The following is a 60948-nucleotide window of genomic DNA, read 5'->3' as shown; positions in this document are numbered from 1 at the left end:
CATCACTCACTCATAGCCCCTTCTGCAGGATCTCCTATAGCGGGCCTCAAAAAACCCTTTTAAAAAGCTCACCGTTTTCAGATAGGATACGAACTAATTGTAAATATAACGATCAATGTCGATCAGTTACAAATTTACGCTTCCTAGAACTGCTTCCTAGTATAGAAGCCGCCTAATTGCGCATCTGTCAAATGAGCAGAACGTTGTTTGGGTAGCGCTCTAACGTCAAATGAGCTGCCCTCCACAGATGTTTTGGGTCGTACTGTCACAACAAACCATTCGTTTTCGTATAAAAAAAAAGTACCGAGGCAGGTTGAATGCAGTCGCTGTAAATTCGCATGGAAATTGCACTCCACAGCGTGCCAACAGCATCCTACATTATACAGGGTTTTAGTTGTAAAACGAAATCGAGCTCACTGGTGCGAAAGGTACGTATTTCCGGTGTTTGATTGCACTGTGTGGGAGGTTTACGTAAAGCATTCATCCACCTTCCGTGTTTAATTGCTTTTAGTTGCATTCCAATTGCTTCATGTGTGCAGTAGGGTTTGTTGAGAGAAATTGCTGTTTCAAGCCCGTGTGATATAACGAACCGTACTGGTGAGTTGTGGTCGAACGCGCAAAATACCTTATTTGTGACGAACTCGCAAACGGTGACATGGTTCAAGGATATCATGTTTTTTTTTTGTTGCTGTTTCGCTCTTCAAACGCAATAATTTAAGTCGTTCTACAGATCGAAAATACCGTTCTAGGAAACGGAACGCGTATTTACCACAAACGGCAATGTTAATCTGTACGTTATAAATTTATTGATCTACCGGCTAACGGCTACGATGTACCCACCGATTTGGTAAAAGGCAGAAAACCAAACTGCAATAATTCAATTGAAACACATCTCATGTCGCGTAATGTCGTATTACTTTTATTTGAATCTCAAAAACCAACCGCACTTGCATCCGTTATCGTCTTTGAGTGCAATTATCATGAAACCCACCTACAACCGCCACCAGTACTATTTACTCATCTCAGAAACCATTCAGCCGCGTTCATGATGATAAGGCGTAAAATAGTGGTTACGAATGGTGCGAAATGGTTGGTGTGTCATGGCAGCTTATCAACGCCGGGGAAAAAAACCACTGCAAACGGGAACAAAGCAAAACCATCGTACGGTGCGTCATAGAAAACGGTAGAAAACCATCTCCAACACATATACAAACACAATCCACAGTGTGGTTGAGCGATAGGGCGTACCGATGATGACTAGATGGTTTTATGCATGAGCGAACAAAGAAATCACATGTGGTGCGAATGTTAGAATGGCAGCAAATGGTTGCCATGTTTTCTCAACACACACTCGAAACCATTTGACTCGGAACCGGTGAGGATGGTGGCACAGGAAAGGAAGAAATGGTTTTTAGATGCGCAATAACCAATAGGCGCAAACCACTATTCTGGTTTTACATGGTTTAACTGCGTGCACACAGACAAAAAGACGGGTTTACACACTGCGCGGTATGAACCGCCGTTTGCTTCTCTCCGTCTACGTTCGTTCGTGACATTGAAGGCCATCGAAAACACGTTTTGCGATCTTTCACTAGCAAGCGTCCATTGATATTTTGTCTACAGATCGGTAAACACGGGTAACAAGTAGGATACCGAAATACAGATATTCGAGGTAAGCTGCAGTCAGATAACAAGCAGAACTTGCCCGGATGAAGTCATCCTTAACATCGTTGAAACGAACCAGCAGTGATGTAAAGTGGGTGACAAAAGAGTTCATTTCGGACATGATTAAATAGGGCAAGTTACTACGCGGTCCCTAGCACCCATCGGGATCAGTACCTGCGTTATAGTATGGATGGATAAGAGGAACCCAACACGGTAAGGTGGGTGCGCGCGAGGTACCGACCCGGACGATATGTTTGTGATGCGCGTCCCAGGTTCCTTATCACTTTCGCTTGCATCGCAAAAGGGCGTTTTGTGTGCGTGCGTACGGGACAGACACACGCTGCTATTACTCCGTATCATCCCGCTCGCGCCCATCTGTGTGTGTTGGGTACATGTTTGTGTATCGGAACCACCCCTACTCTATGGGGGGATGTTGCTCGCGTACAGAATCGATAAGAGTGGCAACAAAATCAGCTGGTAGTGTCATTAGTGAATAACAAGCCAACCGGACAAGACGTTTGTTTGTGTATATCCCGTTCTCTTGCCGGTTGTAACCTTGGTGGTTCTATTTCTTTTCCTTCGCAAAAGGTTGGATTGTTGTGTTGTGTGTTCTAGAACATTATTACCTTTTTTTGTGTCGAGTCCCACCGAATCGCAAATCATTCTTCTTTTTTCATTTTCTTTTTACTTCACAGGTGAACGCGTGTAGCGTGTGAGAACGAGAAAACAACCCCGAAACACACAATTCCAGGTGGTTGGTCACCACCCGCCAGTAAGCTGCTAATTGCAATTCGGTGAATTCTTTCGCACGATTCGATTGGTTTCGGTGGAAATGCGCCACGATAGAACCTGTTGCGTTCACAAACAGTCTAAATTCTTGGCGTGCAATCAACAGCAGCAGTAGAAGCACAGTGGCAATCATCGTATTCTCTCTCAACTTCGGAATTAGCCGTGACAGCGTGTAAATCATCCCGCCAGAGTTTCTTATTGGTGCTCATTGTATAAATCCCACTGAATGGACTGCGAGAATTAAAAGCTTTGGCCAGATCAACCCATCGTCCAGCAGTGGTGCACCACGTGTGGCAAACGCGTCAGTGTCGCGATCGGGAACAGTTTTGAATACCGCACACCGCAGACTGTAAAGGATGATGAACATAACCAACAGCTTTCTGGACGATACGCTCGTCTATCTGTACCGGGAGATTCATCAGTACGTGCCGGAGTTTATCGGTTCGTTCGGGTATGTGCCGTGGGTATACTCGCTGCTCGGATCCGCCCTGATCGGGCTGTCCGGTATTCTGCCCATGTTTATCATACCGGATGCGACCAAAAACGGCAAGGAATCGGAGCTAAGTGATCGTAAGTGTGTGCTTTAGTTTACACTTTTTTACTTAGAAATTCCATTCGGAAGTGCAATATCAATTGAAGTACTAAGGGTTTGGAACGGTTTTTTTTAAATGATGGTAACTTATAAAGAACTCCAAACAGGTTGTATTAATATTATTTTTTCTAGTATAGTGCGCACAGATCTGTTAGAGTCATGCATTGACTGTGGTAAACAAGTTTAACCTTAATGAATGTGTAATTAGCATTTTTTATTGGTGATTTTAAGTGATCTTATGAACAATTTCAAGGAGTGGACTTTCTTTTTTTTTTGACTTCATACTATAGAATATAGTCATTTGTAAGTCATGCATCATTAGGGCCGTGTAACCTCAAAAATTAATGCGATTAACACTAGAAATCTCAAATGTTTTAACCGGCTTTGCTTTTAAATTGATGATTATAATCAATATCAAAGATATGTTGAAATATTTTTTTTTGAAGTTCGTACTATAGAAAAGTTATGCAAATGTTTTGCATCAATAACGATTGACGTAATCGTAGAACCAAACCAATATGGAACCGTAGAACCAAAAATATGTTTAATCAAAATTGTAGTGGATAAGGCTGATCATCTGATAGCTACAGTTGTTTAGTGTATTTATATATTTCATGTGCAGCTTAATAATCGCTGTAAGTGTCTTTGAATCGACAGAAAATTAAACATAACTTAAAAAGGTCGATCGTAACAAAAACTGTTTCCTAATATGATCGATCATGATCATGTAGTTTAGCGGTCTGTCTAGGATGTTTGTTGTACGACACACTATTTGTCTTAACAATCAGTGCACGCCTGTTCCGACAGGGTGTAAGAAACTGGTAGGAATTAATTTATGACCCATTTATCGGTATCCCTCGATCGTGTTTATTGCGCGCGCACACTCACAGCCGTATCGTCACCAACGGCACCCGTTTGCACAGCCCTATCTCTATTGATTCATCGTGCATCGCCAACCGCGGGACGTCAAGACGTGCCATCTTGCAGTGAACTACAACGAGATCATCTTTGCACCCCCTTTACACTTACCACCTCCTTTGCTCATTCCAATTCCGCTCTCTTTGTTTCATTTTAGCGGCCGAATCGAAGACACTGAAGATACTCCTCAGCTTCGCCGTCGGTGGTTTATTGGGTGACGTGTTCCTACACCTGCTGCCCGAAACGTGGGAACACGAGATAGCCGCCAGTTCGGCGGCCGATGGCCACCCCTCATTGCGCAGCGGTCTGTGGGTGCTGTCCGGTTTGTTGCTATTTACTATTGTGGAAAAAATATTTTCCGGTTACGCGAACGTCGACGAACAAAATCCACAACCGAAGTGTGTCGAAATTGCGACCTGTCTGTTGCGTCGTAGCGGTGGTAAACTCCCGGAAGGGTTCGTCGGTCTTTGCGGTGGCGATGGGAAAGGTTCGTGTGATATTGAGGACGTGCCGAACGGGTGCTTCCTGGCGGGCAACAGTGCAGGCGAAAAGCCACGCGATGAGGCAGGTCACCGGAAGGTGGCAGGATACCTGAATCTACTCGCCAATTCGATCGATAACTTCACGCATGGGCTGGCGGTGGCTGGGTCATTCCTGGTTTCGCTACAACATGGCCTGCTGGCAACATTTGCCATTTTGTGTAAGTATGACAGGATGGCTTATCGTTTAGATCATTACATTCATTATGTTCCTTCTTTATCTGAACAGTGCATGAAATTCCTCATGAGGTGGGTGATTTTGCGATCCTGCTGCGGTCCGGTTTTAGCCGCTGGGATGCCGCCAAGGCTCAGTTACTTACGGCCGGTGCCGGTTTGCTTGGGGCGCTTGTCGCGATCGGTGGAAGCGGCGCAACCACAGCACTGGAAGCAAAAACCTCCTGGATCGCACCATTCACTGCCGGTGGCTTTCTGCACATTGCACTCGTAACGGTGCTACCGGATCTGCTGGACGAATCGAGTCCCTGGGAATCGTTCAAACAGTTTGCCGCCCTATTGCTCGGTATCGGACTGATGGCGTTTATGACCGTCTACCTGGAGCACTAGAGCGAGCGATAGCGTGTGTGCGGCACAAACAATGAGAACGGCTGGATACCGGCAGAAATACCTTTAAATAGTAACCTGTGAAGCGACCGTTTGTAGCGTGTAGATATTGTTAATTTGTCATGTAAAAACGAAAAAAACGACTTACACTCGACCTCCAAACACACGCAACACTACGGTTAGAGGTGACGAATTTGTTTCGCCCTTTCGCGGGGTACCAACACGACTGTAAATATGACCGATGATGATGTGTTGGTCACCATCGGAACAAGAATGACTTTAAGGTCTTTCACAATTATATTTAGTAGCTATTAAGCAGTAAGATAAACGTGTAAGTGATGCAAAACACACTGTTTGTAACAGTAAGATAAAATGAGACCACAGAATGTGTGCATAGACACTCAACGTTTGGAATGATTAGCTTAGGATAGAGAGCAGTTTAAAGTCAATTCCGGAGACAACAGTGTGTGTATGTGTGATAGAATCACAAACGAAATTAGACGATGCCATATAAAGATTGATATACTACTGATTGTCTCCAATCATGGAGGAAATACATTTCTTAACCGGCTCTTAACCACAGTTACTCGCACTATATCGAACAAATATTCAAATATGTTTTTCTCCTACAAAAAAACAAAATTAGACCACCATTATTCTTGGATACTATTATATTGTTATACTATTATTACTAGTCGTATTATTTTTCGAGCTTCCCAACTACTAGGTTATTATGTAGTGAAAGTGCGGCAGGTTCACAATTGTCACGTGATTAAGGCAAGAGAAAGAGAGGTTGTGATAAAATAGCGTTGGTGTGCCATCTTCATTTGGTACGAAGGGCTGATTTGGTGGTTAGCAGAAATTGGCAAAATAAATGCATCCCAGTATAAAAAGGAAATCATCTCAACGCTATTTTTTATTCGTTAAAGAATGGGAAAAATATCACAATTTAAAACTGATGTCTGATGTGATAACTAACCTACAAAAATTAAAATCTGTATTTGTATTAAAAACAACAACAGGAGCTATCACTCCTAGAGAGGGTTTCGAACTTCTAACCATTTGGTTGTCTGATCACTGCGATAATCAAACAGGCTATGAAGGAAGGAAGCTAAGGTGGTAACAGAATACTTATTCGGTAGGTAGCGAAGAGCTAATATAATAATATCAGAAATATTTAAAGATTTTTGTGCATTTAAATCAAAAAAGAAGAGAGAATATTATTCAGTATTTATAAATTCAATACTTGTTCTGTTCTATGATGTAATTTGATTTTTAATTACAAGCAAAGATAAGGATCGTGTTAAGAGAGCAAACGTTATCGTTAAAACCAATAACAAATTGTTCCTGGAACAGTGAATCAGAGCCTCTGATGGGAGCCTGATGCAGAGGTATTAATGTAGGTACGCGTTTTGTGGGAGCTCTAATCGCTCATTGATCCAGAAGTCAGGGTTTGGCAAATCATTTATATTGAACTATATGTTCGATACAATTCTGGTTTTCGATTAGCATTACATAGCGTTTCAAGCTGGCAATTATAGTTTGGTTTGAGTGACGGAAATAATGCGTCTTGCTATTATTTGCATTATAATTGCTTCCTATACACAGCCATAACATAAACAATCTCCGTAAGGGCAATCGACAGTGTATCAGTGAGTGGCACGGACAGCAACGAGTTGAAAAATAATATCGGAAACCTAGCTCCCACATAGCGCATGCATCATATCTCCAGTGTGCCATATGAGCCAATCGAAGAGCAATTGAAACTTCCCCCCCATTATGGTCCAACGGCCAACGGACGACCGGCAGCAGTGTTTTTAATCGTACGAATTGACTTTCCATGAACTAGCAGCGGCGCAAACGGTTGGCAGTGGCCGGGGTAATGCACACTTGCACACGCGATGCAGCAGCAGCACTTCATATGCGTGGTCCCCCTGATCTGCTGGGGGATGATGGTGCAACCCCCGTCAAGATGGAGAAGGAAAGGGAGACTAGTTGAAGCGATTGTTTTGCTACAATAATGCTTTTATTTTCTACTACTCATCTTCTGAGAATTGGAGCAGTTGCAACAAGTGGCTGCGAATCTGTCTCTACTGCGCATAATTGTTGGCTTGGGTGGTAAAAACACTGTTTTCTGCTTGTGCTTACAGAATCGAAAAACACTACACCAAACGCCGTTTCCGAGCGGCTACAATTTTTGGGGCCAATTTAGCAGTTTATGTGGGGCACCTGACCCAAAGAGTCGCAATTATCTCGGACCGCCACGAGCAGGAGGTCATACATGAATTACCGAATTCTTGAAGTAACTCTATTTCCACAGCACTCGCAAAAGCGAACACTGAAATTGAGGTGCTTCAAAAAGCAAACGAAAAAAAAACTCAGTATCCGGACGTTGTGCTTCGATGCAGGTAGGCAAAACGGGCACGTTCGCTTGGAACGATCCTATCTCGTTCACCGCGTTGATATGTTGCTGCACCGGCATGCGGATAAGCGAAGTAAAAGGCACACAAACAAATCAACAACAATCCCGATCGTCCGAGAGTTTTAGTGTGTGTTTTTTTTTTTTTGCTTGCGTCTCCCACCAGAGTTCACCGCAAGTTCTTTTAAGAATCATGCGCGCAAGCGCAACACGTGAATGCTACCATGCGTAACTTGATCCACCGCGTTCTCGGGAAGACCCGGCGAGAAATGTGCAGCAACGCTCCAAACCAGATATTAGAACACACACCTTGCATCTTCTTCGGCCAAGTCCAGAAACCAGAAACGGGATTGAACAAGCTAGCTCTGTGAAGATCTTCTTGGTCAGTGTTTGGTTCGTGATCCCCTTCCCTCGCCGTCTCCAGTTGATGCGGGTGGCCACGGAACACTAAGCGCTGGGTGCGCGTGAGCGAGAAAGTTCCATCTTCAAGGAGTTGTGCGGCGCAGAGCTATAGTTGGTGCCTCTGGTGCCCTAACCCCGTTCACGCTCTAGTTCGCTGTACGGTGTAGCGGCGCGTAGTACGGCAACGCATCTCCACTCTGCTCTGCTCAGTTGCAAGTGATCGGGCTCAAGTGATCGACTGGTTTCACGGTGGCAGTCGCGATCGTACAATATCAACACCAGCGCCTCGGTACCGATTGTGGAAGTGCGTAAGGTGCGACATCGTTGATACTGGAACGGAGTGTGGATGGGTTGGGGTCATGAACGTAATCACCGGAACGTATGATAGCAGCAACATGCCGATCTACCGATCGCATGTGATTGTTGGGCTGCTGCTGGTGTCGTGCTGTGGTTTGGGAGTGTCCCAGGAAATGAGCATCAGTGAGGAGCTGGAAACCTGCAGTTCCCTGGACCGACCACTGCTGGAGCGTGAGTTCGGTGATGGGGCGGATGATTTTTTCGGCAAAATTACCGTCCTGTATAATGTTGCGCCACCGAAACCGGTGCAAACGCCGCGCGTGTTTGCTGATCGTGATCCGATCTTCTACAACAAGATCGACTACCGGGAGCAGATTAAGTAGTAAGTAGGGTAGGGTAGCAGTTTTAATGGTGCTTTTGGTATGTAGTAACTTACCAGGGCGTGATAGTCAGGAAATGAACTAAGCCGTTTGGTCGTTAAGAGCCGATGTGTATAATGATTTCTCACTCAATAGCCTCAGGAACGAATGTTCAGAATGTTTGTCCAAACGAAATTCCATCCCTGGTCTTTAGGATATTTGACTCTTTCTACTCGTAGTTTTGTAGTCAACACTGATCGAAGAACGATAATGTTTTTATAGTGGGAAATATGGATGAATGGAAAATGGCTGTATCAGCACTTATTGCTAATTGCTAATTATTAATTGTACAAATACTCATAATTAAAATCTCGATCAAAGACGATCGATCGCATCTTTGCACTTCCACTTCTTGTTTGCCTTCTCACGCTGGAGACAGCCTACAACAAAAACAAATCAAAAAACGAATATTTTCACTCGCCCGAATGGGGACTTGAACCCCAGACCGTTGGATTAAAAGTCCAACGCTCTACCGACTGAGCTATCCGGGCTGCTGGAGAGGTGGGCGCTAAATTTGATCCGCGTCATATTCAATTCCGTTTTATAAGATTTCATCCCGCCATCCGGATGTAACACATAATGCAAAATCACACCTCTCAATACTCTGCTCGTAACCATCCTCTCATCTCTTCATAACAGCTATCACAACCTGTACCAGATGTTCCACAGTCAGCAGGAGTACCGGAATGAGGTACGGTTTTTGCTGAGTGCTTCGCTGCATCGCGTACGGTACGAGCTGGCAAATTACGACTTTGCCAACTTCTTCACTACCGTTCAAACGCTGGCCGGCGAATACAATCTTACCGTCTATCCGAATCGTCTGAACGCGAACCGGACGTTTTCGCTGTTCGGCCTGCGGGAATTCCAGGTGTACGTCATCGATCGTTGCTCGCGCGTTTCGTACATAATACAGCCGCCCTGGAGCTTGATACAGTACGCGTACGTGAAGGCGGCCGTACTGTCCACATTCTACGATCGACCGTGTGGAAAATGTGAGGTGGGTTTAAGGCCGCATTCGGGAAGTACATTTATTGCACTATGGTTTGTGTGTTTCAGTTGGAAAATTTCCTCAACTCAACATTGGTGGAGAATGAAAAACTTTCACAACCCACGGAGGAAGGTTCTGTGAACGATACCAAACCCTACGAAGATGCCTCGGACGAGTCGGATCACCACACAGAGGATGAAGAGGATAATGACAGTATAAGACCGTACAGTGAGGAAGATGAAGACGAAGATGATTCCGGCGGTGAACGAACAAGCAGTTATGGCAACAATGTAGATCCATTTGCCAACCTGAACGTCACCGGACCGGAACTGGAGCTACCACTGCGTATCATACTTCCGGTACTGCATGTCCACGTGCCGCCTGAAAATGATACATCGACCGAATATAAGCTCCATCCATACCTGGTGTTACACTCCAATAACACCGAAAGCCACGTGCTACATTCGTTCCTGGTTCCTACGCAGTCCGAGGTGAAACTCCACGAATTACCGCTACCCTTACCGCCGAATTCCACAACGAGCGCACCAGAGACCGTTAATGAAGAGCAGGTTCGCATCACGCAAGATGATAAAATACGTGTCGGTGGTACAGATTGGTCGAAAGGAGAGTTGGGTACGATACTGAACGCCAGCTCGGTACTGTACGATCCTGAGCAGCAGCGAGTGTACGAACGTTTGCACCGGTACAATCTGACCGAACGGGTGCAGTACGACGAGGTGGCGGAGATATCCGTGTCCAACCGGTACGATGCGTGGAACCGACGACGAACGCCACCGAAAGTGGATCCGACCCGGAACAATAAACGATCGCAGATAAAGAAACATTACGCCCGGTTGATTCCGTGGCTTAACTGGACGTTTGGCAGGGCTATACCGCCGGCAGGTGGGATGAGGGCAAACGTATCCGGAAGTGCAAATTAAGTGTTATAGCTTAAAATTCAGTTTCGTGGTTGTAAATAATAGGTTTTTAGCGTATCTATTTGTATTGCATTTTACGTGTTAATTATATAAATTAATTAAGTAAAAGCATTATGGAGGAAACTACAAAGGAATGGAATAAAAATCGATAACAAACAAAAAATATATAAAAATTACTAACGGAATATGTACAATAGACGTGCTGTGTTCTGTAATCTAATAAGTAAACTCATAATCTTGAAGAAAGTTGGAAAAAGTAACGGAAATTTACCTTACCTTTTCAAATCAATCTCCGACCCGTCACTGCTGAAGCGTTTCGATGCACAGACAGGTACCCATTGCCCAGATTCGCCGTCTAGAAGCTTTCAAACTGGCATTATAAACAAAGCAACGGCAACTGTCAAATAAAGCTGATTGTCAAAATGCGATTCCTTTCTTTTGTTTTTTTCATCTCCCTTTCACGTTACACCCGTGCATCATTAAACCCGAGTCGGATGATTTTTGGAGATGGAAATTTTCCCTCTCCACCGTGAACAATATCAGGTCGACCAAAAATAGGGATCGCTGAAAGCGGTGTCACGCAACGGCAACGACTTCATTGAACCTACCTTAGTGCAAAAAAAACCCGGCCCGATTTGTTTAGGAAGTAAAATTTTACCGTAGTGCAATCCTGTCTTCTGTTGTGAAGGGAACCCCCTTGAAAATTTACATCGCCCTGCAAAGCAAAAAGAGCTCCCGCGTTCGTTTGGGAGAAGGATACGGCCAGTGTATTGTGTGTAATTAGCCTCGGGAGGAGAACAAATTGTAACTATACTTAAAGTAAAGTGTTACCAACGCGATCAATCATGAGTGCAATTCTTCGGAACCAAAGTCAGCTGTTTGGCATGAACCGCTGCTACCGGAATGTACATCGTAAGTACAGCCAACGTGTAATCCCCGTTTTCGTGTGCTTCCGTTTTTTTCTACCACTGTAGCCTACACAACATGTGGCCGGTATAGTATAAAGATAATCGTAGGGTTTTGCTTTTCATTCTAGACGAGTATAATCGCACACGTTTACGTAATGAAACAACGCATTGTAGAAGCGTGGACGCATTTCGTTACATCCTGGCCCTTTGACGTGCGGGGGCACGCGTGGACGGCACCCTATAACGGTGTCGCCTGGGAAGGTTTCACGGGCATAGCGGATCTTCGCGAAAGTGACGCGACCGAAAATAAACCCAACATGCGTCCCCCAGTTTGGTTGAACACTTACGCACCCACACACACACAAACACACACACTCCCATCCGGTCGGTGGTGTGTGAGTCGGTCAAGTTCATATGTTTCGGATTACTTTTAGCTCATGAAGCGATCAAACCAAAAAGAAGCTTAAACTGCTTTGGAGTTCGCGCAGGGTTAGCATTAAACAGCTGAACTTTGTAACCATTGCAGCCCGTTTGCACGCGCTATCGCAAAATGTGCAATATTTCATCACGCACGCATCAATTTTGTCGAGTGTATCGAAATATTTGGGACATTTGAGAATTTAGATGATGCAACACAGCTGCCAGTGTGGTCCGAACATTTTAGCGAGATTACTCATAGAAAGTAAATAGCAAACTTCATCTAAGGAGGCCTCCGGACAAAAACACAACAAACACGGGTGAAAATGTTCTTCCAATGAAAACCGGTTTTTAAACAAGAAAAAACAGCAAGTTCAGCACATAAAGAGTTGCGGCAATGATTGCTTTGATCGCGAATCGTACGATCGCGGAAACGGTAGAAAACAAAGCTCATTACGTTGGACAAACTAACACCAGTAAGAATGTGAAGTAAAAAGGGCCTCTATCAAACCAGCAGTATTGCTGGGCCGGCCATGACCGTCGTCGTATCGGGTGGAGAGCGGTGTGTTTTGCTCTTTGTTTCATCTGTTACTGGTGATAATGAATGAACCGGGTCGGGGGATATCGTTGAAAAAATAATGACACGGATTGAACTATAAAATATCCAGAAAGGCTAGTCTAACATATTATTGGTTATATGATAACCGAGCACACCCGGGATGATACAAAAGTCAAGGAGGACACAACCCCAGTTATCAGCCGTATACGGCTGAAAATAGGGCGAATAGCCGTCATTATTCAATAATAAATTTGGCCAAATGTACACAATTCTGCCAAAAACTAATGATTATTTTCTATATTTTCATGTTTTCATCATTGCTCTAAAGCAAATTAATATGCTTGAAATGTCGCAGAGTGAACGTTATTCTTAGTGAAACAAATCATCGTTGATCTTTGCCCAACTCGTGTTGATGCCACGGTTGATCGGATGCCAGCGCCAACACCCATCAAGCGGAAAGGAAAAGCTTAAGGGCCAGTTTTGTAACAATCAATTCCCGTTGCCAATCGAATGCAGAGAGCCGTTCTCGATTCGAAAAGCGATAGATGGGCCCGACGATCATCATCGTCCGCCAGCTGATGATGGTTTCTTTCTTTCGCGGTTGCCGCGCGCATTGCATTTGCCGTGTTGCAGTGCTATATTTCCCCCCCCCCCCCCCCCCCCCCCCCCCCCAGTTATCGTACACAGAATGAAGAGATGTGTGCGAGCGAAGCAAAAGATTACAAACGACAATGGTAACGCTGGGACAATCATCTGTGAGTTGTGCCTTCGGTTAATCGCGTTGGAAGCAAACCCTCGTGCACCGCACAAGTTTACACCCATACATGTGTAGCGTAAGATGATTCCCCATTTACTGGCCGCATCTTCACATTTCCGACCACTTTCGCGGTTTCTTGTGGTACATCAGAACCGCGGGAAAATGGGAACCATCACACACGAACACTGCTAACGTGCTGCGACACATCCGATCATTCACGATCAGCTGTTGCTGTGTTGCCGCGGTGTAGAGCAGCGTGTGTATTTTTTTCCTTCTTCGCTCTATTACTTCTTTATGCACGTTATTGGCGCGTGCTATCTTCTTTCTGTCCTTCCCGTTACACATGCGCACAAGCTTCCTGCACGTTTGGCCTGCTATTCAAATTCACATGGGTAGAGCTTAGTTTAATCGCCCCAGAAAGAATTGCCAGCGCTGATCGTACGAGTTCGCATAATGATCATCCCTGACCTTCGCTGGAGGTTCCCCAGCCAGTGTCGTCTGGAATTATGGTTTGCATTTCTGCGGCTCGTGGTGCAGTTGCGGTGACGCGCTTTCTTCCTTTTATGCTTCGTTGAACGTAGCGAAAATGTAATTTCCCGCTGGTACGATCACGTTTCATTATCTGCCCACGAGAACGTTGAACTTCTGACCCACATTTTGTGCTGCCGTTACATTAAGCGAATCTGTTTTTATTTTTTTTTTTGTAGGAAAAAAAGAGACACATTTCAAACGTCCGCCAAACAGTCCAACAATTTCCACAACAGATGACTAGTTAAAACGAAAAAAATGTTGTGCATGATTTGGACGACACGACGTCTGCAAATGAGTGGCACAGGAAGGAGATCGGAATGGGAGTGAAAATTTCGGCTACTCGTGACGCAAATCTAAGGGAACACACAGTGTTTGTTTTATTCTTCACACTTCCCATATAATGGATGTGTGCGAAGTTGTGGATTGTTTTGGTTTTACATAAGATTCGGTTTTTGTTTATTAGTCATTCAGCTTCACAAGAGTGTAATAGATGATGAATTAAAGTCATCGATTAACAAAATTCGTTTCGACGGGAGCCTTGACTTCGGGCATCTTATCAAAGTACAGGGTCGGGAAATTTGATGATATCAGCAGGCATGTTTTGTTGATAATGATAACACAACCACCATGAAACGTTGGTAGTCAAGGTTAATTTTAAACCTGTTTGAGATTTGTTATTTGTTTCTGCTAGAGAAAACACGGAATTCTACATGTTCAAATGGGTATCTTTTATTGTTGATGATTGAATTGAAACTTCTGAAATTCGACCACCCAAATTTCTGAAATACCTCAACAATATATAAAACTAAATAGTTAAGACCTGCGTATGAGAGACATTTTGTATCAAATCAAGAATTGAATTCTTAGTTTACCCACTACTTATTACCCGTTCGGACAAACAAAACAGTACAACAGGACAACAACAGTATGAACTTTGTTGTGTACTCAATGTTTTTACTAAGATGTTCATAAATTTATTCCAATCAACATGAATTTCCACCTCAACTGTTACAAACCTGACTACCTTAGGCGGAGAGTCGGACCGCGCACACTAAAGCGAATTATAAATAAAGCTGATGCTTTTATCTACCAACACACATCGCCTTTGAAGTGTGCTATCTATCTCCGTGTCCGGTTAGGTCGTCTAACTGTCTGCAGCCGTTGGCGTAGAGACGGCAACGGCGACTCAATACGAAGGTACCTTAGCTAAGGGATGATCATCAGTACCGGCGGTAGTCGATCGGCACATCCGTATCGCGTAGGGTTTCCGCGGGTTTGAGAGCACATTCTACCGGAACAGCTCCGCGATCGTGTTTAATACGAAAAAGAGAAGAAAAATGCAATAGAAAACATAAACATTTTGTAATTGGAAATTGTAATTGGAATCCGTACGTTAATTTCTCTATTGCAAATTATTTCTTTTGGTCGTTCTGTTTCAAAGTCGACATAGCGACACAATTGTGGAAAGGTTAAGACGCCAGTTAGATCCGGACTTTCACCTGCCTTGTGTCCTGTTGACTGTTGATGTGTCTTCGTGTTGGTGGTAGTGGTGGTGGTGGTTGCACGGTGGCAAGCTACCAAACGTTCAACAAACAGCAAATCGGATCGATCCCATCTTATCTGGATCGGAACGTGGATTTAAGTGCCGCCGGTTTTGCAAACGAGAGCGTACAAGGACGCAATGATGGCGCTGCTGGTGTTAGGTCACTTTGCCGTACCGGTTCATCTTGGTAAGGGTGAAAGTGAATAATTGCAAGCAAGCGTTATAATAATAAATAGGGGGTTTGTTTGAAGATGATTGTAATGTGAAGCGTATCGGGTAGTGGTTCGATTGAATAGTTAACTTTCCTTTTTTTCTATTACACTGTTAATACATTGTTTGCTTTTTATTTTTTAATTATTTTCAGCAAACGCACGGGTACGATTTGTCAGCTATCGCACGAAAACACCAGCCGCTGTTATAAGCGCCCAGTATGACAGCCTACTTCAGCCCTGCACCATCTTCAGCGCAAATTCCAACTGCAGGAGACCGGTTGGACCGCGCAATGGTGGCCTACCTCTGCTCGATGCACTCGGATATGGCCGTGGCAGTGGGACACTGTCGCCGCAAATTATCAGATGCATTTCCACCACTAGCTGGCTTCAAGATCAGCCATCCTCCAAGGTTGAAGTCACGGTACAAACGTTAAAGAAGAAAGAAAAAGAGCAACAGCAGCAGCAACAGCAGCTTGCCAATGGCACAGCGAATGGAGCTCCAGCTGGAGCTACAGTACCGACGGCAACATCAGCAGCATCAGCAAATGTGCTGTCCGACAGTGCAACAGTTAAGGGCACACCTAGCGCTACCACAGGTACCGACCCTGTCACAAGCACAGAGCAACAACAACAAACACCACCGGCAGCCGCAGTCGTAGCTGCCGCTCCGGTTGTGAAGAAAACGCTCCAACAGCGTATATGGGCCGAACTGGTGCACTACTACCACGGCTTTCGGTTACTGTTCATCGACATTAACATTAGCCGGAAGTTGCTGTGGCGTGTACTTAACGGCAGAACGTTGACGCGCCGCGAACACAAACTACTCATCCGGACGACCTCCGATCTGTTCCGGTTGGTACCGTTCTCGGTGTTTATTATCGTACCGTTTATGGAGTTGCTGTTGCCGCTCGCGATCAAGCTGTTCCCGGGCATGTTGCCCTCTACCTTCCAAACCGCCACCGAGCGGGAGGACAAAATTAAGCAAAACCTCAAGGTGAAGATCGAGATGGCCAAGTTCCTGCAGAAAACGCTGGACGATATGGCGGTACAGAACAAGGAGCACCGGTCGCAGGCGGCCAAAGACTTCAGTGAATTTTTCACGCGCATCCGTACGACGGAAAACTTTACCATTTCGAACGAGGAAATACTAAAATTTTCCAAACTGTTTGAGGATGAAATCACGCTTGATTCGTTAACCCGCCAGCAGCTGCAGGCACTGTGCCGCGTGCTAGAGGTATCGCCAATCGGCACGTCCAACCTGCTTCGTTTCCAGCTACGGCTTAAGCTGCGCAATCTGGCGGCAGATGATCGCACCATCCAGAAGGAAGGTATCGAATCGCTTAATCTATCCGAGTTACAGGCAGCTTGTCGTGCGCGCGGTATGCGTGCGTACGGTGCCTCGGAGGAACGGCTAAAGTCGCAGCTGCAGGAGTGGATTAATCTGAGCCTGAACGAAAAGGTTCCTCCCTCGTTGCTGCTGCTTTCTCGTGCGCTGGTTCTGCCGGAGAACATTACGACGAGTGACAAATTGAAGGCAACGATCTCCACGCTGCCCGAATCGGTGGCGACCGTTACGAAGGCGGCCATCGGTGAACGGGAGGGTAAGATCGACAACAAGACGAAGATAGAGGTGATCAAAGAGGAGGAACGCAAGATCAAAGAAGAGCGCGAAGAGGAGAAAGAAAAACAGAAGGAACAACAGGAGCTGGTCGATGGGGCTCCGGTGCTGACGGCCGATGGCAAGATGGCCCCGGAACCGACGAGCACGACGACAGTACCGGAGCAACCGGAAATTATTTTCGCTCCCGCACCGTCCCGTACGATCGTGCTCGATCAGGTACCACCGCAACCACATACGGCGTCGGAGATCTCGAGCAAGGATCTGGAGGTGCTCGGCGATGCGCTCGGTACGCTGAGCAAGGATAAGAAATCGCTGTTGGTCGAGAAGGAAGAGATAAGGGACCTGAAGGAAGAAATTGCCGACTATCAGGAAGATGTGCAAGAACTACAAGAGGTAAGTACAAAGCAAACGGTACGCTGTGTATCGCTGGATATCGAGGAAACAACGGCATTCACGAATCGTTTGTAGGTTGTCACTGCCGCTCGCAATCAGGAGGAGGTGCAGGTGAAGGAATCGCGTGCCGCGAAGTTGCTGTTCCGAAAGGTTAACTCGATGATCAACCGAATGGACACCGTAATGACGGAGTTGGAGCGCAAGGAGAAGCATCTGAAGGAGAAGATGCATGCGGCTGAACAGAGCGAGGAGCTACAGAAGCCCCAGGCAGCGGATGAGGAACTGGTGCGAATAGATGAGCTAATGTCCGCAATTAAAAAGGTGAGATGACCATCCAGTTATTATTAAATGGGTAAACGTTATCTTCAAATCCTAACCGTTGTATGTGTACCATTGCAGATTCAAAATGTCACCGATGATTCGCGGTTAGACCAAATTTCAAAAATTCTCGGCAAAATCGATGACGATCAGGATGGTCAAATTAAGGTGGAGGATGTCCTGAAGGTCAGTTTAAACTCAAATATCAAAAACTCGACAAACTAAAGCAAAACACATGGATAAATCATTGTTAACCTCGTTCCCACTTTTTTATTTAGGTTATTGAAACGATTGGCAAAGAGAACGTTAAGCTAAACGCGAAGCAGGTGGACGAACTGATCGATTTGCTCGACAAGGAGGAAGAGCTCGAGGCGGAGGACAAGATCGAGAAGGCACTCACCAAGAGCCTGGAAGCCAAAGAGAAGCAAAAGGAACAAAAAGAAAAGGAGAAGGAAAAATTGCTCGAGCTTACGGATAAGGCGACGGATTTGAGTGCACTGGCACCACCACCAAGCCCGACAACGAAGCAGGTCAGTTCTGAGGCAATGCCCCAATTACCACCTACCACGCCACCACCACCACCACCACCATCTACATCATCTCCGTCGCTGAAGCTACCAACTGCCCCATCATCCAAGTCTTCGTCAGTGCCACCGAAATGAGGATGAACTGCTGGGGATGGGAATTCTGCCTTTTGGTATCGGTGATCGGTGGGCAACCAAGTGACAACATAGTTCTGTGATCGTACGATCTTAAGCTTCTTTTCATTTCGACGTACGTGTGTAGTTTATTTTCTATCCTCGGTTCACATAGTGGCTAACACGTACCTAGACCGTTCGGAAAACACACAAACGTATGTTTGTGTGACTGTGTTTGTTTATGTGTATACATACTTGTGTAATTGCAAAACTACTGTTTTCATGGGATGAAATCCGTTTCTCTGCTCGTACTCAGCAGCTCGACGACGGTACAACGATTATCGATGCGGACGCACTGCAAAAGGTTGTGGAGGAACGTAAGAAAAATGCCAGTATTAATGGAACCGGTGGAGGATCATCGGCAGGTTCCGCAGGAGCAGCAGGCAGCACCGAAGTAGTAGTACCACCTCCGACAGCGACACAGCATCCAACCCGGCCCGACACGAGCGCCAGTGCACCCAAGGACAAAATTATTTGAATAGGATATGGTGCGCTTTTTTAGTACAACTCCTTCAGGCTGTGCTTCTTCTTGCTACTGTAGCAAACGAAATTCTGTAAGAAAACCTGTTTTTGAAGTCTTCTTTGAAAGAAGCTCCATTCTCGAACGCAAGACCCGGGGAAAACCCAATCGATAGAAAGTGTGAAAAGCACGACAAACAAGATTTTATGACCTCACAAAACCAAAACAGAAAAACAAAACCAGTGGAGATTGGAAATGCAATATACACCTTTCCTGCCTTGCAAATAATACTACTAGCCTGCTTAATTCCTCTCGTTGTGCGTTCCAGGGCATGATTCCACAAGCGAAGCGATCTGAATCGATCAATTAAGATGATGAGGTCCTGCTGATTGGCCCGATGTACATACGCAACGTTGCCTATTGTTTGTATGTTTTATTTTACTTTTTTCCCCCCTCTACACACTTTGCACGTTCCCACGATACTTACGTCGAACGTTGGTCGTTGAAAATGTGTCTGCAGCAGAATACAATAACGACAACGACCGACCACCACCACGGACGGACAACTACGAAGTGATGAGATTGATTGGTGAAGGTAGATTCCATTTCAACCAATGGTGCTGTAAGAAAGCAAAATGGGTTACAAAACCAACAAATTTAATGTGTAATAAAAACGAACGATCGCATAAATAAGTCAAATGTACAATAAAAGAAAAAGGATAATTTATTAGGAATGTTGACGCGGTACATTGGATTTATCAAGAATGTTTCATTGATTGGCTTTTTATGTGGCGAAAGAAATGGCATAATGCTAAGCATTTATAATAGCCTGCTTGGATAATATGTTAAAAGGATTTATTTTTGAATTGAATAAAAAATTGATCTGCACCGACTAACATCTATGTGTACATGGCGATCGTTTGTGCACCACGAGAAGGACAGCACTAATGTATTAGAACGAGAGCTGCACAGATGTATTTCTCGATCCCGGCGTTACCTCTGCCTGTTAGAGCGAGATGCTGTATATGTGTCGTTAGTTTTCTTCGATACCTGCTGCAAAAAGGACGCTTGCAGCCAAAATGTATTCGCGTTTGATATGTTTTCTCGTGTTTTTAATAGTACAGTTAAGTTATTGTGAACTATCTACGATCGACGATGTGCTGGGATGTCGTTTAGAATCGGGTGAATTAGTTGATTGGTAACTATGCTTTATGAATGCCGATTGGGTTCCATTTTTCAATATGCCCTCCTTCAATATGCTTTCCCTTCTTGCAAGGTACTACCTGTACAAACTGCCGAAAGAGTCTTCCGAGCGGGATTCTCCGACGAATGGTTTGCGTTATACGTATGTGTCATCGCAGGATGATGCTGGAACGGGTACTCCTTTGCAATGGCACTCTGCCCGATACGACGTGAACCAAACCGCAAGTGCACCAGCGCGCACGATCATACCCTCGACGCAGCATCCAACCACCACTCTCACGATCATGTACAACGATGAGCCAACGAACGGACCGGTTGATATGGAACGTGGCCATACGAAGGGAGTAGTCAGTACGGACGGTACCACCGGCTACTGGTTGATTCATTCTGTCCCAAAGTTTCCACCCGTAATCGGTGTCGATTACAGCTATCCACACACCGGCATGCTTTACGGACAAAGCTTTCTGTGCATTTCGCTTGACGCCACCCAGATGGAAACAGTTGCTCGCCAACTTCTCTTCAACGAAGTGACCGTTTATTCCAATAGTGTCCCATCGACATTAGCTACCCGGTTTCCCACGTTGAACCGTGCCGCCAAAATGACACCGATAAACAAAACGGCCCCATTTTATAGCCAACAAATGTTACGATCGCGTGCCGGTGTGGAGTTTGTTACGTTTGCGAAAAGTCGTCACTTTGGGAAGGAACTGTACGCGGACTGGATTGCACCGGCATTGGATACGGGACTGATGGTGGAAAGTTGGCAACACGGTACCGGTAATTTGCCGAGTGAATGTTCCGCTGGTCGTCGGCACAGTGTGTTGAATGTGCGTGAAGTTTCCGTTGGACGGGAGGATCGGTTTAGCACGCTGAAGGATCATTCGAAATGGGCTGTTGGTGGTGCTGAGGATGGTGGGGAGAAGGGATGGATTTGTGTTGGGGATATTAATAGGCAGGAGCATCAGAAACAACGTGGCGGTGGGAGTGTATGTCAAGCGTCGGTAAACGTTGCCGCACTGTACCGAGGGATGATCGATTCGGTTGAACCGTGTCCAAAGCCGTGAAGCCAAACGATAAATGTTAAGTGATGCAAATATAAATGATAAATGTGAAATTCCAATACAGCACCGGTTTGTTGAGAGATTCCTTTTTGTAGTGATAGTAGTAGTGTAAGTGTTTGTTTAGTACGATGTAGTTTAGTTTTGTGATGTTAATGTAATAAAGTTCGAGTTCTGTTACGGTGTCACTTGTAGACGAATCTTCTTGCTACAATCAACAGTCTTTTTGCCCAACGCAGGTATGTTTAGTAGTATTTTTTATGCACTCGCTCTAAATAACACTTCGTGGAGTTTCGGGTTAACTGACAACACTACTTTTATACTTCATAATCAATTTATTGTGAACGATATCCCGCAATAGCTTACAGACCAAGAGCAACGAAAAAAAAACTCTCTCTTACGATGCATTCCGTATCTTTCGCTTGATGCTCTTAACGAGCATTGTTGTGGCGACGTCTTTGCGTGGCAGTTTCGGTCGTTCCTGCTGTTCCTGCCTACCATTATCTTCCCGCACATCATTCTCCTCCAGCTGACGCTTCCGTAGCTTCGTCTCAATCAGACGCTCCATCGCTTTCGTCTTCTTAAAGGCCGGATTTGTCGGATCGATGTTATAGTCCGGCTTCGAGTAGATCGCCTTAAACCGAGGATCTTCCACATCCACTTCAAATTCATCCGCAGCCGCCTTACTGTTGCGCTGTTCTTCGATCTGTCGTCTGCTCTTTTTCAGCAGATGACGTCGCTTGGATTTTGACACACTGGTCAGATCAATCTCACGCTCCTGTATCGCACGCAAGTTAAAATGTGCTCTATTGTCTTCCCCATCGTCCAGCATAAGTTCCAGCTCGGCACAACGACGTGCAGCTTCTTCTGCTTCACGTTCTTCCTGCTCCTTCGCTTGCTGTATCGCTTCGCGATCTTTCTGTTTGGGTTTTTTCTTGTTACCTACATCGAATTCCTTTTCGTCGAAAGCGCTCGCAAAGAATGGATCGTTAAGATCCACTCCGTACGGTAGATCATCCTCGGAGGATTCGTCCTCGTTGGTCGGTCCTTCCGCACCGTCCAGCTCACCGCGTTTACGACGCTTCTTCAGTTCCTTGCGACGTTTGCTTTTCTCTTTTTTCTTTAGTAAAATCTTCTCGAAAGGATTCACACCGTCTTGCGTGCGCTTGGTAGCGGGATTATCATCAGATTCATCCTCATCGGGCTTATCGTTGGATAGATCCTTATCTTTGCCTTCCACTTCCCAGGTGAATTCCATGCCGGTTTTATCGTCCTCTTCCGTCTGTTCCTGTTCTTTGATATCGTTCAGCAGTGCACGATACTTTGCGATCATTTTCTCTTTGCGGCGCCCTTTTGGCTCGCTCTCTGAATTGGAACCTTTTTCATCGTCTTCGCTTGCTTCTTCGGAACCACTGTTGCTACCGGGTGGTCGTATTCGTACTATCGGGCGTTTAGATTTTCCATTGGTGACGTCATCTCCATCCGCTTCTTCGTCACTACTCGAACAAACGACATATTTTTTCAGCTCAGCCTCTGGCAGCTCTGTCCATTTGCCATCGCGCAGCTTTTCGTTAAATTCCTTACGATCTTGATCATTTTCGTCCCAAGTGAGTTCAACTTTTGCCTGATGCAGGGCCGTCGTTGCGAAAATCCGTGGCACATACTTGCCCACCTCCGGAAGTTCGGAGCAGTAATCCTTCGGCTCATCCTCAAAATCCATATCATCGGGAATGAACCGCAGGTCCAGCTTGTTTGCCGTACTTTCGTACTCAATACCGTCACACTCTCGGTAGATTTTATCTGCCGTCGCAATCGAATCGCATTCAGCGACCGCGTAATAGTATTTCAAACGATTCAGCTGATATTCACGCAACCGTTCCTTCTGTACCTCTTCGTCCTCATCTTCATCGCCAGAACTGTCACCCGTACGAGCAGTCAACTCCTGTGGGCCACGTTCTTCTTCCTCCTTCATACGTTCCTTTCCATATTCCGATGGATATATCTGAGCAGGAAAAAAACCATTAAATTAGTTACGGAAAGCAATGTTTTCCACTAAACACTTACCGTAACACTCTTTATGGCCGATCCCGGTGGAAGGAAAGAACTCAGCAACACCATAACATCCACCGCCCGGATTCGATCCCAATCCATGTGACAGATGGCCAACCTTCTCGTCGATTCATCCGTCCTTTCTGCGTCCGCATCCAGTTCGCCCCAGACGTGCTCAATAAATACGCCCTCCTCTTCGCCACCATCTGAATCATCGTCGGAGGAAGAGTCCGATCCCAGCATACCCTTACCACGCGCAAAGTCCACATTCACGTCCTTCAATTTTGTCTTAACGGTCGTCGAGAGTTCCGCTTTCTTTTCCTCCTCGGTTAACTCTAATCCTTCGTCGGCATCCGAATCGGAATCGCTTCCTACTCTACCCTCCATTGCACGTTCCTCACGTTTACGTTCCCGTTCCGCTTCTTGCTCGTTTTCCTCCTCATCCGAATCGAGATGGTAAAACTTCCGCAGCATATTCGAATCTGTTTTCTTGATTTTCCGACCATATTTATCCATCGATGCCTTTTGATTGAATCGCTCATCGTCGAACATTGCCTTGAATCGGTTATCGATTTTAACCTTTTTCTTCGATTTCGGTATGCCATGGTAGCGCGGGTTGTTGATCAGATGGGCGAACCGATCGTCGTCCCACATTTTAGGAACTTTACCACCACCCGTGGAGGCTGCACTCTTTGCCTGCCCGCTGGGTTTGTTCACTTTTTTAAGCTTTTTATTGCCATTTCCTTTGCCGGGTGTTCCATTTTGTCCATTCGATTCTTTCATTGTCGCAGGATAATCGTAAAACTTGAACAATTAGTTAATTCAACTGGTTCATGTGCGATTTTACCGCAAGACACGATGAAACACGATGTAAACAATGCGGCATGGACGTTTGACAGTTGTTCTGGAAGACGTAAATAGTCCCCGATGAAAAAAATAACCCACAACTTGTCTACTGCAAAGAGCGGTTTATCATGATTGCAAAAAATCAATTTTATTACGTGTTCTACAGCAAATCTGAAAATAATATATGTTTATTTGCATTCTTTATAATAAAATGTGGCATTTATTTTATTATAAAACTGTTTATCGCACGAAGATTTTGTTGAAACAACGTTTGCATTCCATTGCTGTGTGTCCTAACCTCAAACACTCCACTGACAGCATTGTTGAATTGTGCGGCAGATACCTTTGACAGCACTCGTTGTAAACACACATCATGTAACAGAACGAATTGTATTGTATCGTAAATTTTAGTGCATAAATAATTTAAAAACCCGCCGGTTGGTCCAGCTTTCGTCCAATATCGTGTTCCGCCACTATGTACCACATATGGCAGACATCCACAGTGCGCTCGAAACGGGTGATAACCTGCGGATATGGGAACATCCGGCGGATACTGCAGCTACCGACTGGCCGGCAACATCGTACACACTTATCCTTACCGGTTCGATATTGCAGCGGTAATGCATTGAGAAATGTCCGTCGGAATGCATGTTTTATAATGTGCCTTCTTTTGTTGCAGCCAATGTACGAACGTTTGATGCAATGCTATCCGCTAGACGAGCGGAAGCCCGAAGAAGCATACTAGTGCAAGTAAGCTCGGAACGATCGTACAACGAGTTGTATCACTATTGTTCACAGTTCGGTACTATCGAAAGTTCCCATCACTACCGGGTGGATGGTGATGCGGAAGGCGACTGTCACTACATACTGCTCGAGTTCGGTTCCTCCGCCGAAACGGACGCCGCAATGCAGTCCGGTGTGTTTAGCACCGAGCGACCCGGCGTTCGTGCAAGATCTATTTTTCTCTGGTTCCGCACAGGTCCGAAGCCGAAGCTAATCGCACAGGAAGAACCCAAACGACCATTAGCCCTAGTAGACGGAGCAAATCCGATTGGAGAAACAGAACTAAACGGTCTGCTGTCGTCGGCCGAAAGTATAGACGATCAAGTTACCATACTTCACCGTTTAACGAAACTTAACGACGTAGGCAAACGGTTGCGCTTCTTGGCGGTACGACAGTTGGAATCTTCATTGCAGGGAATGTTCCCCCAAGCGGTTGCTCATCCATTCGGTTCCTCCGTCAATGGATACGGTCGTATGGGATGCGATCTGGACGTGATACTGGATCTGGATTCGCGCTCCGGTGAACCACCGGATCGAAATTCCCGTCTCGTGTATCACACAAAATCCACTAATCCTAACGAGCGAACACAAGTTCAGCGACAGTTGGAATCCATCGGAGATGTTCTGCAGCTGTTTCTGCCCGGTGTTAACAGTGTGCGACGAATACTGAAGGCTCGCGTACCGATCGTCAAGTATCACCATGAACATTTGGACCTCGAAATTGACCTCACCATGAACAATACGGCAGGCGTGTATATGTCCGAGTTGCTGTACCTTTTCGGGCAGCTGGACGCACGTGTGCGTCCCCTTACGTTCTGTGTGCGCCGCTGGGCCCAATCCGTTGGGCTCACGAACCAAACACCGGGCTATTGGATAACGAACTTTTCGCTCACCATGCTGGTCATGTACTTTTTGCAGCAATTATCACGCCCAGTGTTACCATCGATCAACCGGTTGATCCAACTCAGTGCCACATTTTCACCGCCAAACAGTCTACACTCCGTCACACGGTTCGGCGAAGGACAAGCCGATTGGGCGTACACGTTTCTAAAAAATCCCGCCATTTACAGTTCGTTCCGAAGCGAGAATGAGTCAACCCTCGAGCAGCTACTGACAGAGTTTTTCGAATTCTACTCACAGTTTGACTTTAACCAGCGTGCAATTAGCCTCAACTTGGGTTCCACCATTCTTAAGCCGGACCACAGCCCCATATACATTGTGAATCCGCTGGAAACGGTGCTGAACGTAAGCAAGAACGTAAATCTCGAGGAAACGGAACTGTTCCGGATGCAGGTGCGCAATGCCGTATGGTTGCTGGAAGCACACGGGAGAGAATCTGGCACTGCACCGCCGAGCAGCAGCACCGAACCGTGGGGCCTGGTAAGTTTGTTCGGCCCAAAGCAACAGCAACGCATTACGCCACAAATGTTCTTTACCAAGCGAATGCTGAACGTGAAGGATATCTTCGATGAGGTGCCGGCAGTAGATGAACCGACCCAGTACCGGAACGTGACAGTTAAAAACCAAATTGCCGCCATACAGCGTGCAGCAAAGGCGGAAATACACAAGCTCAGTACGGGCGGTTCATCTCCTCGTACGGGAATGGCAAGTGTGGAAGCAAGGACAACCACATCGATAGAAGGCACGGGCGTAAAGCTAAAGCGAAACACAAAGCGACGGTGATAAAGGATTGGCGACTAAATGTTTAGAGAAAGATAAGAAATAAAACAGAACAGTTACGAAGGTAGCATATGGAAGGAAACCAAACACGGTACGGTTGTATTTTGTATTTCTTATTTCTTTATTTCATATTAATGTTTCGTCCCGAGCAAAAACGTGTTACCACGTGCAACATCGATCGCGATCCACCGGTAAAATCACTAGAAAAATGAACATCAACTACACTGTAATATGGTTGCGTGTGGGGCTGTGCGGGTGCGGCCTCAACTTTCGTCCCAAGAAAGGGTTTTTTTTTTCGCTGGTTTCGTCTTCAAAAACGGATTCAAAACGTGCCGTGCCCATTCGAGCTCCAACACCACCGTCAGTGGCCAAAACGAACGGAAATATGACTTCTGCTTCGTTAACAATTACCGCTTCTAACGCGTTCCACATCCATCAAGGATAAACACAACAAGGACAAACATACACTAACAAATGTTTGTCGCTTTCCGTTCAAAGCTATCCACCATGGAGGAGATCATTGTCGCCCTTTTCTGGATGGTGAAGCAACCTAAACCGATGGACATGCACAAACAGACAACCAGAGACATACAGACGGGAAAGGATATCAAATTTAAAGTGCTATCGAAAGCAGACGTTTTTTAGTTTGTTTGTCCCAGCGTTGAACTGAACTAGCTCGTGGCTGGCAATGTCCGGGTCGGGAAATGGTATGGTGTCGAGCTTTCCGTCCAAGCCCCATTCTAAAAGGATCTAGTTTCACTCCACTCATGTTCGCTCTAGTCAATCGATATAGTAGGATTATATGTACAATCTGATAATGATGATGATGATGATGCTTGTGTCAAACAAATCCAGCCATCACCGGTGCGGCTTCTTGTCTATCTAACTTCACACACTAGTGCTAAGGGTGGCTATACACTAAGCTAAAACGGAAACCCCTTATCGCGATAAACAACAAAAGAGACACAAAAAAAAAACGGAAAATGAAAGTTTGCTCGCGAGGAACAAACATTTCGTGATCGTCCTAGCCGACGCGACTAAACGATCGTTAACGAATTACTATATATACTCGTTTGCTCGCCACCCCATCTCACTAGACTACTGTATATGTGTCTACTCACATCTTTCTATCCTGATGCTATAATGAACATTCTCGTCTCGAACATGATTGAACACTACATGATGCATTTGCCGTAACTACCTTTAGTGCGTGCGGGAAGATTGTATGTGTGTATGGGTGGTTTTAAATTTGCGACTTTGTATGTTTTCCTTTCGTTTTTAAAATCGATCCCTTTTCATCCCCCTACTAAAACCATTCTACGGTCTAACCATTTTTGCTAAAGGCGATGAAAAGTATCGTTAAAATACACACCTTTATACGAATCCACAGTGGGATGCTCAAAACAACAAGATGTGGGGTTTTTTCTGATTTTTGATTCCTTTCTCATTTCACAAAAGCAAGAACTTTTGCGGAGTACACTGTTTTGTTTTTGTTTCCAAACCGTAATATATGATCGAAAAAAGCAAACTATCTTCCAAAATTGGAAATCCAATAGCAGATCAGCCTAAAGTGTTTCGAAAATATAAGCTTTTATACACAGCGCAGTGTGTGCGTGGGATTTTGCTTTTTTTCTGTTGTTACTTTTGTTTCGGAATAATATTTTAATAATCTCGTAACCGTGACAGCAAACGCGGAGTGTCGTACATTCGTGAATGTACTGCGCACACGTTTTGCAAATATTCGTATTCATTTTCTCTCAACCTTTCCCTTTTGCTACGCTCTATTGCTCCTTCTCATTGAGTACACCTCAAACGTACTGCACAAACTCCATAGTGAGAAATAGTAGGAATGCATGCATAAGGATTAAAATAAATTAATTACACGACGAAACGGGACGAACTGGGACAGGACGTTTCAAAGGAGATGGATGAGTTATTTGCTATCTCTATAAAGAAGGAAGACCTTTTAGGCTGATAACGATGACTCTTGGTTTCGATGTCGTACGAGGGATCGAAGGTGAACTTAAAGCTAGCACACAAGCACTGTACAAATGGAAATACAACAACCTAACGACACAAGGAGGGAAGGACTTGTCCAGTTGAAACAGCGCGGAAAACGGCATTCGTGAGGACGCGTACAGAAACTTATGACTGAAGCTGTTTCGTGATCGCTACATCTTTGCCTAATGGTACGTATATAAATTTGGCCTGCTGTCGTCGTGTATGTTTTCCCTGATACTAATCGTTTGCCTCCCTTTGCAGATGTCTATCTATATGTACCCAACAAGCACAAAAGCTCCAAAAAAAGGTATGCAATGCTGTACGACGTCCAACTCACACGCAACACACACACACGGTTGTGATGTGTGTTTCACACTGAACTTGTTTTATCTACTGGCCGTTTTCGGTTACATCTCTATCAATAACGGCTAGCGCTCCGGAATGGAGGACATCTTGTTTTTGGGGGTTTTGAGTGCGCGTATTACTTCCGCTTACGTCTACTGTCGCCGGTTAGGTACACCGGTCCGTTCACGGCTGTCCTCGCGTCCAACGCTGTTCCGACTGCGCGGTGGCGACGTATTGTTGGTCCCGTTCGGTCCGAGGCGTGTTTTGCGCGAGCGCTTAAATTTGGCCATATCCTCCCCGAACACGTCACCCGTCCGGAGTGCCGAAATGAGGTCATCGAACTCACCCTTGTTGTTGGCGTCGGCTGCCGTTACTGGACCCCCATTGGTACCGTTCGTATGTTTCGGCTTGAGGCCCAACTTACCGGCCACCGAATTCAGGAGCCCTTCCTTTGTTTTACGCTCAATGGTGCGTTTCTTTAGCTAAAAAGAAAGGAACGATTTGTTATTTCAAGGCATTCTACCAAACGGGTAAAGTGGCAAACTGTACTTACCTCAGCCTCCTGCTTGGCACGCTTTTCTTCCTCTTCCTGACGCCGCCGGAAGTTCTCATTATCCTGCTTAGCCTCCATAAGTGCGGACAGGAAACCATCGAAGATGCCGAAGAATTCTTCCGGCTGCACGACTGAGCCATCCTCGCCGAATAGTCGAACGGCACGGTCAAACCTGGTTGCGAAAACGAATAGACATTAGCAAGTCTTTCTGATATCGTAACTCCACGCCAAACGTACCTCGTTTTCATGTCCTGAAATTGGTCCTCCAGCTCGGCAAACCGCACCGACGCCTGGGCGTGAAATTCTCTCATTACCGGCAGGAACCGATCACCAGGCTGTGATGCACCGCTGCTCCGATGGAACTCGATCTCACGGTTCACCTCCGCCAGTCCGGCACGAAGCATCGTAATGTCTTTGTCCATCTCACCGAGCGACACCTTTGAGGCTTCCTTCACGTGTGGCAGATCTTCCTCGAGCGTCAGAATGTCCTTAAACTTCTTCTCGATGATCTGCACCAGGTAGTGAAGCAACGTGGTGCCCTTGGCAGCACTCGACTTTGTATCCGCCAGCCGGTTCAGTGACGCTAGTCGGAAACCTGACGCATTGCCGCGAGCTCCACGGTTCATGTAGTTACCGAGCGCTAGGACTAGTTCGAGCAGCTTTCGAAGCTTGCGAGAGCGAGCAACTTCGCGCGATGCCTCCATCACGCTGGCGATCCTCGGCGCTAGATCGTTCACGGTGACCTGGAAACGCTTCTTGTAGTGTAGACTACGTAACCGCTGCTCATAGTGAGGTATCCTGCAATTGCGATGGGTAGTGATCAGTGTCAGTGGTGTTTGGCGCTTTTGCTGAGAGTTAGTGGAACTTACTTTGAGATTTCGTAAAGAAACCGATCGGCACGTGCTAGTGAGTCAATGTCTTCCGAATGCTCGTCCAAAAGTGCCCGCTCTTCGGCCGAAGGTGTGAACTTGAGTAGTTGTTCAACCATGTCGATCGGCAACTGCTCATTGGAGTCCATCGACAAGATAGCTCTGGAATGATGTGTTTGGTAGAGTGAGATTGTAAACGTCAGCAGGGTCAGATCGTGATCGTGAGGAATTCTAGACAACTTACTTGGAGATCTCCTCATCAGTCATTTTGAGTTTGCTGAGCAGAATGGTGCAGTTTTGTGCTCTGCGACCATCAATCACGGACAAAATTTTGGCCTTATTCTTACCAATCAAACGAAGATCTTCGATCGAACCATCATTCTGTGGGAAGGGGAAATAAAGAAGAGGATATCAGTGAGGAATAGTACCATGGACATCCGACGATCACTTACCGCAACACCGTTCTTTTGGTAGGCGGAGAACAGCTTATCGATCGACTCGAGCTCGATGCTGTTGTACCACTTGGTATCGTCCAGTTCACTCCACACCGTACCCGTCAGCTTGCTGTCGGGCAGCTTTGACCAGTTGAAACTTTTGAGCGGATTGGCCGGTTGGGGAACGTTCTTCTTCGGTGCTTCTGGTGCTTTCGGTGCCGCCGGTGCCTGTGGACCAGCCGGTGCCAGCTTGGGCATACCACCCGGTGCTGGTGGTGGTGGCGGAGCGGCTGGCATCATCATTGGTGGTGGTGGAGGTGGTGGAAGTTTGCAGGGTGCTGGAGGTGGTGGTGGCGGTGAGGTTGCCTGCCCATTACAGTTGGCACCCTGCAATCCGGCAACCTTCTGATCGTCAGGGATGCTACCCTCCGTGACGAGACGCTCCAGGCGTAGCCGTTCCTGTTGCTCGCTCACGAACCGATGCTGCAGATCTTCGGCACGCATCTCCGCATTGAGTGCCCGCTGTACTGCTTGTGAGTGATTGGAACTTTCCTTTTCCAACCGTTCTCGCATACGTGCCAAAGATGTCTCCAGATCTTCCTTTTCCTGCGTCCGATGGTCGAGATCCTGTTCCTTCTTGGCTAGTCGGGCCGCTATTTCGGAGTTTTCACGCTCCAGATCTTCGGCTCGAGTTCGGGATGCCACCAGTTCTTCCTCTTTTACCAGTAACTTCACGATCTTGCGCACATCGATCGAGAGCGGTGTTACGTCCGGGTCCTGCAGTTTTAGCGAGGAGGACGCAACCGATCCGGTTTCGGAACGCTTGTCAACACCGGGCGCATCCGGATCGAGACAGTCACTGGCGGGGCGTTCTTCGTGCTGTAGGACCAACTGCTGCACCACCCGATCGAACAGCAACCAGTGCTGTGCGTTCGGACCGGTGGTAGGTGGTGGAAGCAGCAGCATGTGCTGCAACAGTGACAGCAGGTGCGGATAGGCCGGCGAATGACTTAGTTTACGGCGAATCAGATCAAACATAGCCGATGCGCTCTTGGTGTCCACATGCTCGTGATCGAACTTGCGGGCCAGTTCCTTTTCGTCCTCGTTGCGAACCATCTCGAAAAAGTCAAGATGGCGGTTGAGGGTATCATTTTCGTGCTTGCGCAGCTTATCGATGACGGGCTGGATTCCGAGCATCAGGAACTCGTATCGCAGGTGCAACCGAAACTCGAGGTTCTCCTGCCCTGGGCCGTAGTTCAGCACGGCATTGATGAACGACATGATGGCCGTCTTGAGATTGACGTCATCCCGGTACGCACCGGTCGAGCGGTCGAGATCGTTGACGATGCCCTGGAACCGGGCACGTTCTGCTGCGTACTCCTGATAATTAAGCATCGCAGTCAGCACCTTCTTATGCCCACCGGGCACCAAACAAACCGCACCGAGTATTTCGAGTGCGGCAATCTTGGTCTTAATGTTGTCAGCCGCCAGCGAACGTGCTATCGTATCGATACCGGTCGGATGGGCGAGCACATGCGAACGTCCGGTTGAGTTGTTCATCAGTGCCTTAATGCATCCGATCAGGCTGGTATGCAATGGGCTGTTCGCTACCCGTATATCGAGAACCTGCAGCAGCTCCAGCAATGCTGGCAGTCCTTGCAGTTCGATAAACCGGATCACGAAACTGTGTGCCGATGTGCGGAGTGCTGTCTTGAGCGCATCGAACAACGCCGTCTGCGATTCGATCTTGGGTCCGTATTCGTGCGTAGGTGATTCGTCCGGTGCGCAAGCTTTCAGCTGTACTGCCATATCCTTTAACCGTTCGATGTAATGTTCGGGCGAGGGAGGAACTGTCTGGAGTGGTGTACCGTTCGGTCCGCTGTCCAGGGGACTTTTGCGTGAGCAGTAGATTTGCCACTTTTTCTGTGGCGGAAGGCTCATCATGGCCGCTTTGTTCGGCGCGGTAAGATCCAGCTCTTCGACCAGCTCGGCAAACTTGCTGTCGAGCTCGTCGATTGCTGGCATGGGCTGGGTGGGTGTGAGTGTCTGCAGGGAAAACACTCCTTCGACCACACAGATTTCGGGTGGTTCGTCATCCTGTGAATGAGGGAAAACAAACGATTAGAATTTCACCCATAAGCTTCTAGCAGCAAGTGTAATAATACGAACTTTAATGGAGAATATAAACATAAAAATTTTCTCTACGAAATATATTATCTTGGATAGTAATTCCATTGTGTAAAATTTATCCTAAATTGAAGAGAGTAATTTTCAACCGGAAATGTGTTATCCTCAACATCGGTTGTCAGCAAACTAATTGCATGGTATGTTACTTTGATTAAAGAAAAGCTAACCATTCGAATGCGTTTTAATTAAATTAGGCTTCTTTAAGATTGTTTCGGTATCGCAGTAGTCCTTAGACTGTAGAACCCAAGATCCTGAAATCCTTCATTTAAGATTCTTATAACTACGTAAGAAGTCATTCTAGGTCAAACCTTTCTTCCGAAAAGTCATTGTAGGCCATTAAGATCATCACTCCATTTTAGTTCGGACCCACTAATCTTCTTCTGGCTGTGCAAGACTTAACACACATTCGGGCTTGATCGTCCACTGTCATTTGAATAAAATGATCCCAATGGAGCTAGATGAGTCCAAATTTACTTACTTTTACTTTTTAATAATGAGAATATAGAGGGGCGGCCCGGTGGCATGATGGTAGCGGCACCGGTCTTCACACGAACGGACCGGACCGAAATCCCATCCGGGCCAATCCCCCGTAGCAAGGACTGACTATCCGGCTACGTGGTAAAATAAGTTATAATGAAAAAAAATGAGAATATAGATCAATAGAGTATCATATTGCACAGCTCATAAATTCATTCACTGTACCGGCGCTCCATATTGTACATTGAATGCTTATCAGAGTACAATATTAGAATTTGGCATATCGGAAAGCGAAGAACATGTCTACATTTACCAAATAGATTCCATACAGGGACACTACACAATCCTCTTATAAATCGAATTATGTCCAGCAATAAGGGCCTAGGAGCCTTGTACTCCGTCTTGTATCATAGATGTCGATCTCGATGGTATCTCGAGATTCGATTGGAAGTGGAAACCAAATGGGTTCTACTAGATGGCAGTTAATTTAATGTTCCCTTTTACTTGTTTTCCTTACAAATACAGAATCAGGGTCTGATTATTGGAATTGATTGATATTTTTCATGTTATTGGAAATCGAAGTGCGATAGGCAATGTGAAGTCGGCACAGCGATACTGGATATAGCAACTCGATTTGATTATGTCCAACCTGTAATATGCTGGAAAACGGAAGGCTTAAACGCGCTATCTCATCAACACTTCGCGACAATTGGTCAGATTTGGTTTGGTAACGTTTCCATGGGCAGCATTCCGCGTAACAACGCGTAGGGAAACATAACAACGATTATTTTACCGCTTCTGTAATACGCCATTATTCTTAGTTATATATGTTTGCCGCTTTTTTATATGTAATGCAATGTACAGCAAATAAACCACAGGGAGCTCTATCTTCCCATTTAAACATCCCAGGGATGATTGGTATTATTCAATTTGTACACATTGCTCTACGTACAACAGTCAGTTTTGGTATGCCACTGCCTACGATCTGCAAAAATGGGTCATGTTTAAAGAATGGAAAAGATTTAGGGAAATGCTTCGAGTACATAGAGTGGTACAATCGTAAGGAACGATTATTACCATTGCATCGATTAAATAACACCGGAGGCATGATGATGCGTATTGTGCTGCTAAGTTGCTTCCCGAAAATAGGTCGATGGTAAAGGTCGATCTGCGAGTTCGCCTGAATATTTGCAGGCAGGCGTGAGCGGTACAACCTTTCGATATGTATAGGAAGTCGATCAAAATCGTGTATTTCCTTTCTTTAAGCCCGGGGTTTGTTCCGATAAAATGGTACCATCAAGCATCTGGCATAAGCATAGATTATGATTGATTAGGTACGTGCCCAACATTAGAGGAGCGTTCGCTCAATTTGTGCAGGAAATCGATCTGTAGCAGCAATATTCCGATCGTTTGCGGTAATGTCGAATCAATCGACGAACGAAACGAGCGCAAAACCGGTGAAAAATCTGTACCATTGGAGCAACATTACTATCAACGGCCAAATGCTCCCGACAGCGAGGTCGGTGGGCGTGAGAAAATCTTTCGAAAAAAATTAAAATAAAATTAACTACATATTTGCAATTTTCTTGCGATAGCACATTGTTTCCCATGAAATAGTCAACACAAAAACATGGAACAGCTTGGACAGAATTGATTTTAGTTGTAGTGTTCGGGTGTAGTTTGTACTATTTGCTTCTGAGACCGTCATTGACACCAATTTCGGGGAGCAAAAGTGAAAGATTATTTCGTTAAAATATGTTCACCACCAATTGTCGCGAATTGTCTCATCGATCGTGATAAAAAGGTGTGTCTTTTTTAAACTTTAATTTCGTAATGATAGTGGTGATGGTGTTGCGGAAGGTTGCGAAAAAAAAGCACGAAACAACTCGATCTACTTTCAAGGTTTGTTGGTCAAAAATACGACGTGACTAGGTTTATTTTTATGGAGCAAAAATTACTTTTTAGTGAGAAATTTGAACGACTTTTCACATGCCAAATTGGTCAAACAGTGCACTCAGATACACATCTGATGCGACAGTTAAACTAAGCTAAATGATAAAATGTTGCAAAAATAAGAAGGTAACTATGGCACAGATCGGTTATCTTCAAAAGCTTTATACTGTTTCGATCGATAAACACTAAACTTGTCCTTCTTTATATTCCCTTAAGAGGTTTAGCATTGAGAAATTCAAATTGAAAACATGTAGAACATTGGAATTTATCTTTCAAGGTTCATTCAAGGTTGCTATTCAATTTGAAAACCAAATATAACATTATTTGGTCAAACATGCTTTATAAACCTTCACTTAATGAAGATTAGTACAGGCTACACTAAAGTTATGATGATTTAGAGACCAACTTTCTAAAAAACAATTCAACGCGTTTCGTGTTACACTGTGAATTAGGTGAGAAATTACTTCAAAGCAAAATTACGTTTCTTGGATAATTCAGCGTTTATAGACTCTACAGTACGTAAGTAAGTAGCAATCACGCATAACATTCGTAAAATGCTAGTCTGCGTGATCTGCTTATCTGCAAATAATGCTTATGCATTTGATCGCACTAGAGACCAAAGTAAAGTGCGTCTCTTATGTCACTGCTTGCCGGAAACATATCGTACCTAAATGTAGAGTGCTCTTAGTGCACGGCGCAGACAGCAGCATTACCATTAGCATCGGTTTTTTTTTATGCTGCCATGTGCTAATAGGTCCCGATTGGCAAATTAAATCCACTCATAATCAATCGTGCCAGGGAAAAGCATGAATACGGGCCGGTTTTCTGTTTTTGCCCTGCTGAGGGACACAGCTCATTACTGTGGTACATTACACAATGCTACAATATGGTGATGAGATGTGCAAACATCCCGATGGACAGTAGCCTTAAGCAGGGATTTAAAGCTACGACATACTGTACGGTTTCTCCCGTACAAGACAATCACGATAAGGGCCCCCATGTTGTCCATAAAAGGGGGAAAAATAAACCTTGCGAGAAACCTTGCTGTTTCTCGACCCGGCCGTTAAGTTTCTGCCACGGACACGGGCATAAACGTATTGACACCTTTGGCGCTTAAATTATGGGTCGGCAAGATGGTTTCCTTATTATTGTGTGCCGATATGCGCCGGACGCTATGCATGGGGAAAATAAAGCTCGTCAAAATATGACCCTCTCGAGCGTGTCGAACTGAAGCGCATAAAAATCCAACCGCATTTTAGCTGTTTATCAACCGTGACCGTGAACGTCAGTGTCAAGGCGCAAAACCGAAGGACAAACAGTTGGGGGAGTGTGAAGCTGAAGCTGCCAGTGTTGACCACACAAGGGTGTCAACTGAATGGACAGGGTTAGTCTTTCTTCTTGGTCCTGTTGCTTCATCCCATGCGTAAAGGTTCGGAGAAGATCATTTTCTCCAATTATGGAATGTTATGAGCCATGTATGAGTGATGCTGCCCGTAATTTGTGTACGGTTTTGCAACAATGGCTTGATCTTGGCATACTTCTGCGCGATGAGGCTTCCGTTTGGGGTAAGGTAATGGTGCTATAAATTACAAGACATTCATATTGAGGAGACACATTGAAACGAGGAAATGAACATCACGGTCAAATGAGAGGAAAATGGTAAAGTTAATATCATTGCTTCATTAGGATTCGATCCTTACATCATGAGCTTCTTGATTGCATCTGCAGGGTGTAAAGCTTAATTGTAAGCGGACAACATTACAGCCCCCGAAACAAAAGCAATACATTACAATTTGCCATTCACAAATGTCCTTCTATGAGTGCAATGTTTGAATCAATTCTCACAATTACAAACCGTAATCAACAGAATGCTGTCACTTTCAGAACAGTCAATAATTTTATCTTTACTCGTTTCACCATCCGCATCTGCTCGATAAAAAGTAATTAGCCATAAACAGTCACCAACTCATGTTTTTATTTTATGATCTCGACTCGATATCTTGCGAGTCAACCAAGCTGTAAGGTAACGTAAAAAGAAATCGGCGAACGTTCATTACATCATGCTTCTGCTGCTAGAGAGCTACATGAACACGACGCCGGACACGGACATCGACCATCATCATGGGTGCCATTTAATTACTAATAAACACTCATTTATCTTATCGCACGAATGACCTATCCGGACGGGAAGGAAAGTACCTGGAACCTCGGATTATTGGAGAGTAAAAAAAATCAAATGTGTTCCGCTATGATAGTAAATCTTTAGAAGCGGACATCGACTTAAATCTTGCCAATAAATCAGCAGCATATTGCATAGTACCGCAGCAGACGATAGGGTGGATGCGTTTTGTCTAATGTACGATGATTGTTAAAATAATTGAAAAGCTTTCTTGCAGGGGGAGTAATTTATCCTTGAAGGATTTGTGAAACAAAAAGAGAGAGAAAAAGTGAGAGTGCCATGTTAAAGGTGTTTTGGTTTCCAGCTCCCCCATGTCAAGTCACCGTAGGCACGCACGATCGATCGAACGATCCGGGAGCAAATCGCGACCACGTACAATATATCATGATAAATTGCTTCTATCGATCGTTGCGCCTAACCGATACGATCAATCGAGCGGGAAACCGCATAATGTTTGGAAGCTCGTTCAAACCGGTAAGCAATTCCCCACACCGGTGTGGGTTGGTCTTGCGCTCATGTGTTGAAATTTGAAATTTTATTCCAATATTGCCAACGTCCACCCGATGCGGAAGTGGTTGGAATTCGGTCTGGACTGGACGCGTTTCCATCCGCGCACCCGTAACGAGCGTGCATACGCGTTGATAAATGATCGTACACCACATCGACAGGTCGGGGCACGCAGGACTTCTCTTCCAGTGCCGGTGGCACCGACGCACCGACGCAGCACGCGATTACGCGAAACTGAGCCGTTCGATCGAATTTGTGCGCACGCCACGGGAGTTCTTTGCGGTGTCGTACTTCCGATGGTGAATAAATCGACGGCCATGCTAAGCGGTAAGATTGGAAGCGTTTTTACACGGGGCGCTAGTGCGATGATTTAACCGATCGGACGCACGGTGGGTTTTGTGCGGTTTTGCCCACAGTGTGTAGCATTATCGTTTCCAGACAGAAGTGGCTGTACCTTAATCGAATTAGGTTTCGATTTCGCTGGTTAGTGGATAACCGGGAAAAATGGTTTCGTAACAATTTTCTTCCTTCCAAACAAGCGATAGGAGCGTTTTCATATGGGCTCATATGTCAAAAGGAGTTTTAGACTCATCCAGAGCGTCGAAAGCATGGAAAGGAAACAAGAGACTGTGCAAAAAAAGTTAGCAAGCGACGAACCCTTAAACGATTGCCAAATGGCACACCAGGTTGTAAAGCGTTATGGTACTCTCGTTATGGTTTTTGTTTTAATTCAACATCTATAATCTGTAATCAAAATCATGCAAGCCCTTAGTACAGTGTGAGCATAGTTTTAACATCAAATTAAAAGAAAATGCTTGATGATATTATCGAGATCACTCTGGACCCTCGTAGCCAACGGCACCCTGCTCTGATGCAAGATTAGTGACATTTTATGCACTAGTCGTTGTACAGCAAACAAAAGGAGCATTATGAATGTTTCCCAACGAACGATCTATCTATCGTGTTTTTTTGTTGTTGTTACTTTTCGTTCTCGTAATTGTTTCCACTGTACGAGGCGCCTCGTGTAGGACACGCGGAGCATTTGCTTACCTGCAAACAGCCACACCAGCCTCGGCGTCCACGGAAGGCCGGCATCTTTTTGTGTGCCTTGTAGTGTTTGTGCAGGTTCGTCTGGTGGTAGTGTTGCTGGGCCGTTGGCTGTACGGTGACGGCCGTACCGTTGGCCGGGAGCGTGTGAAGCGTACCCGGCACCGTCGGCTGATAGAAGGCGTCGGCCGTGGCGGTGATGTTGCTGCTGTAGTTACCGGAAGTGCCCTCCGGTGTGGTGGTGCCGCCACTGTTGGTGACCGCTTCCTTGCATATGTGGGGCAAACTCCAGCTGCCGAGATCGGGCAGCCGCGTCCGCAACGTGGCCAAATTGATCGGACACGTCGGGATACCCTGGAATGGTAGTTAGAGCAATGGGAGATTAGTGTCATGTGTTTCATCGTTCATCATTGCATCGCTTACAGTGAAGATGGTTTTGTTGTGAAGATGAAGTCCATTAACTTCAGCATAATACACGTTCCTGAAGCACACTTAATGATAGTAATTCGCATCATTGGGTGTTTGCATAATCTTGTGGTTTTTTTTTAGATCTAATCCAACCTTTCGTAGCTGTTAAGAAAGTATCTCCACTCGGCAATCCTTTGGCGCTTTGCGAATAATGCAGCCATTTAAAGTCTCGCCCGTCAACAGTGCCGAGTCGGGGCCGTTTTTTGGCATCTACAAATTTATGGTAAATCCGCCACTTCCGTCTCCCGAATGAAAAGTTTTGGGAAGCGAGCGAGAGAGAGTGAGCAGGCAGCGAATTCCTCAAGACACCGCTACGGGATATGGTGAGGGTGTGGATCGTGCGAATCTTGCACACTGCCCGCGGTCAAATGGCCCATTAATTATGTGTATGCTTACGCTTCGGGGCGAAAAGAGAGTCGTGGCTTTAGCCTCGAGGTCTTACCACCTTTAAAAAGGAACGCGTCTTGTTGATCTCTGACGTTGGGAAGCCATTTTTTTCCCCCATTTATCAGCAAAGCATTTCAGTGCTCCATCTTCAAGCCGCTCCCCTCTAGAGTTCCCTCCCACGCCCTTCTGCGTGCGGTTACTACAATGGCGACTTCGTTTTCAACCACAACGATGGTGACCACTTTCGCTGCTCAAAATCAATCGTTTGACAGTAATTTGAATGATGCAAGCGGGCGCTGCTGTGTGGAAGATCGGTAATGTGATCGCAAAAATGTTGTGAAAAATGACATCGACGTGTGGAGGGAACACGATTGTGTTCGACGTATGTTGACGTTTGTCATTGGATGGATGGCTTTTTTTTGTGTTTTCGCGCATTTCATCCTAATCCTCCAATGAATCTCACCAGTTGACCCCAGCGGTGCCGTTGACCCGCGCATAGGGAAACCTGTCGCGTAACGGCTTTGTTGTGTGTGCGTTTTTTGCGTGTGTGTGTGTGTGTGCCCCTCTTGAGTACGATCATTAAAGAAAGTGCCTCCCGCAAAGAAAGTGGCTCATTGTGATGTGATGTCACGGGAGGCTGGAAGCTGTGAGGCACTCACTCACTCTGGCCGTTGCGGGTTGTTGGGAATTGGGCATGATTTTTGGAATGGGTTACGAGTTTACACACACGCGGTAAAGTGGTAGAGTTACATTTTTTTGTTGTTGCTTCTATCAACTGTCGAAGATCATCGATGAGTCAGCACGGTTTGTTGGGTGCAGGCGGTACGGCCGACTACATCATTGTACTGTCTCTTCCACGGATGGGAACTGTCGCGCGGGAGATGTAATGCGGTTTTGTCTCGTAAGCGTTTTTTTTTCTGTGAGTCGTCGATGCTTACGAATTACGAACGTGTGCCCTTACAATGGCGCCGAGGGTTGTCCCTCTAGTTTGGGCTTCGGTGATGTAATCTGTGCCAAATGAGTTAAACTTAAAAATAGGCTTAAAGAAACGAACCAAAACAAACGGATACCATCGTACTGGAATGGGTATAATTACTTGGGAGATGTTTTTATTTATTATGTAAATGTGTGAGTAATTTTGTTTTTCAACAGAGCCGAAAGATATTGTTATTAAGAATTCATTACAGTAGCTCAAATACTTGGGAAATGTAGTGTTAAATTTAGAACACGTTTCAAAATCAAAATCTATTGATGTTTTAAACAACTGCTTTGCATCAGCAGCTACATTGTATTAATCTAAATGCGTCACAAAATCATACACCGCCATTGCCAACCATCAGCTAATCGTTTAGAAGTGGCCAAATGGAAACACCTGTCACCCGCTAAATGGACATAGTTTCCTAATGGCTTATGCTCATTACCCTTCCAACATTGTGTTGACGCGGCGCTGCCCAACAATGTGTGCCTGGCAAGACCCCAGCATCGGTTCCGCAACTCACCGGCGTTGGTATTTTGCATACAAAGCCTTCGTACAACTTTGCACAGGACCTGCGGCGCTTTGGTCCAACCAATTATATCTATAAAATATCTGTCCGACCGTTTTTGTTTCAGAAATCAGTGCGCACACCCGTAACAGGCTGAGTAAGGCAAAGCATTAGCGTACGAGCATTGGCGAGTCGTTAACGCGGTTGCATATCGGGTGAAGATTTGTCTTAGTTCAAGATTGAACCGGGTGTTACACTCCCGGTGTTACAGATCGGGCAAGAATGGCATCATTAATCATGCCGCTAACATGACATAGTATGGGTCCGCTTGTTGGAAACACCTTGACAGTAAGGTCGATGTATTAATAGAGACTATCTTTGCCTCATCTAAATCGATCGAACCAGATGTCCTTAGCGAAAGATGCTTCCGATGTGTGGCGCACCTCAAAACTACTGACCATCGGTGAATCCTTCACAGGTTTGACATACTGTACAGGCACTGTAGAAACGTTTGCACCATACGTGATCCGTACGATCGGTACACGCTACTGACCTTCATCCACCGGTCTACCTCGCGGACATACAGCCGCATCATGCACATCGGCTAGGAACTTTCCTGCACGAACGTGACCCTTCACGTGACACGTTGGAATGCAACGGCGCACCACGACGGTTAGACAGTTTGTCACCCGCGTAAGAGTGACTAGGCAGTGCGACCTGATTGCCTAGATAAACACGCATGGGGGCATTCGGGGTCTTGTGGCAAACAATCGCCAAACGTTGCGCGCATGATTGGGGAAAGTCTGGAAAAACAAACCACAAGCGATTGTGCGGGGGGATTCTGTGTGGGGCACCTGCAATCGCAATGGACGGCTGTGCATGAAGTCAAGGTGTACCCAGTGACCGGAGACTATTATCTGCTGCAGGTTTTATTTGAGTAAGCGGGGCTAGGAAAGTTGTAGGTTGGGTAAATAACCGTTAAAGGCACCGGGTGGAAGCTCCCACGGTACGGAACGCGGTTACTGAGCGGTTGCGATAATTCGACGGTGGTGCCAGGGTAGTTGTTTGGTTGCAGACTATTTGGCTACCGTTATCTACAGCGTTTGCCGACAAAACAAATCGTTGATGCGGTATTATATTGCGCCGTGTAGCGTCCCGTATCAGCGAGATGTGAAGGAGATGCGCTGGAAAACAAGTTCAAGTTTAGCTGGTAGATTGCGTACTATCTTAAAGATACGTACGAGCAGAATGTACTACAGGTGGCTCAAAGATAAACTGATTTCAGAAGGATGTCACATGAACAACCCAACCACGTAATGGAAAAGAAAGAGTTGGTTCCAAGTCAGTTTGGAGGTATTAAACAAAACTAAAACTTCTTTTTTTAATAACTGTTTGTTGTTGTATAAAAACATGTGATTTTGTATGCCTGAAACCGGCAGTAGATCTTATCGTTTCGGGTCGAAACTTTCACTGCATGAACTCAAATCGGTTTGGTGTCTGGGTGCGTAGTCACAACGCACGAAACCTATGATTAAAACCAATAAATTCAATCATGTCGGGTTCGAAGTGCCCTGTGCCGATCGCCGCAGAAGTTCACCACGTTAGGTTGCCCGTTAATCATAGAAGGCTTAACCATCGGCCTGCTGACCTCATCCCAGTCCCAGCACCCGTATGCGTATGCTGATGAGGTAACGCGCCACCTTCTCGACCGGGCACTTGTCGCGCGAGACCCAGCATCGGCCGTGCCCCAACACGCATCGACGACTTCCTTCTCCCTTATACGTAAACCTTCAGGTGTGTGTGTGTGTGTCAGTGACTCGAGTCCGCGCGAATCAAAAACCCTAACAAATTGTGCCACTCCCTCGATGAGTGTGCGATTTTTAAAAATTAGCACTTTCCATTTCAATTTGCTTCTGCTGCTCGGTGACCACACGTTAGCTTGCGGTTTGTTAGAGGGCATCAGGAGTGGTTGGAACCGGTCAGCGAAGGGTGGACATTCCTGGCTGTGTAACGGTGAAGGGTGTACAGTGGCAGGATTGTGTACGTTCTGAGCAGGTTGTTAAAAGCGAAAGTAGCTACGATCTTTATGCATTGATCTGCGGCAGTACCAATAGTGCCAGTGTATTGATTTAACCTTTCTTGACCGTATAGAAAGTGTTGCAATTGAGCGTACGGTAGGAAACGCACGCATATGATGCGGGTGGTGTATTACAATGGCAAATTATTCACACCAATTCGATGACGTTCTTGTTGACCTTTTGCTTTTACGCGAGGTAATTTCCGTCAACAATCAAAACGAGTGAAAGACGAAACGGCGATACACGTGGTCAGATGCGAGTGGTCGGAAAATTAACGAATGTGTGGTGTTGTTAGGAAATTGACTGGAAGGTGAAAATGAAGGTAAGCGGTGTGAAAGTTTCACCGAAAATTGTTAGCTCATATATGCAGCACTGTAACCTTGGCCGTGAAATATGGCGGCAAGCGATGGTGATGTGATGATCAAACACACTGCTGCAGAAAAAAGCGATGGTGGAAATCTTTTGTAGTAGGCGGAAAATTATAATATGGGTTTTTTTTATGAGAGAATGTATTGACGACCTTTCTTTCTTTAACCAATTGTTTAATTATGGACGCTTTTTCAATGCTATTTTATCCTCCAAATTCTCCTTCGATTTTGTCTAAACATAAGCAGATAAATAAAAAATAAAGTTTACATAACGTTATTTTAGTTATGCCGTAAAAAGGAAACTATTATAATTTTAAATCAAATAATGTTCCCTTAAAACATCGACAAAAGAAAAAAACTCTGTCCATTCCCAGAAGGAATTAGTTTGGTCTCACATAGAAATTTGTTGCAGAATTCATATATTGATATTAAAAGCACTTAAATTTGTTATTCAAAAAACATAAATTGTTCTATCATTTTGTTATGAAAAGTTTATATGGAAAGTAGACAGTTGTTTAAATAAATAAATAAATAATTAATTAATTAATTACCCGTTGTAAACTCTACATTTCCAAGATAAATAGATAAATATGAATACCGGCATCGGCCACCGAGTTGCCATCTAAACTCTTTGTCAAGTGGACATTAATATTGTAGCTTTGATTTGAAATTCAGCTTTACAACCAATAATGATCCCTGAATCCGTTTGATGTGATATGATATTAAAAGGCCGGTAATGCTACAATTGAAATGTAATTCAATGTTTACGCAATCGATTACTTGCAATAATTCTATTCGCCATGGCCAAACCAAAATACCGCTGGATACCGCATGGTCAGCAGGAAACTATTTAATATAATTTCCCCTCTTTTTTTGTTCGTTACACCCTTCAGGTATTTTTTTTTTCAACTGGTGAGGGTGGTACGGTAAACGGTTACGGTACTTGCTGCACGCGGTTCAACACAACCACCGCTAACGGATCTGCGGATAAAACGGATTAATCGCGCTATCCAACCCAACCGTCGCATGGTTGCCCGAGGCTCACCAAGGTGACCAAAACGTGCGGGAGCTTTATCACAACCAATGCGGTGCTTAAGTGTTGGTTAAAGTGTGCCCGGTAGTGACCAGTGAAACTTCTCCCAATTCTCCTCCTACTGTCGCAGGTAATAGAGCCAATTAAATGCATCACTAACAAGTGCAGTTGGCAAAGTTGTCATGGGGGGATGGCTAACACATCAAGCGTGACCAATGCCGATGACGACAGCGGCGAATGGCGTGTGGAGCCGGGCGAAGAAAAAAAAACAGTATAAACACGCGGTAGTACACAACCCTGCTGCAAAGTTACTTTTCTGGTTCTCGCGGTGTATGCTAATACAGTGACCCGGGTGGACGGGCGATCGTGCGCGAGCTCGAGTGGCGCCGGAAGCTAATTTTGTGTCGAAGTACTCCACAATCAAGCCGCCCATGGGTTGGTGCGTTAATGTGTTGCGTGCCCGGAATCACTGCGTTGGGCTAATGTCCAGTCCGCTAGCTGTCCGAGTAAAGCAGGAATAGACTCCTCAAAGGTCAGATACGTTGCACGATCATTTCATCGTTCCAGAGCAAAATGGGAATTATTCGCCTTTAAAATGGCTAGGCTTCTGCTCTAGGACAATGTCTAAGTCGATACTAGAAGCTGGCTAGACGTGGCTTGGCCTAATGACGGTGATGTAGCCTGATTCAATTAGACACGGTGTGGGAATGTTCATTGGGTTTCCGGAATGGATAGCTCGCTGGGCAAGTGAAATGCCATTCACATTGCATTCTGACATTTCCTTGGTTGCCAATGGTCGACGTAAGTGAGAGAGTACTCTATTGGCCGTAGTAACTGACACTCATCGGTACCCTCTGGGTAGTCGGTATAGGTTTTAGTTTAGTTTTTCCAATTTAAGGTTAAATTATTTTTAATCTTATTTTAAAATAACACAATTCGTATTAAATATTAACACATTCTCATATTAAAATCAAACATGAAGATTTCTGAGTTACTGAGTTACTTTTATATTTTCCAAACGTTTTTTTTTCATTTTAGATCGTTTCAACCATCTAAATTTATAAACTAAAAAAAACTATTCTAAATTGGAAATAAATATGCATCCTAGGAATTCATGTTTTGCACATCGCAAGACAACAAGTTGTTTACCGCAATAAGTCGCTAAAGAAAGTGTAGACACCTCACTAAAACACACCTGGCAGGTTTAACCACCATATAGAGGAGTGAATTTGGTTTGGACCGCGGCTCAACATTTCCGCCCTTTATAAGCTCGATTAACAGGGAACAAGTAAAAAAAAATAAAAAGAGGCACACACATATACATATATCCTCATTTTACATTTAACGCGACGTGTGAAATTAATTTTTTGACATTTCCTACCAGCCATCCAAACCAGCCCTCCGCACACTTTCTTTCCTCCCCCCGGTGGGTGGATTTTGAAAGCGGAAAATATCACGCTTATTCCTTGCGTTACGTAAACAAAATCGCCCACAACGGGGTGAAATATTTTTTGCACCTTTGCTATTTCGTTATCTGCTGCAGTTGCTGCTGGAATGCGGCACCGGAATGGATTCCGTTAATGAGTACATGGGTTTATATTTTGCACGCAATTGGGAGTACGTACAATAATTTAGTTTACGTAGTCAATTTTAGCAGCCTACCCTATAAAGTTATCTAATTTACTATATTCCCAAAAATAGTTGATACTGTTAGAGATTACGTATGGAAAATGATCTTTCAATTAGTACGTCGAACGAATAGCTTCATAACTTATTCTCACGACTCGCGAAGATCGATCCTCTGCGCGTATCGATTGATTGAGCATGATTCGAACAAAATTTTTTTCTCTTGAACACCTCCATCATTACGAGGGGAAAAAAGTGAAATGCAACCAATCTTGGCAACCGACCCACGTAAAACAGACTGGTGTGAAATTTCCTAATACGTTTCTCACAATAGTGCCGAGAATGGGAAGAAAGGTTTTGGTTTCGTTGCGCGTACAAGATGGTGCTACGTTTAGCCGTAGCATAACAACCCATTAGCATGTGATCTTGCAGCAATGGTAAGACGATCGTGCTGGTCGATCGATTGCAGCAGTATAGCAAAGCAAAAACAAACACAAACAGGTGATGGTTCTTTCACCACATCCTCACCCAAACGAGTGAGGGCTAGACCGTTTGGGAATGGGAATGGTTGGTTTAATTCTCACTTGTCTGCCAAAGTCTGATGCTGGAACGGTATGCTTTCCGAAAAATGCTGGAAAACAGAGGATGGAGGCATCGGACGCGGCTCTTGGTAATGCTGACCAATTAAGAGCATCGAACGGTGAAATTAATGTTAAACACTGGCAATACGATTCGGTGTGCGAACAGGGCGAAGTAGTTTCGGTGAAGTAGTGAAAGATGTGGCGTGTGAGCTTGCTTGTTCATCTTGCACATCCAACCGGCTGATCCGGTGGAGTTGAGCGATGGTGGACGTGTGGTAAAATGCGCTAATCGAATCGCTGTTTTCGGTTGGCAACCGTTTTGTACACTGGAAAGCCAGTGGATAAACAAAGCACCAACGTGAAGTTTGGTGATGAAAAGTGGGGTTTTTTTTTGCAAATTTGCACATAATAGAGCATCACGGGAGAGGTGTTTATGTTTTTCTTTTGTTTTTCCACAAAACGGCGTGGGAACGAAAAACAGGGTGTTCTTCGTTCTACTCCTAATTGGAACCATGAATGAGATTGTTCGAAAACAAATAAATAATGAATTTGGAATGAGGAAAATCTTAGCAGTAGCTTGTTATTCAGGCCACTTGGTCAACAAACGACGTTTCGACATTGAATTGAAGAAAAGACCCACAGCTTTGACCTACATTATTAAGGCTTGCTAACAATATAGTGATAATGGGACAGATCTGTTATGATTTGAACGAACGTTTGAACTTGAACAATGTGATTAGTGCTTAATTTTGCTTTGTTGTTTTATTTTCTTTAGGTTTAAAAATTGTGTAAACTATCACTGATGGCTGTTTAGTAAGCAAAGTTATTGTTGGTCAAGAACTCTGTTAGCTCACCAACCGCCATTGCTGACCGCAGCAATTAGCGGATGGTAAAACATGACATGTGCCAAATATGGCTTGATAAACAGTCAGCATATTCGGTGAAAATGTATATATTTTGTTGTATTTGCTCAAAATTTAAGGTCTCAAGAATGTTGTACATAATATCTAATCAATGCACATATTAAACACATATCATCATTGTCCAAACTCGTTATTTCTAAAAACAGCGCTTCGCTAATTGGTGCCCAGAATTTCTCCCAAACTTTTTCCCAATTGAGTTGAAATGAACGTCGGATAATTGTGTAGTTTGCTTGTCCTTGACAAGTACTTGCATTTTTTAAATTGACGAGTTGCTTTTCTATGTTCAAAATATTGCTAAACGTTCAATCACGAATAGCTATTTGAACTTTAGATATGACTATCTTCTACATGTTACTTCGAAGTTTTTGGTTTTCAATAATTTTTGGAGAATTCCTCATAGATAACGCAAACTTTGCAAAGGAGAAGAACTCGTAGTAAAAAGAATAAATGATTTATAGCCAATCTATAACAAATATTTAATAATCCTAAAGACAGGACGTTTAAAATTTCCTCATGAATTATCGAATATCTGATTGCCATTAAAGCACACCATCACGGAGGTTTTTATTCTCAAGTCGAAAATTTCTCCAGTTGCTAGTGCACACTCCCTGACCTGCTTTATTTTCTGTGTTTTACGTTCAAAAATCGAATTTCCACACCGTTTGCAGCGAAACTTGCACATAAAACTACTTTTACATCGTGAAAAAAAAAAACAGGGGCCCATAGTAAGTAGAACGAGCGTACCCGTGCGTCCCGCCGATCGATCGATCGGGAGATACATGCGCCTGCCATGTTTAGGCGAAAGTTGCCATCACATTTAAGGGCAGACGCACATACACACACGGTTTGTGGGGTTTGTTTTTGGGCTCCCGTTGTTTTAATTCTCCAATCTGATAGTGTTGTCTACCACCGACCGAACTTCCCTTTTCTTATTCCACTCGCGCGATGAGAACAATTACTTTCACTCTTGCATCGCGAGCACGTACGTGTGCGATGAGGAGCAGCAGCTACCAGTCAACCAGGATCCCTTTTTTGGACCAGATTATTCATCAGCGACTGGAAATTGAAATGAAAGCGCTAAATCGTAAATGTGTTCAGTTACTTTTGGTGCGACGGGTGCTCGGCGGGTGCATCCCGTATGCAAAACCCAACTCGCACGTGTTCTGAGTATCTAAGCGGTGCATGCACGTACCGGCGTAATGTCACCCGGATCCATCCACGCGATCGGTCATTGACAGACGTGTCGCGCAGTGCGTTCACTTATTGTAGGTCAGCAGTTAAAAATAGATACATCCGTGTTTTTTGCAGGTTTGACACGAACCTTCTTCTCCGTCCTATTAGACTGACATTAGACTGGAATTGTTGGAATTGTTTCGCGATTCAAAACATACTCGAATCGACGATCGGTTGTATCAAACGGATAGCGAGTTCGAGTTCGTAACCAATCCATTTGCTTAACCAATTTCCCGACGGTGTAATGAAGATGAATGCAGTAATTAAGACGCTCGGTTGTTGTGGCAGGCAGACGATTGGTGATTAATTGAAATGGGCGCCCTTCGGTGTAAGGGCTGCCCACATCCATACGTTGGCTTTCTAATTTTTGGTTTCGTTGGTTTTGCATAAACATTGGTAGCGTAACAGTAATGGTTTCGAAATGCTTAACGTTTGTATTATACCGAAGGCGGTGAATTATATTTTACTACCCATGGTAACGGCGGGATAATTTCGATAGTTTCATCATGAGAGAGTTGGTCGTTCTCTCAAGGTTTTTTTTGGAGGAGAGGTGTGCAGGTTCTACCGACTTGGTACGGAGAACCATACAACATGTTATTTTATTACTAGCTTGCTTGATTTGTTCCTTTTTTGTTTTAAAGTTTGCACAATTTTTTATCCGGTTTGTTATTTAATTATTTTATGTTCAATCCTCCTCGGAAGAACATGCAGTAATCATTATGGAATGATCCATAAATCACTGTCATGTACACCATTCTTGTTCGTTCGCCATCGTAACATTATTTGTATGTTGTTCGTTACCTTGCTTTTGTAAGGAATCTCTTATTGTCTAGCACCGGAACTCGAGTGTCCGAATTTCATGCCACGTCCAATTTACCATAAAAACATTGTTGTTCACTGGCTTGGGGTGAGCTCGGCAGTGTACATGGTAGCAGCATACCGGTCTTGCCGACACGACAGGAACAAGACAAAACCCCATCCGGGTCGTAGCTCAGACTGACTATTCAGTCAGGCGTCTACGTGGTTAAGAAAGTCTAGTAAGCCAGAAGTGGCAGACACGACCTAGAAGTAGGTCGTTACGCCAAGAAGAACTTCACTCGGCTTCCTTCTTTAATGTTCCAATAATCGAATAGAAGGGTAAACATACATCATAGTCCACTGCAAAGGAAGGTATGTGTTGATGTGCTTGATGATGTGTTCAGTAGATTCAGGCTGTGTGTGAATCAAAAGTAGAACAACACAAACGGACATGTTTCGGCATTAAGTCATGATACTTGGCCTCAATATATGTGCTGTAGTACGAGTTAAGAGTTTGTCATTTTTTTTAAAGGTTTGTTGCCTACCATTCGTTGAAGTCGTTTGTTAGCCAGCCGTTAGACGCGTAAGATAAATTTCCTGCTCCAGGATCATTACCACCATTGCCAGGAATGGGAAAGCATGATTGCAAAATGCTTCTCTGATGTTGTAATGTTTACCGATGTGTTTTGTTTTGCTCGTGCGATTGTACGGCAACAGGTGAACCTATGGGACGGGCTGAACGATGGGTAATTTTTGGCCTATTGTCAGATATTATGTGGACGCATAGCTTAAGAGTTCTCTATGGCCAATTTCTCAGGAATTTCGTACCCATACACACTTTATGATGTAACGTGCGCTAAACCCCATGTCGGTAACTGTTGGCACTTGGATTGGATAAAGGAAAGGATGGAAAGGAGCTTGGAAAAATGTGTCCAAAAATGTCCAAACCATTAATCGGTGCCAATGGTCGGTAAAAAGAAAGCGTTACTTATTGTGTGGTGTCATAATTTGAATATGGGCAAAACGGTACAAAAAAATCCGCACCGAGTCCATTACCGAGCAAAACCGTTTTAGCGAAACCGATAGACGGCACACACATGCCCCGGCTTGTGTTACTGGCGGCCGCCTGCAATTGCAATTTTGCCACTTGCCTTGTCACTCGCCGCGTTGTTGCGGAATGGGTGCCTATGGGTAGTAATTAAATGAACGAAAAATTGCAAACATTTTTCGCGTTCGAGCGCTTATCGAGGAGGGTTTACGGTTGAAGAGTGTGTGTTTGATACATTTTTTCTAATTTTTTTTTGGTTCGTTGTTTGTTTGCTAATAACATGGTAGAGCAGAAGGTAAGCAACAAGGTTGCTAAATGTACAACTGGAATCGTTTTTGCTTTTTGTTTATTTCGTTTTTCAAAACTGTTTTCCAACTACAATGATTTCAGGTATTCCTAACTACCTTCTGGATCTTACAAAACTTCAACGTTGTTTCGTTTGTTCATTGTTATTACTATGCTTATTTTTTGTTTCATTTTTTGCATGGATTGCATGGTAATAAAATTGTTAACATTTGTTTGAAGATTTATAGCGCCCTTCAATCCTCTATCCAACCTTTAAATAAGCATGTTGCAATACAGTTTGCCGATTGTTCGACATTTCGCATCAATATCTTTGAATGAACCACAATCCACAAAGAAATTAGAGTTTATTTATGCGGCACTAAATCTGTCAATTTGCCAACCGTCCCAGTGTGACTATGCTGCATCATCTTCATCAGATCCCAATCACCTTCAAACCGCCATATTGACTGAGTTGGAGGTACATCAATCGAATATTTAAAGCGCCTTTTTCTTCGTAAAACCATATCGTACCATCGATGCCTAATCGGATCGGGACCAGCGGCCTAGGATCAGTTGAACGAACTTTCCATCCAATGACCATGATGACAATGCATCGGGCAAACGCTGCAGAAAGGCCATGCACTGACGAATAATTGCATTTACTCGAGTGAATGTTTATTCCGTCAATTGGATACTCTGTCCCACTCCATCGCAGTGCTTGCATGTTGAATGCAGATGCAACGTAGCAGCAACGGTTGTATCCAAATCCATCTAAACCCACAACCGTGCCGCAGATGCAAATGTACAACCATCGCCGGGCGCGTGTTTTGTGCATCCTTCAGACTGGGCCGGGCAAGAAATAAGATGTGATCTGCGCTTCGCAAAGTGTGGAAAAACAACCATCAATCACCTAGCATCGAAACATCGGGAGGAACACGTTGATGATGATGATGACCTCTAGCGGTTCGGTGTGCAGATAGGCAAGGCTTTTCTCCAACCTCTTCTGCTGACTGCATCCGGTTTTTTTTTTTTTTTTTTGACGTAAAGGTGTGGTAGTAAAGGGGGAAATAGATAAACTTTCGTATTGTACGATGGTTTTTCGAACTGCAAGTGATGAATGGATCGTTTTCCTTTTGCTCGGCCTGTCGGCATCGGGCAAAAGATATGGTCCCGATGCTTAACATGACGTCAACAGTCGTTTGGCCTTTGGCGGTAAATGTTTGATTGAGCTTCCCGACACCGACACGAGCTGAGTGTGCACGTTTTCTTTTTATCATCCCGAATGCTCATGGCGATCCGGTGAGCTGTGTTGCAGTTGCACTTGCAAATTGAGTCGAAGTATTTGGAATGCTTTGTTGTTCTTTAAAGGTGTTTCAATTTGAGAAAGTGTGGCTAGAAGTAGTATCATGTAAACATGTAAACCCTCCGTAATGTGGTCTATACTTTGTAAAAGAAACATTATATATCGTACACTATTTTTCGTACAATTCGTGCTCGCAATGTCTTCTATGTTTGCTCTGTTCCTGGTGCGACGCCATTCATGTTAGTGTGTGTTCGGATTTGGGGCGACTTCGAAACGCCTTGCCATAATTTTAAAATCCAGCAATTAATTAAGCTAATAATTAATTTAACTAATCTTTTGGAGAGTCATTTCAAGATCCTTCTCTCTTCGTTTCACCTTCCAGCGATCAGTTCGTAAGCCCGGGTTCGGTAAACTTTTACTTTCTCGAAACACTAATGCCCTAGGGGGGCGTTTTGGGATGGAGAATCGGACGTCTAGCCTGCAGCTGTTTACATTTGCTAAGTTTACGTCACTCCCCCAAAAAAAACACCTGTCCTGGTGCTAAGAGTCAAACGAGTTTTATCTCGTATCTTCTTCGCGGGGCGTGTTTGATTTTGGTTTTTTTTCATTCTTCGCTAAATTGACTACAAACATTAAACATGAATTTGCCATCATTGGGCGAAATGCTTGCTTTACAAGATAAAGCTTTTAAGACAATATAAAAATGTACTATGGGGAAAAATTAATTTTACTTATATTAAATTCACCAAAGTCATGCTCCGTGACGTGGTACGATAAATTAACAAACGAAGTAATTACAGGCCATCGTCTTACCTGAAAGTAGAAAAATGAGGAATAAGTTAATATATTGACTAAAAATTTAATAATTTTATGAATAAACAAAAATTGATTGCTCAAGCGATGGGTTCGTCGCTTTATTTTTGCTTAAATCTTTTGTTGCTATTGAACGGTAACGATGACCACCCAAACCAATAGTTAAACGCGATAGATTCAACATGAAGCACAATTCGTGGCTCGTTTTTCGTACACCGATCAAAACGAAACATGTCGTGTGGCAATAGTATGTTGTTGCCTTTTCTTAATTCAATTTGTCATTCATGGCATCGTTCACGTTGACAAACGACACGATATGGCGCGCTTCGTCCGTGGCACCGGGACACACGCCATGGCGCTAAACGAGGACATGCTGTTGGTGATTATTTAATATCACCTGCATAAATCTTTATGGTATTTTTTTTTTGAATGAGTGAGAGACAAATGAAAATCATAGATCTACCGTCTAAGCTTGCTAGCATGAATCATATGCGAGACAGTGACCAGTCGAAAAGATTGCTTGCTACGTATGCTTTACAATGCCATACGATTTTTTTTGTTGAAACCTCCGAACGAACGATCGAACTAAAGCAGAAGGGTTGAAAATAATCCCACTAACATAGTTTTAGTGAGGAGGAGTTAGGCATCTTTTTTTCTTCAAACGCGTGTGCAGCAACACAGGTTATAAAATCGGAAAAATTGATTAAATTATGCCACTGGCACGCTTAAATTCGCCACGATCTCACAGCCTCGCGCCAGTCAAGAGCAAGGCCCGTCCATACCGAATGGGACGGATTGATTTCAATCCACTTATGAACACCCAAAATACCCATCTTTTCACACCTTGGCGTGGAGGATTTTCCCCATTCGGGCAGGAGGCTTGTTTGGACGATCATGGTTCTCATTTGCTGGTCCATCTTTTGCGTCGCTCTTCTTTATCGCCACTTTTCCACTTCGCCTACCACAGACACACACACACATCCCGGCTTCGCAAACGGCGTGTGCGTGTTTGCGTGCTCATCGATGCCGTAATTGGGTGCCTTTTGCTGCGCTGTGCCTGCATGGTAGCTATTAATTTCATCATGTTTTTCGGGTACAAGATCACGCAGCGCGAATGCTCGCGTAAGCGCGAACGTGTCTGCATTTCCTAGACACCTCAAGATGAGAGATCGAGAGTCGATGATGCCGGGCGAGTAAAGCGTAGAAAAGAGAGAAAAAAGCAACTAGCGGGTGCGGAAGACGCCACGCAAATGTGTGTCACAAGTGCTGTAAAGCTTAACATTCCGCTGGCGGAGCAGTAAGATAAATCCCTACCGATCCTCGAAACGACCGGTTCGTTTGAATCCCGATGGAAATCGTTGCCGAAACAAAAAAGCGGGTGAAAAATGAGGATCGCACGCGGGAGGATAATAATTTATCGCACTTTATTACTTCACACCAATACTTGACCGTACCGCTCCATCAGTTTCAAGCTCCATCGAATTCCACGATGTCACGCGTATTGTTTAAATTTCTTTTGCCAATGATGCTGGCCCACAGCGATGTATGGGAGGTTTTACCGAAGATTCCCTAATCAAGGGAAGTGGTGGTGTAATGTTGTTTGGGTAGAGAAACTGGAATTTATCACCATTGTCTATTTGAGGTGGATGACAACCGTCTCAAGTGTCATCCAGTTGTATGCGTTTCAAACACGATTGTGAAACCAATTTATTTATCTGGATAAATATGCAATATTTTCGTTACTCAAAAATAGTCCAGGTCCAAATAGATGACTTTTATTGATTATTTAGTTCATGCAGTAAATGAATTTGCAAGTAAAGAAAGGATAAATATAAAAAGGCTATGGTCTATTATTATGACATTGTGTTTCAATCCAATGTTATACAACAGAACAGGAAAAGCTGATGTAAACAACGCACACATTTTAAAACATTCCTATGCAGCCCTTATGCAGCACACGGGCATGAATTTCAACGAGCAAACGCCACCTGACAATCCACAAAGCCCAGGCAACAGATAACATGAGGAAATACAACCAAACAGTAAGGTAAAACAACAACTAGTAAAACGGCAACCACCAATCCCAAGTACAGCAAGGCCTACCCTATCGGTGGCGCCAATTTTCATCGAACTCCTGCTATGCGAACTAAATCGACTTTTAATCGATCACACACGCTAGTCACAGACACAGACTTACCGGACGGCATCGGGACAGCTGGTTCCCGACGCTCTATTAAAAGTTGATGAGTTGATCCCGTTCCGCCCCACACACGGTAATCTGATGCGAGGTCCTTCTTAAGAAAAAAAAGACCCACAGTCCATGTCCGTAACGTCTTTCTTATCGAGACGGACAACGGGCTGGGTTGCGTGTCGTGGTTTGGGGTGTTGAAGAGATCATTTGATTCAATGATTTGCTTTTAATGAACCATTAAAAGGGAAGCTGCCAGGGTCAGTGTAGTGGCCCGGATCGGGGAACGGTGATCCGGGTGGCGATCCGTGTTCGTGATTCGCGTCCCATTATGCTGAAGTGGAGAAAACACTTTCCCTGCCAGTAACGGCACAAGCATACGGCTAAGTGGAAGGGATGATGTGGATTGTTTGGTTCCCATAGTAAGTCGGCGTTTGTCGCAATTGCTTCGCTGATCTATGATCGCTTTTTTCTGATATAGCTGTGTTTCAGTGTATTCTGAGTAGTAATTTGTTTTTGCAGTATATTATCACTTCGGATTTTAATTGAACTGATTTTTGGTGATCGTTTTATCATGTTCATGCATATTTAGCTAGAATCATTCAGTTTTAGATACTTTTACCACAGATTGTCCCACTGGACGACAATGTTCTAAGGACTATGTTAAACAATGAGTGTAACATGGCAAGTGTGTTTTTGAGGATTAGTTTAGGATGTTTCCTTTGGACGGCTTCCAGTTTTCGAATAAGATGGAAGAAAAACCAAAGTGCGTACCGGATAAACATTATCAGGAAACTTCCGACATTCAATGTCAGTTATTTAAGCTTAGTGAGCTGAGTCAACTAAATCTAATACGTTCATAACTTTGTCGATTTATGTCTGATAATGTTCATGGAAATTTAATTTCCATTTAACACCATAATAACCAAAAGCTTATATCGATTAAAAGACACCACATTTGACCAATAATCCAATCCAAAATCCAATAGTTTACTAATCAATCACAAAATTGTTCATTCAACTGCCGAAATTCAGTGCAGTTAGATGGTATAAGACCAAGATGTAAAATTATGACATCATCAGCGTTAGTGTACATCAATAATAATGGAAGTCCTAAGCAATTGCTTTGAGGTGCTCCACATTTGTTGTGAGATTTCATCAACCTGTTATTTAAACTAAAATTGTACCTAATCCCTTATAAAATATTGATTTCATCCTTTACTATAATGAAGGTATGAAAACAATACTGTAGGTGGTTTTGATTAATGTAAGTGAAGCAAGTAAACATATACTTCTATACCAAGAAATTTTAACAACATTTGAAAGTAGGAAAGATGACGTGTTGAAAAATTGTTTTAAAAACTGTGGTAAATAATGGATTCACTGGCATGGTGGTCTAATATGAAAACAAAAAAATAAAAATATCAAGCAATAAACGGTAAGGAGACGCGCTTGAGTGGATTCTCCGATCGCATTCTAACCATCCGCCTTCTTACGCGTAACGAGCACTAGAACGAACCTCCCGCCTCTCATCAAGGTCGGCTACATTCACCTGTTCTGATGCCAATGCATCACGACGCAGAAAGGGAGCCTAAGGGTTTTTCGAACGGTCTTCCGTCTGCCCGTGCCGACAGACCAGACCACAGTAAGTCCATACTGCTGAAAATAACGATCACGCTCAGTTGGTTGTGATCGCATTAATCGATCCAAAACGACCGACCGATCCATTCAGGAATCCTTTCGCCTTTTTGCGATGGTTCATTTCGCACTTGAGTGAATTTTTGGCATGTGAGCTAAAAGCTACCGTGAGTGAGAATTTAAAGTGTTCTTTTGAGTGGTTTTTATTTCAACCGTCCTTGAGAGGTCATAATAAGGAGCGTGTGTGGCGTGTGAAACTCACGACTGTGTAGCACGTCATCGAGTGGTTGGGTTTTGTATTATTCTCGTGGAAAGTCCACTTTTAATTGCTGACTTGAGCGTGTTCTCAGTGTGTAAGGTGTACAAAACAGTCCCATCAGGCAACGGTGAGCCTGAGTGGGATGAGAAACCTGTCAGCTCGTATAACCTGGATTACTCCGGCAGGTATTTGAGGTTTGGGTTTGAGGGATTGAATTGCATTCGTTGCATCATCTGCGTTGAATGTTTGCACGGTATTGCACTGGGTTCTGAGAGTAACTAGAGCAGTGTAAACCAAACGATGGGATAGGTTCTGTAATATTTACATAACGAACTCACCAAACACTTGACATCGATTCGACACTCGCTTTAGCGACGAACCATCTAGAACCACCTCATTAGATCATTCTTTCACTTGGTTGCTTTATTGCCCGTGATGAAACTGTGTCGTGTTTCGTGCCAAAAGGTACCCTGAGACTTCCATCGACAGCCCTGTGGGTACAAATTTAATCCATTATGTCCCGCACGGATGGTAAACGGCTTGTTCCAGTTTTATTTTCTGTCTGTCCACCATGGAAGGTGGGGAACGAACTATTAGTCTTCACCAGGCCTACTCAAGCATGATTTATGATGCAGAAAGAAAGTGTGGTTTGAGGCAAACGGACTTATATTTATCGATTTATGCTAATTTATGACTAATGCTGACAGTGGAAATTTTATGATCTGCTTCGAGCGAACTGAACAGAAGGAAAACTGCACTATCTTTACGATGGCTGAATGGATTGGACGGTGTAAATGTTTCGCATCCAATTACAAAATCTACCTTATTTCAATGGAAATTGCAGTTTTCAACGCATTGTTGCGTTCTTTTGTTAGTGGTTTTCTTAACAGACATCTCGAAACAAGTACTGTATTTATTTTTATCTGAAGCGAAATATCTGTACACAAAAAGAAAACAATGACGTGCTCGCTAATGTCTATAAATAAGTCACTAATTAATCATCAACTCGGTGTTGTGCTAGCTATAATGCTTAATTACAGACCATAAAATTTGATCAATTGAATTTATACTTCAATCCATCAACAATCAATCGATTTAATGGCTCACTCACACTGTCGATGGTACATTCTACAATTTAAAATTAAATTCGTACCGGAGAAACACTTTATGGGCCGAGCCCATAAGAGCCGTTCACAAATTCGAGTGTGAATGTTTGTCGCAGATTAGAAATTCACAATTATTCCGCAGTTTTAATAGTGCCCCCGGCATCGTACGGTGCAGCACTCGGAAGTCTCAGCGCCACCCGATACGGTACGAAAACAAAAACATACACAATAACCCTCCCCCTAATCGCTCGTCAACCGTACTGGCGGAATAAAATATCTCGCGAATGGCATGCCGCGTAACAAACGGTGTGAGTAAACTACTGCACTGTGCGATGTTGTGCGGTTGTTTTGCTGTTGTGTGTTACTACCAGGGTGTACGTTAATATGGCGGTGTGGGGCTGATTGTTTGTCGCTATGTGCGAACCGCAACGGCGAATCGACTACCGCAATCGATAAACCGACAATAGAGGTTCGTGTGTTTAGGGGTTGTCGCACCGGAGTTTTTGCCGCGAAGCTAATGGAGCACTCACAAAAGCATCGACACCTTCGCTACGGCGCACGGTCCTCACGACACCTTCCCGTGCGGGAAAAATACTAAACCACCGTTGTGTGTACATGACCCTGGCTGAGGTTATGCTGATCGTTGCAGGTTGTATGCTGCGGTGCTATGCTGCCGGTAGTAGCCAGACAGAGGTGTGGCACACCTAAACGCGAACGTTTTGAAGGCGGGTGGGCCAAACATCGCGCACAGGTGATGACGGAACGGTTGGTTTAGCAAAAGTTAACCTTTTTTTTTTGGTACCCCAAGAGTCTTGTTCATCGCAATTTCATGCAGTATGACACACCTTGTCTGGGGGTCCGGCGATGTACGGGACAGTTCGTGTGAACCGACCGATCGCGACGATAGTGATCGTGCAATTTGGGCTAGGTTAATTTGGCACCGGCTGCCGAATGGAGATCAATTTGAATACCGGCATGGGGTTGAAACAATCAGCTGAAGAGCTTCTTACTCTGATTTCGCAAACCGGGACCATGTTCGCAGTACAGCACCCGTTTCCCACATACCGTGCGATGTACACGAATGTACTTATTGGGTTCACACGTTCATTCGTGCCAAGAAACTCGAAAACTCACCACTAACGCCATCTTGCCCGATTTTATTGCGCAACTGCAAGCCCCGCACACCATACCATGCTAAACTTTACGGCAATTGAGCTATACGCGGGTTAGATAATTTGCTATCTGGACAAGGACGATCGAATCACAGAAGTCAGATTTGCTAACGATAATTGTCACCGAGGGTGGGCCTCTAATGCAGCAATTTCTTTTCCCCATCTCCGGTTCGTCGTCTGTCGGGACGCGGCAGTCACTAATTGATGTCACCCGGGTAAAAATCGATGTGTACCCTACCGTTCGCTGGCGCGTTTAATAATTTTCCACCATTGCACAATCCTGTGCACAATAGCATCTTCACGGATCAATCGCTGTTTAATGATCGATCGGTCTCCGGTTCGACTGTCCCTTGTCGAATGCCGTTGATGTCTCCGATTGGGGTCGGGTTTGCATATTACATTCGAGCTGCCGGTACAAGTTTGCGCTTCTAACATGTGTGAAAGCATATTTTTTATAACTACAACAAAAAAACCCCGCTTAAACGCTTGCTTTGGCCCCATTTTGCGTGAAGAATGCTGTATCTTTTTTTCCGCCAGTCTGTCAGACAGCCGATTTTCCTGCCAGCGTGAAGCGAAATTGGGTGCCTTGAGGGCATTGAGTTTATTGTATCCGATGCGCGATTTAATGAGGTGATCGAGGTTCGCAAATCTGCTTGGATCTCACACTCTGACTTACGGCAGCCATAAAATGTGTTATGTGCGTGAAGAAAGTGATGATCTTCGAAGTGGTCGATATAATGGCGAGGAATGCTTGTTTGCTCGTGTAGTAATCCGTTCCAGACATAAAATGGTAAACGCTTGTTACATTGCCCGTGGGCCATTCCTTAAAACCTTCCTTTTCTTCGCTTAATAAAGACACATCATAACACAACAAGGACATCCTCTAAGGATGGGTTGCAAAAAACTACTCCCAAAACCGCCACTAACATGAACTTTAATGCCGCACGGTAGATTTGTAATCTCCGCCCTCTATTATTTCATCACCGTGCCTCGTTCGTGGTTAAGTACTTTCTGCACTAAGCTCTAAGCACTTGCTAATGTG

General features: G+C 44.6%; 7 protein-coding genes and 1 non-coding gene across 8 annotated transcripts; 5 read left to right on the top strand and 3 right to left on the bottom strand.

Annotated features, from left to right (window-relative positions):
* The first annotated feature begins 2810 nt into the window (after positions 1 to 2810).
* Positions 2811 to 5067, top strand: LOC128719233 (zinc transporter ZIP13 homolog). The gene is made up of 3 exons (XM_053812855.1): positions 2811 to 3024; positions 4122 to 4664; positions 4733 to 5067. Exons 1-3 carry the CDS (start codon positions 2811 to 2813, stop codon positions 5065 to 5067), a joined length of 1092 nt encoding a protein of 363 aa, XP_053668830.1.
* A 3177-nt stretch (positions 5068 to 8244) lies between these two features.
* LOC128717894 (uncharacterized) lies at positions 8245 to 10530 on the top strand. Its single transcript, XM_053811570.1, has 3 exons — positions 8245 to 8564; positions 9241 to 9598; positions 9658 to 10530. Exons 1-3 carry the CDS (start codon positions 8245 to 8247, stop codon positions 10528 to 10530), a joined length of 1551 nt encoding a protein of 516 aa, XP_053667545.1.
* On the bottom strand, positions 9020 to 9092 carry Trnak-uuu (transfer RNA lysine (anticodon UUU)). The gene has a single exon. It is a non-coding gene; the product is annotated as a tRNA-Lys (tRNA).
* Positions 10531 to 11372: 842 nt separating the features above from the next.
* Positions 11373 to 18962, top strand: LOC128707051 (mitochondrial proton/calcium exchanger protein). The gene is made up of 6 exons (XM_053801997.1): positions 11373 to 11439; positions 15607 to 17468; positions 17544 to 17789; positions 17868 to 17972; positions 18065 to 18316; positions 18744 to 18962. Exons 1-6 carry the CDS (start codon positions 11373 to 11375, stop codon positions 18960 to 18962), a joined length of 2751 nt encoding a protein of 916 aa, XP_053657972.1.
* A 1034-nt stretch (positions 18963 to 19996) lies between these two features.
* LOC128707714 (deoxyribonuclease-2-alpha) lies at positions 19997 to 21211 on the top strand. The gene is made up of 2 exons (XM_053802673.1): positions 19997 to 20142; positions 20221 to 21211. Exons 1-2 carry the CDS (start codon positions 20024 to 20026, stop codon positions 21209 to 21211), a joined length of 1110 nt encoding a protein of 369 aa, XP_053658648.1. The 5' UTR covers positions 19997 to 20023.
* A 391-nt stretch (positions 21212 to 21602) lies between these two features.
* LOC128707796 (ESF1 homolog) lies at positions 21603 to 24037 on the bottom strand. Its single transcript, XM_053802753.1, has 2 exons — positions 23270 to 24037; positions 21603 to 23207 (listed from the first exon to the last, which is right to left on the bottom strand). Exons 1-2 carry the CDS (start codon positions 24035 to 24037, stop codon positions 21603 to 21605), a joined length of 2373 nt encoding a protein of 790 aa, XP_053658728.1.
* Positions 24038 to 24575: 538 nt separating this feature from the next.
* On the top strand, positions 24576 to 26566 carry LOC128707517 (poly(A) RNA polymerase, mitochondrial). The gene is made up of 2 exons (XM_053802472.1): positions 24576 to 24717; positions 24780 to 26566. The coding sequence occupies exons 1-2, from the start codon at positions 24576 to 24578 to the stop codon at positions 26564 to 26566; spliced, it is 1929 nt and encodes a 642-aa protein (XP_053658447.1).
* A 2495-nt stretch (positions 26567 to 29061) lies between these two features.
* On the bottom strand, positions 29062 to 39178 carry LOC128710335 (disheveled-associated activator of morphogenesis 1). Its single transcript, XM_053805386.1, has 7 exons — positions 39119 to 39178; positions 30784 to 32862; positions 30576 to 30712; positions 30332 to 30493; positions 29700 to 30260; positions 29463 to 29634; positions 29062 to 29391 (listed from the first exon to the last, which is right to left on the bottom strand). Exons 1-7 carry the CDS (start codon positions 39161 to 39163, stop codon positions 29062 to 29064), a joined length of 3486 nt encoding a protein of 1161 aa, XP_053661361.1. The 5' UTR covers positions 39164 to 39178.
* Positions 39179 to 60948: the final 21770 nt, after the last annotated feature.

The sequence above is a fragment of the Anopheles marshallii genome, chromosome 2 (genome assembly GCF_943734725.1).
Source record: "Anopheles marshallii chromosome 2, idAnoMarsDA_429_01, whole genome shotgun sequence".
NCBI classification, from domain to species: domain Eukaryota; kingdom Metazoa; phylum Arthropoda; class Insecta; order Diptera; family Culicidae; genus Anopheles; species Anopheles marshallii.
The sequence above is the reverse complement of the archived record's forward strand: the minus strand, read 5'-3'. Positions and strand labels throughout refer to the sequence as shown.

Bases quoted from the DNA above. Each gene is read 5' to 3' on its own strand.
- LOC128719233 (XM_053812855.1), top strand. From the start codon at position 2,811: ATGATGAACATAACCAACAGCTTTCTGGACGATACGCTCGTCTATCTG. The intron at 3,025-4,121 runs GTAAGTGTGTGC...GTTTCATTTTAG, and splicing joins GGAATCGGAGCTAAGTGATC to CGGCCGAATCGAAGACACTG. The intron at 4,665-4,732 runs GTAAGTATGACA...TTATCTGAACAG, and splicing joins GGCAACATTTGCCATTTTGT to TGCATGAAATTCCTCATGAG.
- LOC128717894 (XM_053811570.1), top strand. From the start codon at position 8,245: ATGAACGTAATCACCGGAACGTATGATAGCAGCAACATGCCGATCTAC. The intron at 8,565-9,240 runs GTAAGTAGGGTA...TCTTCATAACAG, and splicing joins TACCGGGAGCAGATTAAGTA to CTATCACAACCTGTACCAGA. The intron at 9,599-9,657 runs GTGGGTTTAAGG...TGTGTGTTTCAG, and splicing joins GACCGTGTGGAAAATGTGAG to TTGGAAAATTTCCTCAACTC.
- LOC128707051 (XM_053801997.1), top strand. From the start codon at position 11,373: ATGAGTGCAATTCTTCGGAACCAAAGTCAGCTGTTTGGCATGAACCGC. The intron at 17,469-17,543 runs GTAAGTACAAAG...AATCGTTTGTAG, and splicing joins ATGTGCAAGAACTACAAGAG to GTTGTCACTGCCGCTCGCAA. The intron at 18,317-18,743 runs GTCAGTTCTGAG...CGTACTCAGCAG, and splicing joins CAAGCCCGACAACGAAGCAG to CTCGACGACGGTACAACGAT.
- LOC128707714 (XM_053802673.1), top strand. From the start codon at position 20,024: ATGTATTCGCGTTTGATATGTTTTCTCGTGTTTTTAATAGTACAGTTA. The intron at 20,143-20,220 runs GTAACTATGCTT...CCTTCTTGCAAG, and splicing joins TCGGGTGAATTAGTTGATTG to GTACTACCTGTACAAACTGC.
- LOC128707796 (XM_053802753.1), bottom strand. From the start codon at position 24,037: ATGAAAGAATCGAATGGACAAAATGGAACACCCGGCAAAGGAAATGGC. The intron at 23,208-23,269 runs GTAAGTGTTTAG...TTTCCTGCTCAG, and splicing joins CGGCCATAAAGAGTGTTACG to ATATATCCATCGGAATATGG.
- LOC128707517 (XM_053802472.1), top strand. From the start codon at position 24,576: ATGTACCACATATGGCAGACATCCACAGTGCGCTCGAAACGGGTGATA. The intron at 24,718-24,779 runs GTAATGCATTGA...CTTTTGTTGCAG, and splicing joins ACCGGTTCGATATTGCAGCG to CCAATGTACGAACGTTTGAT.
- LOC128710335 (XM_053805386.1), bottom strand. From the start codon at position 39,163: ATGCCGGCCTTCCGTGGACGCCGAGGCTGGTGTGGCTGTTTGCAG. The intron at 32,863-39,118 runs GTAAGCAAATGC...CCTCATTCACAG, and splicing joins GCTGGTGTGGCTGTTTGCAG to GATGACGAACCACCCGAAAT. The intron at 30,494-30,575 runs GTAAGTTGTCTA...ACATCATTCCAG, and splicing joins ACTGATGAGGAGATCTCCAA to AGCTATCTTGTCGATGGACT.